Here is a 72,089-nt window from a genome sequence, read left to right on the forward strand (position 1 = left end):
CTTAGGGTTAATGGTTCAACCCCTCTAGCCACTTCTTAGGAGGGAGATGCAGCTGTCCATAACGACTTACAATCTCAGAAACCCTAAGGATTAGTACTAACTAACTCATCATATACAGTGTAGTTATGTGTTGATGGTCACAGAAACAAACCTCTACAGGCACTTACAAACCCCCTGAAGAGCATCCTCTTTGAATCCTCCCCAATCTAGCTGTCATGACATGAACCAGCACATTTTTTCCCACAGAAACTTTCACAGGGTAGTTTGCTACTGAGCTAGTGTCTAACAAACAAATAAACAAACAGCATACATGCTTTAAAATCTTCATCTTGTACTCCAGTTCACCTCACTGTCTAAATTTCCTCTGCACGGACCTCCTTCAAGTCACTTGAAATTGTCATGCCCTCATCTTCCCTCATCATTGAACATTTGTAAATGTTAGTACCTCAGCCTAAGACATTCTTTCTATCCATCTTTATTCAGTTTATTCTTTGTATATTCAATCCACTCTCTGCTTGACCAGGTAAAATAGTCTTAACTTTGCACCTGGTCCATCTCAATTTTTCCATATTTTTAGCAGATTGACCAAATATGCTTTTCGCATTTGAAATCTAACTTTTGTGTCATTGAAGTCACTGATTATCTTCACCTAAATAGTCAACTCCAGGGACTATAGTTCTGGAAGGCATTACAGAAGGAAGTTAATACATACTTATTAAAAAATGATTTAATGATTGACTGAAAGGTCCTTGAACTTGTCCAAGTCTTTCCCTATCTCTCTGTAAGTGAGCGGGGCTGGGAGGACCAGGGAAAGGCTGTGACCCAGGAATCAGGATGTGCATAGAGCCTGCTTCACTCCAGCTGTGCACCTGAACACCGAAGGTGTGTGCTGTTCATGATTGGCTTCACACTTGGTGGCATGTGGGAACCAGATGATAGAAGAGATACAGAGCTGGGGAGATGAATCCTAGCGGATTGTGATGGATCAATTCCACAGCAAAGCACAAAAGCATTATCCTTCACTGCAGCCCTTTTGAAAATAAGTGCTTTATTTTAAGAAGGAAATTTATCCTTAGTGGTTGTAGGTGTTGAGTGGCTGTTTCCACTAGTTTTAGGGCCCCTTTGAAGATGTTGAAGGACCAGAAACAATTTGCATATCAGTTAAAGGGAGGAAATGCTGAGCTCTGCTGCACTTCCGCTACCGAAGTGTAACGTGGGAAACCAGAGGCCTTTCAGAAAGACCAAGTGATGGGCTCCAGTTTGCTTTGCAAGTAAATGGGAGAGCGAGAGCCAAGGCCTGGTGTCTCTCTCACCCGGAGCTCTTCCTTCCCTGCCACGACTGCATTGCTCTCAACACATGGGGGTATTCGTTACCCGAAGGAAGCGGGACTGGGATATGGACTGTGTGCCATTTGAAGCCTGGCTATTTTTAAAGGTGGACATGGCCCACACTGTCTGCCTGGCAGGAAGATCACTTATGCTCTGTTGGAGGCACTATGGATGTACTTTTTTGCCTGTCAAAGGAGGAGATTCTTTAACAAGGTGCAAAGGATGAAACTGGACCAGAAAATGAGACCAAGACTCCTTCCCCTTCCATTTGATACAGCACAAGCCCTTTCTCAAGAAGCTCATGGATCTAACAACAATAATATGGTTATTTCTGGGAGACACTATGTATTCATGTGATCTAATTTCAAGCTAGGAAGAAAGAACTGACAAACTACCTTTGAAAAACCAGCCAGTGAACAACCCAAGCAATCTGATGCCCAAGGACCCAAGAGCATTTTGTTCCTTTATAAATGGAGCAACCCTAAGATAGTGTAAAAGTTAGCCCAAGTAAAGCCGTTTTGTATTAAGCAATCATTCTGCACCAGTCCTAAAGTGCAACCACAGGCCTTATAGCATTCTCAAAACAAAACTAAACTAAAAACCAAATAGCCCCTTGTTCTTAGAACCCGCAAAAGACTATCTTGTACCAGGAAATTGTGCAACTGCAAAGTCTGCTTCTGTACCAGCTTGCTCAGCTGCGCTGCTTAACTGCAGGATCTGCTTCTGTACCAGCTTGCTTGCTCAAATGCACAGCTCAACGGCTTGATGAAACCATATAAAAGCCAAAGTCTGTAAGCAGGGGGACCAGCCAGCCAAGCTTGCTTTTCTTTTCAGGCTGCTGGTCCCTGCGCAGATTCTTCTTTTTTGCTAATAAACTCTTAATTCTTCTAATCTCACGTCTCAGTTGTTCTTGTTGGGCTCATGTACAACAATGGGACCGACTGGACAACAGTTAATAGTATTCATTTTAAGCAACTAACCTGGTAGGGAAGAGCCCGGGTGGTGTAGTGGTTAAGCCCTGGGCTGCAATCCTCAAAGTTATCAGTTCAAAAATACTAGTCTTCCTGCAGGGTTTTTCTACTCTTGCAAAGAGTTATGGTCTCACAAACTCACAAGGGCAATTCTACTTTGTCCTATAGGGTCACTCTAAGTCTGCACCAACTTGCTGGCAGTCAGTTTGGTTTGAGAACCTGGAGGTATAGTAGGTTGCATGTTAGACTGCTAACCTCAGGGTTGAAAATTCAAAGCTGCCCTATGGGAGAAAGATGAGGCTTTCTAACCCCTTAAAGAACAACAGTCTCAGAAACCCACAGGCCCTTTTCTATAATATCCTATAGGCTGTCATGAGTCAGAATCAACTCAATGGCAGTTAGAACCTGGTAACATGGAACCTGGTAATTGTTTAAATACTGGGTTCTAACTACAAGGTCAATGGTTCAAACCCACCAACTGCTCCTTAAGAGAAAAATGAGGCTATCTCTTCCCATAAAGATTTACAATCTCAGAAGTCCTCCAGGGCGGTTCTACTTTGCACTTTACTGTAGTAACTATAGGATCACCTTGAGTCAGAATAAACTTGATGTTAGTGGGTTGGTTTTTCAACATAGTGTCAGATTCCTGGAAGACCATCTCTTTTCTTAAAGATTTTCTGAAGTCTCCCTAAACACTCTTCTATGTGGATTGGGCTTCAGTAGTAGTATTTGTGTAATTCTAAAGTAGCATCAGAAAGGCTACATGATTCTTTTTTTTCTAAAGTGCAGGAAACCTATGACCCTTTTTATGATACCCCCTTTGCATGGGCTTTGGGTGATGTCGATGATTAAACCCAACCAAACGCACTGTTGTTGAGGTGGTGCTGACTCAGGGACCCTCGCGGGCAAGGCAGAACTCTCCCCGAGTTTCCAAGACAGAAACTGGTTACAGGGGTAGAATGCACCATCCTTCTCCCATGTAGATCATCGGGGGATAGTAATCTGGGGAATTCTGAAAACAGTAAAGTAGAACTCATTAATTAATTCAGTTCAGTACTTCCTGATTTCTATATTGCCTCATGGATTAAAGTTTTATTCCTTTGTTTTTGTTTGCTTATTTCAAGGTCGAGAGTTGTATATTTTTCAGAATTGGAATCTCTTCATTGACTATTTTGCTGTAAATTGCTATAATTCCTGCCATAATATTGTGGCTTTTAGTAACTTAGAAGTCTCTTTGCATGTATATTTAAATATCTTGTTAGAATAGGTATTTAAAGCATACATTGGATTATAAATATTAGCTTCTGTTTGGAATTTAAGCGTGCCTTTTTCTCCAAGAATGAATTTATTTCACATATATTCCTGTGCATTGTTAAACATTATTTACTCTACCTTTTCCAATGTAAAGTGAAAATACATCACTACAATAAGAAAATTGAGAAGCAAAGTTGAAACTACTTTTGAAAACATATTTTAAATATTCCGTTCTTTTGATTAGTAACCAGCCTTAGTACTAGAAAAACTTCAAAGTGTTCTCTAAACATTGAATTTTCATCAGTGATGCTGCGAGCCTTCATTCTCCTCTTTCATGCTTCCCACGCAATAACTTCAAGAGGATAAAAAGGAACATTGGTAATCTCTCAAAGCAACCTTATGCTCCGGCCAGTAATCCTACACTTAGCTATCATTTATTCACACTAGTAATTGCCTCATTAAATTGTGTTTTAATAAATACCACAATTAACATTTTGTTACCCGAAAAACCCAAATATTCAAACCATTCAGAAATGAAGTGCAGAGCCCAAGGGATTTCTAGGAGAAAATGAGAGAGAATTAGATTGTGTCAAATGTAGATAACTTCAAAGGGAAAGAGATCATTTAAACTTGCTTCTTACTTACTGAAATATTCTGTGCATATTTTATTGTTTTGTGGTATTGCTTGTTATAATCCAGCCAGTGAATGTTCAAAGAACATAAAATCCTACAAATACATAAATAAATGGTTACTATGAGTACATTTACAAAAAGGCAACAATTAAGATCAAAAGTCTCAACATGTAAGCATTGATTAGGTAAAGCAATTCTATTTCCCAGTGGTGTTCCCATAATGCTTGGCAGTGGGAGAAAAAATTGGAAGGTTTTACATTTCATGGCAGCTGCATGTTTTATTTTTCAGAGGTCAAATAATTTATAAACCTTATTTAAATTACTATAGTAGCACCAGTTAATCTTCTGGATGATCATGACTTTACAGAATTGGACAGTGGAACATTCTGGGGTCATTCAGGGAGTTTGAATATCCCCCAGAGGTGCTACTATTGTTTATATCACCCAGTGTGGTAACTTATATTGTCACCACCAATCCCCTATGGATTTCCTCCTGTACCAGACCATAGTTACTCAAACCAAAGTCATCACCATTGAGACAATTCTGACTCATCCCAACCCTAGAGGACAGATTAGGCCTGTCCCTGTGCGTTTCTGAAACTGTAAATCTTATCAGGATTAGAAAACTTCATCTTTCTTGTGCAGAGTGACTAGTGATTTTGAACCACTGATCTTGAAGTTAGCAAGCAGTCCGACATGTAATCCACTCTAGCACCAGGGCTCATGTCCAGACCATACATACTCCTTTTATTCCACAGCAGATACATTAATATACACAGACATAGACATTAGACATAAGATCGGAGTTCTAAAACCCCAAAGAACAACAAAAGAAGGGAGGAAGAGCCCGATTTCACTCTAAACATTCTATGAGTTTTCGTGAATGTAGTGAATATGAAAGGGAGATTCCCTAGGACAGGAGAGGGTCACGTGATTAGCACAGACCTCCTGTGATGTTGTTCTTCAACATCATCAATCTCCATACCAAACACAAAGGCACTGTCTTCAATGAAACTGTGCATTGAAAAAGAAGGACAAGGACATCGCACCCACGCAATAATGGAAATGGGCACAACTTTGTTCACCCATATCGCCTCCTCTCCCGCGGGGAGGCCTCAAAACTGGGCTTTCACATTCTGGATAGCCCACGGCCCATTGGGAAGTACCGAGTCCCTAGTGCACTGCACCCAGGATGAATAATGGGATGTTTATGTTGAGATGCTACGTGTCGGTGGAGAAAGTAAACCTCGATCTGCACTGAAGTTGAAAGGGAAATGCCAGCTTGGCTTTTAAGGAAACAAGAAGTAATGGGACACGAATCCTGGAGAAAGAGGGAGTTTGAGGAACAGTGTAGCGGAACTATTGGAAGGAAACCTCCAGATCTTCTTCCAGGAAATTGCAGCCACAAAACCCTATGAAGAAGTCCCACGGCCAACACATGAGCTGGCGACTTGAGTCAGAACTGACTGGATGGAAATAGGTTTGGCTTTTTCCCCTCTTAGTCTTTCTTTCTCCTGAGTCAGGCTGCCTAGCAGAAATGCCTATGTTGCGATTGCTGGTGAATACTGGTCCCAGACTAGACTTCTCTGCATAAAACTTACCCTTTGAAGTCAAAAGCTGCAAAAGACAATTGGCTCTCCACTTGTGTTCTCCAGCACCAGACTTACCAAGAGGAAACAGGCACCAATCATTGTGGCTTTAACCGTGACGTCTAGATCTGCAGGCACGTGAATTCCAAAGTTGTCAGCGTTTGTAAAGACATTATTTACAAACCCCGACCAGTACTTGGAAATCTTCCCAATCGTGAGTTTTTCGTTGATAGTCTTTACCTTTGAAGAGAACATAAAAGATATGGGGATGAAAGTAAGAGATAAAGGGCTGATTTTACATTTCTTAGAATGTTCACTTCATGAGAAAAATGAATTATTTTATTGTCTCCAAATGAACATTTGATATTACTCATTTATGTAAGAATATCTTTGTAGATTTAACTTCCAGCCTACTTTCCTGTAATTTTGTTTTTCGAACACTTTTGTAACCTGTCTTAATTCTGTTTTCTTAATATATTTTTTGTAAGCAGTTAGTATAATAGCAATGCGTATTTAAGACCAGGTCACCACCAGATGGCAGTAGGGTACATGGTCTGATGCTAACGTGACACTCCAAAGTTTCACTTTCTGTATGGTGATGACTAAGATTGAAAACAGAGAAGGGTACTTAGCGTTTCTGTGTACCATGAATACCAAAACATGATGCCTAAATTCTCCTCCGTCCTAAGGAATGGGTGCAGTTAGGACAGTCTACTTCGCAAAATATGCTTGGTGTTCTGTGTGAGCAGTGTAGGCTGGAGCCCAACACCCGGACGGACGGACTGGCCTGAGTTAGGTGTACCTGAATGACAAGTGAAGGTGAACTTTAGACGAAGACCGTCTCCTCTGCCTAAAATGAATGCTTAGGCAATGCTGTTAAAATAAATCCGTGCAGCAACACATTGAATTTGCTACTACCTGTTGTCTTTAACATTCAGATTAGAATTCTATGTAAGATAGTTTTATGAGTGAAGTTAGCCAGTCTTATGAATATAGCTTTTAAATAAGTGCTGTTTAAATCACTGAGAAATTGTTGTGAGTAAGGAAAAAATAGTTGTGCTTGTAAAACACATGAAACACACTGAACAAACTTCAGGAAAGTTGTATTTGCCAGACATGATTATGTTCAATTACTAGCCCTGCTTTTTAGTACTTAGGGCTTGTCAGTAAGGGCAGTACATTTTTGTCACCTGTTTTTGTCTCCTGGTAGTCCTTTGAGTTAGTCTTTGGAATTATGAATTCTTTAGGACGGGTGTATATACTATGGGCTTATTCTATTATTTCACAGGTTTATTATTTTCTAAATTTATTCCAGGTAAATTTCACAAGGAACCCTGGTGGTGCAGTGGCTAAGCACTTGACTATGAGCTAAAGGATTGGCGGTTTGATCCCACCAGCCTCTTTGCAGGACAAAGATGTGGCATCTGCTTCCATTCAGGCTACAGCTTTCAACACTTTCTTTATTGAAGCCTTTGACACCTTATGAGGCTGCTCTACTCTGTTTTATTGGGCTGACAAGAAACAGAATCTACTTTAGGGAAACAAGAATATTTCATGCTTTGAACATTTAAGGATATTATTACGTTGCAAACCATTATGATTAATGTGAAAAGATCCTTCACTTTGCCCATCATACCTCAAAGTCCACATCTCCAAAACAGCCACATGTTGCACAAGGACCAACAATTTTCAAAATATCTTCTTTGTTTGCATTTTGGATCGTGAATTTAGGCAAAAAGGGGTCCCACTTCTGTGCAACATAACCAACGATCGTACCAGGAGGAGCTTCAATTTCTAGCTGTAAGAAGAGATCCTGAAATCAGTTATTTTAAGCTTGTAATATCCTATTTTCACTCTAATGTCAGCTTATCTATAAATGTACTCTTATGAAATTGTTTTTGTGTTTGGCACATCATTCTAATCATCTCCTGTGAAAACAAAGACTTGCTTTTGCTATTGTTTCTTTTCTTCATTTATTACATTACAGAAATTGTATACATATATGTTTGGCTCTTGTTAAGTCCATGTTTTCATGCTATTTAAAAACAGGTTCATATTTTTTGTTTTAACCCCACCTTCACACACACACACTCCAAAGTGCACATGCACCCAGACTGTCTTCTAATACTTTTTCTTTTTCTCTCTCTGGTGTCATTTCCCCCAAGCACCACAGTTGGTCAAGCACCAGGAGTACAATCACAGGAATCACCACACCTCACACCTTCCACTCTCTGCCTATTGACACCGCAACCAAGCACCTGGTAGGTCTCATTTACCAACTGCAGAGTGTTTGAGTTTTCTTCCTCTTCAGGTTGTCACCTTGAAATTTTAACTCAAAGCAAGGAGCTCTGAAAGAGGGATAGTTATGAAGCACCAATTTGATAGCTGATTCACTTCTTCCAAAGTATTTACATTTCCATATTTTTGTGCCATTTTTAATGTATTTGGTGTGATTTTGGCCAAACCAAAATGACACTGGAGATGTCATGATATAATTGTGAAAGAACAGAGCCTGAAACCATCAGCAAATACCATTTTTCTTGAACATAAATGGCACACAGACTTCCTCAGGTGGCCTGCACAGGAATAGCATCAACTACATCAGTTGAAAGAGGTGATAGAGAAACTCGATATCAGTCAGAACAGGGGCAAGAGCCAGCTGCAGAACAATCCACGTATGGAAGCATAACTGGAAGCTGAAGAAAATTAAATTAAATCTAGAAGAGCCAAAATACAACGTTGAATATATAATCCCACTGGGATTTAGAGACCATCGAAGAACAGATTTGAACACGAATGACCAAAGACTAGACTGGTTGTGAGGTTACATCAAGGTTATCCTATGTAGAGAAAGCAAAATGACATTAAAAATACAGGAAGGAAAGCACAGAGTAAAATGGATGTCAGAAGAGATTCCAGGCTTGATCTTGGCAACACAGCAGTTAAAGTAGGTGAAAAGCCCAACCAGGCTCAGTGCCGTTGAGACAGTTCTGACCGACGGCAACCCCGGGGCACCGAGCAGGAAAGATCCTTTGGGTTTCCAAGCCTGCAACGCATGACAGGCATAGAAAGTTTAACCGGTCTCCCTCAGAGAGGCTGTGGGTGGAGGCACCACTACTGAACCTGGGATCCTCAACGTGAATAAAAGAAATGATATAAAAGATCTGAAAGAAAGATTTCAAGGGCAGCTTCAGAAATTTAGAGTAAGAACATGCTCAGCATTTCTCAGGCTGAACGAAATGAGGAAAAATATCAAGCCTCAAGTTGACATATTGAAAGATTCAATTGCCTTGCATCCAAAAATGGATCATCAATAAGGAACACCAAAAAAGAGTGGATACATTTGAATTGTGCCATTGGGAAGAATGTTGAGTGCACTAGAATGAGTAAGTCTGTCTTGGAAGAAATCCAGGCCGAGTGCTCCCTGGGCGCCAGAGGAGACTTTGCCTCACAGACTTTGGGTGTGGTTTCAGGAGAGAGCAGCGCCTGCAGAAGAACATCATTCTTTGTGAAGTAGATGGCAGTCAGGAAAACAAGGAAGACCTTTGTAGAGATGAATTGACAGTGGCTGCAAAATGGGCTCAAACATAACAATACTTGTGAGACTGTGCAGGCCCAGGCAGTGTTTGGGTCTGTTGTAATAGGGATGCTATCTGTCAGTATGGATTAGACAAAAATCTAGTAACTGCAAATTCCAGACTCACTACAATTCGGTTGATTCTAATTCATAGCAAGCCAATAGGATAGAGTAGAATTTCTCCTTAGGAGTTCTGAAGCTCTAAATCTTCACAGAAACAGAACAATGAAGGCTGAACAGGCAAGAGGAAAGTAGAAGGAAATGGGGAAAAGAACTAGGAGGCAAAGGACATTGACAGAGGTCTAAATACAGACATGCACATATGTAAATATATATACAATGAGAGGAGAATAGAGTTATGGACCATATTCCAAATTCTGACCGTTAGCAGATTTTTGCAACTGTTTCTTCTTACCTTTCATCTAACCCATAGGCCAGTGAAGATCCTTAGGGATCGACTCCTACAGGCTTTACTGCCGTCACTTCACCGTGGTGGACTCCACTCTGCGAATGCACTCCTCCTCAGTCACATTTTGAGTGCCCTTAGATGCACGCGGCCCATCCTCTGACACAATCTCTGACAGTGTTTTGCTTCCATTCATTGGGCCTTCAGTATCTGATGGTGTTTGGAGCCTGTGCATGAGGTTTCCAGCAGCTACTTCCTCTGAAGTGGGCAGCCAATTCCTTCTTTGTTGTCTGTGTTCTTAGTCTGGAAGCTATGCTGACACCTGTTCACTATCTGTGACCCTGCTGGCATTTGACACATCAGTGACGTAAGCTCCAGCAGCACACAAGCTATCATGGTATGCCAGGCTGACAGACAAGTCGTGGAGAAGTGAGACTATAGAACTGGAACTGGGCATTATGCTAGAGAGAAAAGCTTGTAGGGTGGGTTGTGGGACTCTCCAACCCAAATTTCATTAAGGGAACAGCCTAAGAACTCCTCTGCCTCTTTCCGGACTGACAAGGGCAGTGTTGTAGTTCGATGTCATTGAGTCCGTTTTGCTTTAATGGATCCTTTTCACAATAAAACGAAACACTCTCAGCTGCTGCACTATCCTCACAATGCTTCTTATGCCTAAGCTCACTGTTGCAGCCAGCGTTCCAACCATGTCAACCCCGAGGGTCTCCTCCTCTGTCCCTGCCCCTCTGCTTCACCAAGCACTTCACTGTCACTACCCCTCTACTTCACCAAGCACTTCACTGTCCCTGCCCCTCTACTTCACCAAGCACTTCACTGTCACTACCCCTCTACTTCACCAAGCACTTCACTGTCCCTGCCCCTCTGCTTCACCAAGCACTTCACTGTCCCTGCCCCTCTGCTTCACCAAGCACTTCACTGTCACTACCCCTCTACTTCACCAAGCACTTCACTGTCCCTGCCCCTCTACTTCACCAAGCACTTCACTGTCACTACCCCTCTACTTCACCAAGCACTTCACTGTCACTACCCCTCTACTTCACCAAGCACTTCACTGTCACTACCCCTCTACTTCACCCCTCTACCTACCCCAGCACTGGTCTCTGCAGAAAACATGTCCAAGGTACATCAGGCAAAGTCTTGACATCCTTGCCCTTAAGGAACACTCTGGCCATACTTCTTCCAAGACAGATTTGTTGGTCTCTTTGGCTTTCAGTGGTACTTTCAATACCCTGCCAGCGCCACAATTCAAAGGCATCCATTCTTCTTAGGTCTACCTTATTCAGTGCCCCACTTTCACATGCATACAGGCCATCGTAAATACCATGGTTTGGGTCAGGCACACCTTAGTGCTCAACGTTGCTTCTTTGCTTTGCCAGACTCTAAAATGGTCTTGCGAAGCAGATAACAACAAACTCTGGATAACCTTGAGAAGAATGGGCGTCCCAAAACACTGCACTGTGCGCACGCCCAACCTGAACGTGGATCAAGAGGTAGTTGTGTGAATAGTACAAGAGAAGACTGCATGGTTTAAAATGAGGAGAAATGTGTGTGAAGGTTGTATTCTCTCCCTGCACTTACTCAAACTGTATGAATCACAAAACATCAAACAGCTGGATCAGGTGAAGAAGCATGAGACATCAGGATTTAATCAGGATGCATCAGGAGCAGTAGTAATCCACTTTCTAATTCACTCTTCCTGAGGGCAAGTCCAGTGAATGGTCACACTTTATTGGAGGCTGACTCTTTGTGTAGTCGTTTGGGACTTCCACTGTAGACGGTTGTTGTTAGGTGCCATGAGCTGGCTCGGACTCGTAGCCCTCTCCTGGACAGCATAAGGAAATACTGTGTGGTCCGGTGCCACCCTCACAATTGTTCCTAGAATTGAACCCATTGTTGCAGCAACTACGTCCATTCAATTCCCCGAGTGCCCTCCTCTTTTTCACTGCACCTTTTCAAAACGTGACGTCCTTCTGAAAACTCTGGATCCCTGCTGGTGCAATGGTTACCAGTCACCCTGTGGCTCTGAGAAAAAAGACAGCCTTCCCCCCTCCCACCCCCCGGAAGAGTTACTTTCTTAGACCCTCATAGGGGCAGCTCTACCCTGCCCTGAAGGATCACTATGAGTTAGTGTAGACTTGATAATAGCAAGCATTTTTGTTTGTTTGTTTACCAAGCATGCTGCCCTTCTCCAGAGACTATAAATCTAGTGCCTTCCATAAACATAATACACAGCATTTAAGCTCTAATACAGATGATCTTTGAACACTAAGGCGTACTTTATCCACACTGCAGTATTTTCAATTGCCTCGCGCGCATGCAAAAGCTTGAGGTGTGACTGCAGAAGAATGGATGCATTTGAATTACGGTGATGGCAAAGAACATCGAACACACCCTATTCTATCACCGCAGCAACCATCTGTGCTGGAGGAAGCACAGCCAAAATACTACTTAGAATTGAGACTGGTGGTATTGGTCTCCTGCACTTGGGGCCTATTCATAGTTAATTGAGAAGGTCTTCCTGTTTAAAAAAGTAGAGTGGAAGAGAAAGGAGGCAGACTCTCAAAAAGATAGATGGACACAGCAGCTCTAACAATGGAACCCAGGTTAGGAAAGACTCTGGTGATGATTTAGGATCGGGCACATGGGGCCTCATAGAACCAAATATTCATATTTTAAATTAATTAATTTAATATATATTTTCTTATTTATCATTTTATGGGGGCTCTTACAGCTCTTATCACAATCCATATATGCATAGATTGTGTCAAGCACATTTGTACATTTCTTCTCATCAGCATTTTCAAAAAATTTTCTTTCTACTTGAGCCCTTGGTATCAGCTCATTTTCCCCACTCTTCCTCCCTCATGAACCCTTGATAATTTATAAATTATTATTATTTTTCATGTCTTATACTCACCACCATTTCCCTTTACCCACTTTTCTCTTGTCTGTCCCCTGGTAGTGGGTGATATATAGATCATTGTGATCGGTTCCCCTCCTTTCCCCCCCATCTTTCCCTTACCCTCCTGGTATTGTTACTCTCATTATTGGTCTTGAGGGGTTCATTTGTCCTGAATTCCCTGTGTTGCTGTGAGCTCTTATCTGTACATGCTCTGGTCTAACTGGATTTGTAAGGTAGAATTGGGGTCATAATAGTGGAGGAAAGAAGCATTAAAGAACTAGAGGAAAGTTGTAGGTATCATCAGTGCTGTACTATACCCTGACTGGCTCATCTCTTCCTTGTGACCTTTCTGTAAGGGCATGTCCAATTGTCTACAGATGGACTTTGGGTATCTGCTCTCCCCCTCATTCACATTGTTATGATTTTTGTTCTGGGTCTTTGATTTCTGACACTTGATCCCATTGACCCTTGATGATTCACACAGGCTTTGTTGCTTCTCAGCTAGATGGCCGCTTGTTTGTCTTCATGCCTTTAAGAGCCCAGATGATACACCTTGTAATAGCCGGGCACCATCAGCTTTCTTCACCACATTTGCTTATGCACCCATTTTATCTTCAGCAATTGTGTCAGGAAGGTGAGCATCACAGAATGCCAGGTTATTAGAAGAAAGTGTTCTTGCACTGAGGGAGTACTTGAGGAGAGGCCCAATGTCTGCCTGCTACCTTAATACTTAACATATAAACATATGTATATAGATCTATTTCCCTATTGTTATATATAACTATATTTCTATATGTATATGCCTGTATTTAGACCTCTATCAATGTCCTTTGCCTCCTAGTTCTTTCCTCCATTTCCTTTTACTTTCCTCTTGCCTGTTCAGCCTTCATTTGGGTTTCACTAATTCCTCTCGGTTACATTGCCCTTGATCAAGCCCCACCAGGCATCCTACACCCTCCTTGCCATGGATTTTAGATCACTTATTTCCCTGTCCCTGGATTTGTTGACATGCCCTTTTCTTTCCCCCAACTGCCCCTCTGCCATGTTCCCCGAGAAATGTTGGTCCTATTGTTTTCTCCTCCAGATTGTTTATCCCACCTATCTTATCTAGATAGACATGCAGAGACAACAATTAGCACAAAACAAGACAAAGCAAAACAACAAAAGAAAACAAACAAAAAAAACCCCTAAGACTACAACAACAAAAAAAAGACAGGAAAAGAAAGCCAATAAATACTTTCAGGTCTGTTTGTTGACCTTTAGGAGTGTTTTCCAGTCAAGTCTGATGGGGTGCCATGCCCTACCCCCAAAGTCTATTTTTGGTATTCCCTGAGGACTTCATTGCTTTGTTCTCCTTGCTGCTCTGTTGCATGCCCTTAGTGTTTCACCTCAGTGTGATGGGGTCAGATAGGCCATGATTCCTGCACTGTGTCTCCAGTGTTGGCTCCCGTAGCACTATGGGTCAGTGAGGGATGTTATGTATTGTGGTGCTGGTCCTGTGGTCCTCTCTGTTCATTGGCTGCTCTGAGCAGGAATATCATCCTTGGGGCTTGGTCAAATATTCATGTTAAAGACATCTCTAACCCAAACTCAATAGTTGCTTTTTTTTTTTCAACCCAAAGCTACTAATCCCTTTCTTTACATTTGAAGCTTAGTAGATTTGAATTCCAAAATGAATGGTTGGGTGAAAGGGCAGAGGCCATCTTGTAAATCAGTATCCATTGATTTCTATAAAATGGGGAGAGAATATTTAATCACTCAATTTTGATAAGCTTATATGTAAAATAAGCTAATAGTGATCTTCTATACTTGTCCCTCCTCTTCTCTTTACAAACCTCATTGCACATATATTCTTGTTATTTTTCTAAAATAAAAATTTTCTCTATATGCATATGAAATAATTGTATAAATTTCATTTAAATATATTTTAGCACATTTTCCATTATTAAACTAACTATCCCATCTTGAGTCTTACCAAATTTTCAATAACTGCCAGTATGGGAGTGAAACTCCTTGGATTCTATGTATGAGAACCTTAGTCATCTTTTCCATTATGAAAAATCAGGTGATTGCCGACAGACAGGTAAGGAATTTGCTTCACTCTATATTGTTAGAAAATTCTCCACCACCCATATCCATATTCATTTCCAGAGTAAGTTTATGTGGATCCTTTATGGAGAACTTGTCAAGTAAACTGCTGTGGTAATAATCACTTTTAGTGGATTTAGTACCAGACCGACCCACGGAATTGAGGATTAATGATGTCCCAAATGTCCAACTGTTCCGTGGCACTAGTTCCGTTTTTACCCCCTCCTCCCTTGAGTGTATTCCCTTATGTTATCAGGTTCTGGGAATCACTGCAACGACCCACAGAAACTCAGAAAACATGAGAATTGTCTCATGTGGTGGTGGGTGTGATTCACCCCAAACTCAGAAGGTTGGGCAGAGGTGAGCCAAATGTAGGGTGCAGAGCCAGAAGCTACCCATGTCCAAAAAAATCACCACAGGCTCTCTTACTTCCACCAAGCCTCAGTCAATTAACAGAGGTCTGACTTTCCAGGTGAGGTGATGAATGTTTGGAATTGTATGGGGGTGTGGCGGGGGTGCATATATCCAAGGGAAACAAAGCGTGTGGCCTGCTTCATGCCTAGCTCTCCAGTGGAGTCTTCAAGATGTCATCAAGGAAACAAAGAGCATGGGTCAATTCACAGTCTCTATTAAGGTCAGGCCTTATTCATATCCTATTCTTGTTTGGTAGTAGAAAAGGCTATCCAAAATGGGACAATAGCCACAGGTGTATAATGTCCAGAATTATAATATATCACATAAGGAATTATGGCTAGAAAGTCCATATTAATTAACTATAACTCAACTGCATCATGCCAATGAACGTTATAATTGCAGATCCATTATATAATAAGTATTTATTGTTTTTTAAGATAAAAGAAATGAATTAATCCTTTGAAAACAATAAGATTAATGATCCTGCATTGTCATTAATGATTATAATTAATATGTAAATGGTGTGCTAAAATAATAACACTAAACTAATCAAACAGTGTAGAATAGTGTTTTATCCCTTAGTGTTTCCTGAATTCAGTTACAGTTAGAGAAGATAAAGACTTGCTCAATTGTAGAGCTCAAAGACATTACAATTACATGCCTAGTATAGAGATCCAGGAAGATGTGTCTCAGTTAGGTGATGCATGAGCTGTCTTCACCAATAAACATCACGGAAGCCACCAGAATCTGTGTCTAGGAAGGCAAAAATTTTAGTGAATCACCAGCTCCGTAAGCTGCTCCAGTCTGTAATGAGTGACATGCTGATTCAAACAAGTGAGAGGTTAATTATTCCACAGCTCCAAACGAATGCCATTTAAAGAAATAATTGTTAATCTTTCATTGTGGGAAAGAAGAGAAAACCACCAGTGCCAGCGACTCACCTCCTGTAGGTAGCAAGGGCACCAGCAGCTGTTACACCTCAAGGGCCTGTTTACTGTAATCACTTCTTGCCCGGAGTTGTCTGTGATCCTCAGGGTGCAAGACCGCAGAGTGGAACAAAAGGTGCGATTGAAACAGATGCTTTCCTCCACCGCAAAGTAGATTCTTTGTCCCAAGCTATTTTTAATCTCATATTTATTGGAAGTCTCAGTGCCAAGTATCACTAATGAAGCAAGATTTTTTTTTGTTAAATGTTGCTATTACTTTATATGAAAACTTTCAAATGAATAAATGAATAATAAGAGAAAACAAGCAGAGTGACTAATTGAATATCAAATCAAGTATATGGCATCTGATTCACATAAATCTAATATCTTGCTCTAAATTTTGAGAACTTGGTCATGAAAATCAAAGTGAATTCTGAGAACATACGAAGGCAACTCATTTATGGCTTTTGCTTCCAGATGTATAAGTTACTTGGAATCACGCAGCACTGCTTTCCTATTAAAGAGCCAATGCTGTAAGGAAGTAGCTCTTACTGAGATGATAATTCCTCATTGTTGAAAAAGTTATGGGGACAATTTATAATGATAGTAATGATTTTCTCTACAGTCTCTATCTGGTAATATATCTATAGCTGCATGATATTCTGCTGTTTATTCTCATTTTGACATATTTTAGGAGTGAAACAGAGTATTAAGAACAGAAAAAACTCAAGTCGACAAATTACCAACATCCATGTAAATTTGTTTATTGTTACACAATTTGCTTATTTGGTGACTCGCTGATGAAAGATACAACTAGAAATCCATTCAGATGGATTCTTGATATGTACTTTCAATCTGTATTTCCACTTCTGAAATCCTTAAGAAAATTTAGATTATTAATATCCATGGGATAATCTGATAAAATACTTTCTTTTTCTAAGATTAAAAATGTTTTTGAATATTGATGTTAATGTCATGAAATATTTGAAGAGTTTTGTTTTTGGATTTATCTACATTAGTAATTTACTTTCAAGTGTAGTTTAAAAGTAGACCTACTACTCTTTTTTATTTAATTTTATTCCACATATTTCACTTAATTCTCTATAAAATATTTAGATTTAAATAACTTTCTTGAAACCAAAATATTTTCAATTATTTAGTAAGCGCAGAATATACTTACTTCCAAGAAGCTCCACCTGCTGGTGTAGAATGATCAGGTCTAACTGTTGAAGAGTGACACGAAGGAGACAAAGTATTACATCCAAACACTGAAACATGGGGAAATAGTGCTATTCAGCTTTTTAACATACTGCTTAAATTTAGGTGATTTTCACTTCTCTATCAGGAGAATGGTTGAAAATAGCTAACATTTTAGAATGCAGAAGAAAGCATTTAATAAGGTGCTCTTTATTAGAGGAAATTCTTCCGAGAACGTGGAAAATTCCAAGACAGAATTTCCATGAATAAGAAACAGAACTATGGTTAATTTTGAAGTTTCTGAACTAATAGAAAATAAAAGTAGCTTACCAGGAAAAAAATACTTTCAGAAGATTTTTAAACAATGGCTAAACATTAATGCTTATGATGCTTGAAATTTTTTATTTTAGTTTTTAAGGAGATGGAGCAACCCAAGAATGACTTGAATGGGGTGACTTTCAGAACTTGACCAACTACATTCCTTTTTGGCCAGTGGCATAGGCTATGCCCTCTAGTGGATCTTGAATCCTGAACTGTGCAGATAGACTAACTTGACTGACTGACTGGACAGAGAGACAGATCCACTGGCTGTGAGAGAGGCAGAGAAACAGAGAGGCAGAGCATTAGAACAAGGAAATGGATCATGCAGTTGCAGAGGATGCCAGGTTTATGGGTCATAGGTCAGAAGATTAGCAGCTCAGATGACTGGCTCAGAGGCTATTAAATCTGAAGAACTAGTGGTCAAATCATGATGAATCAGATGCAGACTTCAGATCAAGGAAGTGAGCTTTGTCAGGACATCTGATTTTTAATGGGTGCAGGGCACACCCCTGAGGGAATTTCTTTTACCACTGAAGGAATGGGTGATCATATCAAATCAGATCGTGGGAAATGCTTGCATCATTCCAGAATGGCTACACCACATCATTACATACCTGAAAAACCACATCACGATACTACTGAGAGTCATGGACCAGTCATGTCTGTAAAGCATGCACTCTCTTAGTAAAGACACACTAAGTAAAGCCACACTGGTGTCCAACATGCATAACAAACTAATGCAAGAAGTCAATGCACTGGCCTCAGATATGTGCTTGCATCGATACACACAAACATAATAAGACTAGAAAGAAATAGTCATATCAATTGGTCATGCCTCTGTCACTGGTGACATGCTTATAACTGGTCTTTAGAACCAATGTCTTCCACTATTCTCTTTACCAATTCTGAACACACCCTCCAACATATCCCTGCTGGGTTTCCTAACTCATTTTAATGGCCACGCAGAACTCAAAGACCATACTCATAAGTATGGGATTGATTTAAGGAAGTTAACAGGTTACAATTCAGGATCAGAAATTCTCAGGATACAGTTCTTTCCAGTCAGGAGAGCCTCTTTTCAGTCATACCCAGAGCCACACCTCTCTCTGGTCCTCAGCCTCTCAGCCACACTGTTCCTTGTCCTCCCCTCTCCGTGGGCAACGCTACAAAGCTCCCTTACCTCGATAATAAATGCCAAGGGCACCTCACTCTACTGTTAGCCCCAGCATAAAGGTGCTCAGTATTATATCTCTGGATCAGCAAGTTATCTCTGAGGAGTAAGTGCCTGGTCACCCTGTTCTGCCAATGGCTCTCTTATTTGAAGTTTTATTTTCTCTACGGACCAGGACGGCTGCCACTCTGTCTCACGCTCTAGCTTTAAGTTCTGCTGCAGCTACGTCTCTGTCACTGCTCTGCTGCTCCTCTGGTATCATAGCTCCTTTTCCTGGATTGATGGGGTGCCCTGTTTAGGGATCTCAGGGTCCAAAGGAGGTACTCCACTCCTGGCTCTTCTTTCTTAATAAAGTGACAGGGTTCATTTTAAACCCAGTTGGATGGAGAAATGGACCAGTCCCCTTGTTAGAGTTCCACGCACACACTCTGCACGATCCGACTCAGTTGTCTGGGGGATTTACAAAGATAATGACTAAAAGAGTCATATCAAATAAATCATCGCATGGAAACACGACAGGACAAAGGGACATCCTAAAGAATCCCCTAGATTTTAGACATATTCTTTTGTATAGCCCTTCCCTACTGCAGGGTGAGGCAACAAAATATTTGTGAGTGAATCACTGCAGGTGGTAGTGAGGAGGCCGTGAATTAGCAGCCTGCTATCTGACTTGCTGATCTTCCATCTCCACCTCCTGATTCCTGAAACCTTGAATCTGGCTATAGGAGAAAAGGTAAACCATGCTGGACTCTGGTTTATAATATATACAATTTCTAGAGCACATTGTCTCAACCCTTCAAAGTGTTACTACCTACTTAACACCGTCCTTCCCTCCTTAGAAGGCCATTCAATTATTCGATCCAGCCAGCTGCTTCAGCATCATGGGGAACACAGTCAGAGCAGTGACTTCCATGAGCACAGAGTCATTGCAATATCTCATTTGTTAGGAAGCGAGTCTTTTGAGCAGATACAACTCTGTAGGAAATAGCATGGAGGGGAAGAATATATTCCGTGAGTCCTGGGCTGACAGATTTGGCTGAGCCTCTGTATGTGTGGAAGGCAAATTCTTATCCCAAGTATCTATCCCAGTACAGATGAAACACTGCCCTTTCAGCAATGGAAGCTGTCCAGTGTAATCAACCTGTGAGCAGGCCACTGGTCACCTTGAACCGTGAGTCCATCGTGGGAATTCATGGTTGGTCTCTGCAGCAAGCACACTGGACATTTATCCATTGGCCTGGTCAGTCGAAGCCCATGTGCTGAGCACATGCAGGGCTTCCATCCCTGTCACCATGCCCCTTTTGCTCATGGACCCATCGGCCAATAACAAAGTGGCTGGGGAATGAGGAGAATAACTGTGTTCGGTGTGTGCCGTCCTACCCAATTGATTGTGAAAATCTTCCTCTGCCAAGGCCGCCCTTTGGTAAGCATCCTTATGAGACACAAATATGTCACTTCTTTGACTCATTCAGAGAAGTGTACTCAAATATCTCTTCTTCACATGTCCTTGTCACCAGTTTTCCTTCCAAGTCCCTGATCACCTAGCCAGTCTACCAGCTACAGCGTATGCATCAATGTATAGCCACACTTCCGACTGTTTATCCTTGTAACTGAAGTGAACAACAGGTATACTGTGCAAAGTTCTGCCCGTTGGGAAGACTTCCTTTTACCAGTTCTTCAGGGAGGTCACAGGAAGGGGCTACAGTGCTCCTGCTGTCCACTTTCAAATCATGCCCTTTGACAGCTGTTCTCCTCCCAAGGGTTACAGCCTTGGGATCCCTAAAAGAAGTTTTACACTGTCCTCTATAGAGTTATTATGAGTTAGAATTAACTCAATGGCAGTTTGTTTTTGGTGACACAGTGGTTAGTGCATGTGACTGCAAATGGAAAGATCAAAGGTTCAAATCACTCAGCTGCTTTTGGGGAGAAAGATATGACAGTGTGTTTCTACAAAGATTTACAACCTTAAAAGTCTTTTCAGGGAATTTGTACTCTGCCCTATGGGTTGAGATCAACTCATAAAAAGTGGGACAGGGAGTACATGTTTATCTTACTAATAAGGCTAGATCCATGGGCACTTCCTCCTTCTGAGTTCCAATCAGCATCTTATCATTGATGGAGTGGACAATAGTAAATTGTACAAGGTCAATCAAGGTCCCTGCAGACTAGACCATAGCATAGGGCTGGGGAGTGGATAAGCCTCTCAGTGGAAGTGTAGTGCTGACCTGCACACTGATGCCAACTGACTCTGGTGATCCTTGGAAACTGAAATTGAGACAAAAAGCATTGGCCAGATCATTAACTCTGTAACAGGTACAAAGTGATGTATTAAATTGCTGAAGCAATGAGCTACATCCAGAACAGCAACTGGGACTGGAGTTACCTCATGGTTAAATTTAAGATACCCAGTCATTCTCAAAGTATCTACCATCTATACAAATATGCATATTTTCACAGATCAAAAGACTGATTGACTGGGGATCTGTGGGATCCTTAAACTCTTGATGATGACACGAATATTTGCAATCACCTCAAGTTTGCAATGTTGCTTTTGGTTTATGCTTTTCCTAGGTAGAAACAGTTGTAATTATTTCCACTTGGATTTTCATGCCACAATTGCCCTTACTCCACTGATCAGATATTTAAAGTGGTGATTATTCATTTGTTGAGGCTATTTATTCCAATTATGCATTCTGAAACTGGGAAAATCACTACAGGAAGGGGTTAGGAATTCAGTGAACCCATTGTGAGTTGAATCTGAGCTAAGACTCCATTAATAATCTGATCTCCATATCCTCCCGCACTTGGGGGCTACAATGATGGATGCTTTGGGCCTCTTAGAGTTAGTGCCAATTCAGAGCCAGTATTCAATAATCCATGGGAAACACTGGTTATTTTGATCAATGACCTCTTTGTGGAAGAGGTTAACAGTGTACACATTTGGTAGTGTAGGAGGAGCCTTCCTTCGTGGGTTCTGGCACCCCCTTCATGCACTGGCTCGTGGGTCTGTAAACTACCTCAAGTCTTGCAATTGATTGAAGGGCCATGATTCTGTATTCTGGAAATTCAAGTTAGACTGTCATTCACTTCATGTTGAATTCTTCTGCTTATATCGATCAAGTAAAATATTTAGTAGGTTTTCTGTCTATTTCACTCCTAGGGACATGCTGCCTAAGTAGCCAATGCGGTAGAGTCATAAAAATCAGACCATTCTAATTACATCTCTGGCTTTGCTGTCCATTACGATAACAACACTCAACGTCTTCGTTAATGAAGAGCTGACACTGGCCCATCCCAGGTCCAGTGCGTCCCATTGTAGTTAGGTGGCTTAATTTACTCAGGGCAGTCCCCTCTGCCAAATGTGACTTACATAAACGAGCAGGCACGGCAATCAGCACGGAAGCTGCGGTTCCCTTCACAGATTTCTCCTCACCATCGTGTCCTCGGGGTGTTTCATGGGTAGGCCGTGTGTCCAACCCGATGAATTTATTCCTACATGCCAGCTTCCAGAGGCTTTGGATAGCTTGTACGTATGCCCGGGTGAGTGTGCTACTTCACAGTGAAACACCACAAAATCAATGCTTCACTGAACTAACCAGATAAACAACTAGACCTTTTAACTGAAACACTGAACACTCTGCTGAGTGGGCCCATATCAAGAAAGTCAAACGGATCCAGCTTTATGTTCCTTGTACCATTATCTCACAATGTCAGCAGCCATTTCCACAGATAGTCTTCAGATTGGACAAACTAAGCAGTTCTTTTAGAGTGTAGCATTCCTCTTCTTAGGCCACTCCTTTTTGGAGTTCACTGGGACTTTTGTCTAGTCACCAGCCCAGAAGCAAAAATGGATGGTAGAGGTGGGTTCAGGAACATTCAGCAATGTCTTCTATCTACTTCAGGGTCTAGGACCTCAACTTGGATTTCCTTACCCTAATTGCCCTTATTCCACTCATGAGGGGTTTACTGTGGTGGTTATGTCAGTTGCTGAGTATATCTCTTCCAATTATGCATCCTGGAACTGGGGAACAGGAAGGGTTCAGGAAAATGTAAAACAAAACAATTTACTACTATTGAGTTGATTCTAACTTAGCAACCCCATAGAACCAAGTAGAACTTTGAACAAAAGCGACTGCAAATCGTTACCAGAGAAGAGAGGCTCATCTTTCTCCCGCAGAGCAGTCGGGAGGTGCAAGCTGTGGACCCTAGCGTTAGCAGCCCAGTGCATTCCCAGCAGCCCCCCGGGCTCCTCCCCAGGCAAGGTCCTAGGTGCCATGTCGGACAGAGCTTCCAGAGAGTGACTTCTTTAGACAGGAGGGACTGTGCTATTGGCAGGAGCGATTCAATGGAATTCGCAGCCCGGACATCCTTATCTTCTGGATTTTCTACCCAGATGTCCCTCCTCCGAAGTTTCAGGAGCTAATTTCTGCAACATCAGACACTATTTGAGGTTAGCAATTCAGTTGGCCTTGAAACTTAACAAGTGTTAGAAAATGATTCTGGACGTGATTTTCTGCAATACCAGTCCTGCTACTACAAAAATGAAAACTTTCAGGCCCAGTCACTGGAGCTGTGAGTCTGAGACCCTGAGCTCATTTCTTTCTTTCGCCCTTTCATCCAGTCATTCGGAAGAACCAACCAGCTTAATTATACTTCTCATGGTGACAAAATTGTAGAAAAGTATCCATTATTTAATCATTTTGAGCCCTGTTTCTTCCAAATATACTTATTAGGGGTGATATTTGTTGATTGCTTTTGCTACCTCATTATCTGGATTAGGAACGCCCTCTTTACTATTCCAGGCAGTTAGTTACCTCTCCTTTAGGACTAGCCAAATTTGAGGTCCGCTGTAGAAAACTCAGCCTCACAATTGTTGTCTCTCTAGAACTATTCTTGTTATCAAATGTCTTACAAGCGTCCTTTAGAGAAGAACAACCAGTGACGCCTCTCTGTGGCTGCTAGACTGACTTTCAGGGACTCTGTGTACAAGAGAGTGCTGCACGGCCACTCCTGAGCTGCTGCACAATCTTCCCTGTGGAGGAGGCCATTCTGGAGCCCATTGAGCCAGCCCATCTCCTTGAGGTCTCCCTGCTTTGCACGACATTTTACAGAGCTTAATGTCTGTCTCCAGAGGCTGCTTCCTCCTGATGTCCAAAGTACCTAACACAAACTCATACCTTATTTTAAGGAGGGTTCTGCCTGTATTTCATCCAAGACCAATTTGTCTGTCTGGGGTGCTGTGACATACTAGATGCTCGTCGCTACGAGCAGACTTCCACGCCACTGCTGCTAATTGGGTCGCCCTCATCCCCAGCTTTCCATGCCTATGAAGCGACCCAAGATGGGGCTTGGCTGAAGCACCTGTCTTCAGAGTGACATTTTTGCTTTTATCAACTTAAGAAACCTTTTCACCATATTTGACCATATGCTGTCTTCCAACATGGTTGATTAGTGACCAGGTTTTTGGGGGATGGTGACAATGAGTCTTCTTTTGATGTGTCTTACAGAATTCATTAATTTGTCCATTGAAATAGAATTTTTCAGTATTACAATTTGAGGATGTGTGTGTGTAGCCTTGGTTGTGCTGTGGGTTAGGTGTTGGATATTGAATAAGGAAGACTGGAAAAGAATAGGTGCATTCAAATTAGGTTGTCGGTGAAGAATATTGAAAGTACCATGGGCTGCCAGAAGAGCAAATGGCATACATCTGTCTTATAAAAGGCGCAGCCAGAATGCTACGTAGAAGGGAAGATGGAGAGCCCTCGCATACGTGGGGCATGTTATCAGCAGAGGCCAGTCCCTGGAAAAGGACAGCAGGCTTCATCAAGAAGAAGGGCGTGGTGAAAGAGGATGACTACCGAGGAGATGGATGGACACAGTGGCTGCAACAATGGACTTCGACAGAACAATTGTGAGAATGCCAGGGGACCAGAAGGATTTCCACAGGGTTCTGTTGGAAATAGGGGTGCTGTGAGTCAGCATCAGCTTGACAGCAATGAGCAACAATACGCATGGGCGTGCACACACACACACACACACACACACACATCTATTGGATATAGGCCACACCTCTGTGGAAACTTTCCTAACAATTGTTTGGCTGATTAGATCAGATCATATCCGGGGATGATTATAACATAATATAAATACCAAATTACATCATGACATAAGCAAACAAATCACTGAGAAACACGGCCCAGCCAAGTTTACACGACACTTTAGCCATTACTGTCATGGGACAATTCATTCCTCTTAGTGATGGAATGCCTTTCATAAATCTGAACAAGATTATTCCATGCATCTTGTTCTTAGCTACTTTGGGGCTAGAAAAACAGAAAGCTTGCTTATGCCAACAAAATACCAATTGAAGGAGGAAAAGAGTCTTACCACTAAATCCATGACATAATAAATTTTGCTTTAACAATTAGAAATGAAGTAATTTCCAGAGATATATTTTCTGCAGATTTCCCTTACTGCCAATGAGTTAGGATCTACTCAGAGTGACACTTTAGATAGCTGAGACATATGATATTGAAAGTGCACACATAAATGTTGCCTTTTTAAGGGAATAGAAAAAAATATGCTCTTAGAATGATTTTTCCTTTGGGCATATTAAAAATTTCATATTCAGTACTTGAAAATCCACCAGACAAAATCATGAACACTGAATACAGTGCTGATCATTGTATTTTCTAAGACTTCATTTTTCCTGCCTCACCTTAAAATTTTCTGTATGTTATTATATTCGCACATCAATCACCAGCCCCATTGGTACCTGTTAAAATAAGACAGTTAAAACTAATATTTAGTGTTGCTCAATGGATTCACAAATTTGAAGCTACATGATTCCTCTGAGATGGCATAACTAATATAATTTCATCTATTTCAATCTCATATTGGTAAAAATGTGAATATTTCCTAAAGATTAGGAATTATTTAAATGTTCATACATTTCTCCCTAATTTTTCCTCCAAATGAGTTTATGATCTAAGATATTGCAAAATGTATTCTGACAATATAGCAAAACCCCTAATTTTTAATATAAATTAGTACAAGTCTTTTTTTCTTAAAAGCCTTTTTACCTTTACTGGTAAAATAGTACCAGTTCTATTTTCATGAGGGAAACAGGGGTTTGTGGTAAAAGAATGAGTGAGCCTTATAAAGGATATAGGTGAGTATTTAGCAATGGATCTAAGTAGGAAGATGAGGAAGAACTACTGGTTCATGGTTAAGGTTTGAATTTATATGTTGGGCTGAGAACGACAAGGTCAGCACTTCAAACCCACCAGTAGCTCCTCAGGAGAATGCTGAGGCTATCTGCTCCCATAAAGATTTAAAATCTCAGAAACCAAAGAAGCAGTTTCACTCTGTCCTACAGGCTTCCTATGAGTAGGAGTTGACTTAATGACAGTGAGCTGGGTGTTGACTTAGTCTTACCCATAGGTGTCTTATAGCGTCGCTATGAGTCAGAATTGACAGATGGCAGTGCCTTTGAATTTTTTGATAGGTAAACAACTTATAAAAATTATTAGCAACTAATACTGAGGGGTAAATGTTGATGTTGCCTATTATGAGTATGTCTATACCGTATGAAAAGAGAATCTGTAATTTTTTATTCTTAGATTTAATTTACTAAAGCAAAAATAAAACTAGAAGAGAGTAGTGGTTGCATTACATACATGGGTCAAGGACTAGTGGCAGATATCATATACACCACAGGCAGCACATTCTCCTCCGCATTTCATGCTTTATTGTTGCGTTCCACTGGCCCCATACATTTTACTGTCTTATTATTGGGGTGGGAGGATTTCTGGGGAGTTTCAAATTGTTGTGAAACAAGATTCTATCAGTCAATGAGTGGAATTGATTTTTAGAAAGAATGTATAATTTTCCTATGTTTTTCTCTTTTTTTATTTAAGAGGATTTATGTATATGTTTTTCCATTAATTACTTGAAGAATGTTTTTTTCAAATATTCATAACTTAGTTATGGTGGCTTTTATATAAATGTTAACACATAAAATTTCATTTTATATTGTGTCACTTACAGAGTTGCAGAATATAATTTTTTAAATGGCCATTAGTTCTGCTACATATACTCTTGAAAGCAAATAAAATAAGTGTTCTCTTGTGAAAAATAAGAAAATTTTCTTTGAAAAATATTTGCCCATTGGTAGTATAGTTTCATTTTCTGAAAAAGATTCCCAGAGGTACATTTTTGGAGTCATACTGCACATTACAACTGAAGCCAGTGGGCTCCTATCTGTATTTATTCAATGTAAAAGGAAAAGCAAAAGTATCCCTGTCAAGCATCTGGCTCCGGGTGCGCCATCATTCATGGGTGGAAGAAGACTATGTGATGACCATATGTGATCATCAACCTCAGCCCTCTGGCACTGGAATATCACTTTTATACTTGGCAGAAGCTTGTCTGACAACATTCCCAAACAGCTTGCAGCAGTTAATCAACTCTCGTCAGCAATTGCAGCTGATCCTTTCTGCAGATGGAAGATGGTGGGTTCGCTTTCCCAGCTCGTGTACATATTTCCCTGTGCTCGCTGGTCTCTACAGTACATTTGTCTGCCAGTGGGTTTCTGGATAAGGCATCTGCAATCATAAACATTTTCCAAAGAACATATGCTGTATACAGCTTTCACCCTATCAGGCATAGCAGAAATCTCTTGTACCTTAAGGGAATTAACACAGAGATTTGATCTTGATAAAGGAGATAGACTTTGTAGTTTGAAAGGCTGCCAAATAAGCTGAAAATTGCAGCAGATGTGCTGACATCTCAATATTAGTGTGCGTGTATTTTTTAATCTTTGTGAGATGAAATACAAAAGGAACAACCACATGTGTTAGGTGTCCCAGAAATCAGATGGTGACATTTGTTGATGGGTTTGGTATGATGCTTAAAGCATTGTTTACCCACCGATTACTAGAACCGGGACTATAAAATCACCCACCCACTGCCTTTGAGTCAATTTAGTGATGGGCCTACAGGAAAGAGAACGGCCTCACAGGGTTTCCAAGGCTACACACCTTTACGGAAGCAGGCAGCCACTTCTTTCTCACATGCAGTGTCTGGCCAGATCCAACCATCTTCTTTTTGATCAGAAGCTGGGCACTCTAAACACCACATCACCTGCACGCCTATAATGTCTTTGCCAAGTAGCGATACAACCTTTAAAGTAAATTGGTCTATAGCTGCAGAATATCAGAACACAATAGCATGATCTAGAAAAAAATTACTTTCCTTGGATTTTCATCTTCTTTTTAACATCCATCGAGAGACCTTAATATCTCAAGACCTTGTCAAAATCTCTCCTAAGTATCTGGAGCCTTAGTAACATTTTTATCCTCTGTTAACAACAACAAAAGAGCAAAAAAACAAAACAAAAAAAACCCCACCACACCCATGGCTGTCAAGTCCATTCTGACTTAATCCGACCTCTGGGTATCAGAGCAGAACCGCACCCCATTGGCATGCTCGGCTGCATCCTTGCAATTGGGCCTTTATGTGACATTCACACATAGCGATGCTTTCTGCATCATTGTTTTGGTATTGCCTAATCGGTGGCACAGTGTTTGGGGTGCAAGAGTCTGACAGGATTCTATTTTTCTCGTGTGCTTTGACTCAAGCATGTACTCAGTAAACATGCATGAACCAGCTGTGTGACTAGACACAATAGACCATTCCTGGAGGATACATGCACTAACCGCTTGAACACTAACAGGGGAGGGCAAATGTGCTAAACAGCTCAATCAGAAAAATTTAGTCTTGTCCATATGTCAAGTACATAAAGGAAAATAGAGCCAGTAATAAAATACATGTCTTCCTATATAATATAAATAAATAAAATCAATATTTTGTCATTCCAATATACTTCTCATTTCAGTAAACTTCTGGTTGAAAACTTTAAGAACCAAGAAAACTCAAAGCACCTGGCTTAAGTATTCCAGTCCAGGAGGGAGATTGACTGTTGATGGCAGACTGCCTGGCAGAGGGATATCGGGTTGCCACAGTTCATTCCTTGGAATGATAGATGAGGCACGAAGGCTTTGATCAGTACGTGGAGCTCCAGGAAGGAAACCAGGTGAGTCTCTGCTTTTATTGTTCTGGATATCTACAAAAGAATGAAAATCTTATTTCATATTTAGTTTTTCTGCTATTGTGTGTTGTTGAGCGAATTCTAACTCATAGGAACTCTGTTAAGACAGAATAGAACTGTTCCATAGGATTTCCTAGACTTGAAGTAATTGCTTGTGGCAGTTACATAATCTGTCAACCTGTGAAGAGGTGGAGCCTAGCTTATTAATCAGGTCGCAGCTTGATGACCTCATTTGGAGACATGATGGAAATAAATAGCTCACTGGAGGCCAGATACTCTCAGGCTCTCTGCTTTGTCTTCCTGATGACAGGAAGATACATGGAGCTATGCTAGAGCCCTAGAGCTGGAGGAGCCACGTGGAGACCCCCTGCCAGTGGCTTCCACCACCACTGATTCCACAAAACTTTCCACCCACTGACCTGTGATCTTCCTGCATTCAATGCCATTGCCTGTGTTGTGTGTGTGTCTGAAAAAGAATTTATAGATTGGTATTGGACATATAGGCTAATATCAGATTTATGAATTTGATCTGGACCGGGCTGGGATGTTTTCTCAAAATACAATTGCTCTCCATTAAAATGGGGGGGAGAGGAGGAAAGGGAAAAAAAAGAGAGATGTATGACAGGGGAATAGGGCACTGACCCACCCAAGGCGTGGTATTTTTGGTGTCTCCACAGGGAAAGAAGGAGCAGAATTAAATCCAGTGTTCCGGGATGTGAATGCAGCCAGCCGACATGGAGAGGGGAGCCAGTGGAGGCACCTGAGGGTTCGGCCCCCATACCACCTACGTGGACAACTGCCCTTCACCCCAGAGGAAGCCTCAGCTTGGGGAGAGGGACATGTCTGATCAGAGCACATGGGAGCAAATGAACGGGGAGGAAGAGAGAAGGGAGCACGTCCTGGCCATCAGACCTGGAGGACCATATCCCCGCTCTGAACAGCCAATGCACAGAGTGGACCATATGGCTGATCCCACTATGAGACATGATGTCCCTCGCTGGCCCATGTCCCTTCGGGGGACAACACTGGGGACTCAGTGTCGGGATTGGCCCTGTCTGACCCCAAGACACTGATGCAAAACACTAAAGGCATGTGGCAGAGCAATGGAGGAAGCAGAGCAGGGAGCTCCGCAGGGAGCTCCCCAGGGAGTGCAAAGGACAGACTCGGGAACCAGAGCGTGGCACCTCATCGGACTTGACTGGAGGACACGCCTAGAAGTCAAAAATCAGACCTTGATCTATTTACAGGTGTTTCTTTATTTTTAAAATGTTTTCTTTTTCTTTTTAAAAAATTAATTTATTCTTTTACAGGTCATTGGTTTTCTTTTTTGTTGTCATCGTTGTGTTCTCTTTTGTTGCTACGCCTTGTTTTTTGGGAGTGCATATTATTATATCTGCAGATCTATCTAGATAAGATAGGCTGGATGAACAGTCTGCAGGAGAAAACAATGGGACCGATGGTTCCAGGGCGACATGGGCAATGGGGGTAAGGAGGTGGTGTTGACCAAACCAGGGCCAAGGGAGCAACAAGTGATCCAAAATTAGTGGCAAGGAGGGTGTGAGAAGCCTGGCAAGGGCAATGCAACCGAGAGAAATTACTGAAACCCAAATGAAGGCTGAGCATGATAGTGGGACAAGAGGACAGTAAAAGGAAATAGAAGAAAGAACTAGGAGACAAAGGGTATTTATAGAGGTCTAAATACAGGCATGTGCATATGTAAATATATTTATATAGGGTGGTGGGGAAATAGATCTAAGTGCATATATTTATAGGTTTAGTATTAAGGCAGCAGTTGGACATTGGACCTCCACTCAAGTACGTACTCAATGCAAGAACACTTTGTTCTATTAAATTGGCATTCCATGATGCATACCCCCCCCCCCGACACAATTGCTGAAGACAAATGTGTGCATAAGCAAATGTGGTGAAAAAAGCTGATGGTACCCAGCTATCAAAAGATATAGTATCTGGGGTCTTAAAGGCTTGCAGGTAAACAAGCAGTCAACTAGCTCAGAAGCATCAAAGTCCATATGGAAGAAGCACATCAGCCTGTGTGACAACGAGATGTAGAATGGACTAGGTATCAGACATCAAAGAACAAAAAATCATATTCCCAATATGATCACTGAAGACAAATGTGTGCATAAGCAAATGTGGTAAAGCATCTGAGGTCTAAAAGTCTTGAAGATAAAACCGTGGCCATTTAGCTGAGCAGCAACAAATCCCACATGGAAGAAGCACACCAGACTGTGCGATCACGTGGTGTCGAAGGGATCAGGTATCAAGTATTAAAGAACAAAGAGTCATATCATTGTAAATGAGGGTGAGTGCAGAGTGGAGACACAAAACTCATCTGTTGGCAACTGGACACCACCTTACGAAGGGTTATGCGAAGGAGATGAGCCAGTGAGGGTGAAAGGTAGCAACGATGAAACACACAACTTTCCTCTACTTCTTAAATGATTCTTCCCCACACTATCATGATCCCAATTCTACCTTACAAATCTGGCTAGACCAGACGATGTACATTGGTACAGATAGGAACTGGAAACACAGGGAATCCAGGACAGACAACCCCTTCAGGACCAGTGGTGAGAGTGGCAATACCTGAAGGCTGGAGGGAAGGTGGTGTAGAAAGGGGAAACCAATTACAAGGATCTACATATAACCTCCCTGGGGGATGGACAACAGAAAAGTGCATGAAGGGAGACATTGGACAGTGTAAGATATGAAAAAATAATAGTAATTTATAAATTATCAAGGTTCATGAGGGAAGGGGCTGTGAGGAGGGAGGGAAAAATGAGGAGCTGATATTAAGGGCTCAAGTAGAAAGCAAATGTTTTGAGAATGATTATGGCAATAAATGTACAAATGTGCTTGACCCAATGGATATATGTATGGATTGTGATAAGAATTGTATGAGCCCCCAATAAAATGATTTTATAAATACAATTGCTCTTTTATATAAATTCTTTCTTATACACATATGAATGTCTATGACTTTGTTTCTCTAGTCAACGCTGACTACACATGACTGATGAAGATCAAATTCCACAACTCCTTCAGTATGACTTAGACCTTAACTAAAAGAAAAACAAAAGTTGCCACACAACTGGACCAATAAACAAAATCATAATAAATAAATAGATAAAAGTTTGAAGTTATCAAGAATTTCATTTTACATTGTATCATCACCAATACCCGTGGAGGCAGCAGTCAAAAAATGATTGGATAAATTTGCTGCAAATGGTCTCTAAAGTGTTAAAAGGTCAAGGTGTCACTGTGAAGGCTAACATGCATACAGTATCAGTCCTGGTATTTTAATCAGTTCTGATGCATGGGAATGCTGGGAAATGAACTGAAATGCCTAGAAATGTATGGATGCCTTTGAATTACGACATACGATGGACTAACGAAAACGGATCACATCTGTCTTGGAAGAAGAGTAGCCCGACTGCTCCTCAGGACATGAAAGCTTGGGAGGTAGGGCAAGGGAGGAGGTGTCGCCTAACACAGGGACAAGGAAACAGCGAGTGCTTCAAAACCAGAGCGGGGAGGGGAGGGGAGGACTGGTAGGGAGTGCGAAGGGCAAGGTAACTGAGAGCAATTACTGAAACCAGAATGAAGGCTGAACATGATAGTGGGATGGGAGGAAAGCGAAAGGAAATAGAGGAAAGGAGTAGGAGGCAAAGTGCACACAGAGAAGCCTAAATACAGACACGTACATATGTAAATATGTTTATGATTATGGGGGCAATAGACCTATGTGCAAATATTTATAGGTTCAGTAGTAGGGTAGCAGATGGACATTGGACCTCCTCACGCATACTCCCCCAATACAATAGCACCTCCCCCTGCTAAACGGTCATTGCATGATACCCACCTTCCCGACATGATCACTGAAGACAGACATGTGCATAAGCAACCATGGTGAAGAAAGCTGATGGTGTCCCGCTATCAAAAAGATATAGCGTCTGGGGCCTTAAAGGCTTGAAGGCAAACAAGTGGCCATCTAGCTCAGAAGCAACAAAGCCCACAGAGAAGACGCACACGGCTTAAGCGAATACAAGGTGTTGAATGGACCATGTAGCAAACACCAAGGAACAAAAACAATCATTGTGTGATCATCTTCCTCATATAATCGCCGAAGACGAAAGTGTGCATAAGCAAGTATGGTGAAGAAGGCTGATGGTGCCCGGCTACTGAGAGATATAGCGTCTGGGGACTTAAAGGCTTGAAAGCAAACAAGCGGCCATCTAGCCCAGAAGCAACAAAGCCCACACGGAAGCAGCACACCAACATAGGTGATCGTGAAGGGCAGAGGAGACCAGGTTTCAAACAACAAAGGTGGGGTGGTGGTGAGAATCACATCACCGTGAATGAGGGGGAGTGCGTGTTGGAGACCCAATGCCCATCTGTAGACAGCTGGACATCCCTTCCAGAGGGTTAGTGGGGAGGAGATGAGTCACTCAGGGTTCAGTGTAGCAACAATGAAACTCAAAACCTTCTTCTAGTTCCTGAACGCTTCCTCCACTCCCAATTGTCACGAACCCAATTCTACCTTGCGGACCTGGTTAGACCAGAGGATGTACAGCAGTGCAGTAGGGATCTGGAGACACAGGGAATCTAGGACGGACGAACCCCTCAACACCCATGGTAGGAGTGGCGACACCAGGATGGAAGGGGGTGTAGAAAGAGAGAACTGATCTTGGAGATCTATGTGTAACCTCCTCTCTGGGAGATGGCCAATGGGGAGGAGGGTGAGGGGAGACGCTGGGCAGTATAAGATAAGATGTAATAATTATTTATAAACTATCAAGGGACCAGGGGGAAGGGGGGAGTGGGGAGGGAGGGGAGGGGAAAAAAGGGAAACTGAGCTGATTCCAGGAACCCGAGTGGAAGTTGAATTATGAGAATGACGAGTGCAACGAATGTATAAGGGTGCTTTGCTCAATTGATGTATGTACGGATTGTGATAAGAGTTGTATGAGCCCCAATAAAAAGATTTAATAATTGAAAAAAAAAGAAATGAGGAGGGTGAGACGTTGTCTCTTTTTTGGGCATGTTATCTGATGGAAGCCGTCCCAGGAGAAGGGCGTTATGCTTAGTAAAGTACAGAATGTGTAAAAGAGGCAAAGATAATCAAGGAAATGGATTGGTAGTGTGGCTATGACAATGGGCGTAACCACAGCAACAACGATGAGGCTGGTGTAGGACTAGACAGTATTTAATTCTATTGTTCATTAAATTGGTCATTATGATTCAAAACCAATTTGATGGCACCTAACAGCATAGCAACAACTATCTCTATGACAGCGGATCACCACCTCTCTCTCTCTCTCTCTCTCTCTCTCTCTCTCTCTCTCTCTCTCTCTCTCTCTCTCTCTCTCTCTCAATGGCTGGAGGATTGGAATGGCTAGACATTTGGTTAGAAGCTAAGGGCTTGTCATTAGCTATAGGGCTATCCATTTTGACTTTCTTACAAGTAATACATGTTATTTCCTATTGAGAGGGCAGATTATCCTCTGCTACCTCTCACCCTTTGTTTCATCTATTTCCCCTCACCACCATTTGACCAGGAAGCCGGATCAAAAAGAACATGGAAGCCTGCTGATAGTAGTTGCGAGAAAAGCTGAAAGAATTTCACTAAAATAAATGACTTCTGAAAATTTTTTGTTTTGTTCTTGGTAATAAAAATATCTGTTTAAGGAAATGAAGAATTTTAAACCACAAAGGGAATATGAAAAGGAGCTGGATATGATATACTCATGAAAATATCTCCTCAGATTTAAAAAATCATAATTATGTTCTCTAAGGTATGTTTTCTTCTCTACAGGTGCCTCAAAATTTCTGGAAATATTTCAGCATGTCATCCATCATGTGGGTATGATTAGGTTTTATTCAGTGCTTTTTGCATTTTGGCTTGCAACAGAAATATCCTGCAGAACTTGTTGAAGCATGATGCCGGCCTTCACTCCAGGAGAAGCAATCCTGGCTGCACAATATGGAAGTACTTGGCCGTTAACTGAACGGCAGTTCAAAACCACCGAGCAGCCCCATGGGATAAAGACCTGGAAAGGCTGCTGCATTTCTTCAGTGGGCACTTTAAGAATCAACAGTTTAATTCTACACTCCATCAGAATACTGGCAACTCAACTGTGAGCCAAGCCCACTGCCGTCAAGTCAATAGTGACACCGCACACTGACTCTAGGGCACAGGGTACAACTGCTCCTGGGAATTTCCGAATCTGTAACTCTTGCCTCTCACAGATCAATGTATAACCACTACACTGCCAGGCTCCTGCGAGAGCTGCTTACGGACAGTATAATATCTCATTTCGTTCTGATTTCTCAACAACAGGAGTTTCTTTATAACTCCCCAGATGTCCCTTTGCTGAGTAAGCACTAGGCTCCTACCCGCTAGGTCGGTGCTTCAAACCTACCAGGCAGTCCTCAGGAGAAGAATGAGGCTGTCGGCTCCGGTCAAGATTTAGGAAGCCTCGGAGCTTCTATAAAGGGTCGCTGTGAGTCGGAATCAACTCACTGGCAGTAAGGCGTGGGGAGGGGAGGGGGACGGATTTTAAAAAATCATTTTATTAGGGGCTCATACAACTCTTACCACAATCCATACATACATCAATGTGTAAAGCACATTTGTACATTCATTGTCCTCATCATTCTCAAAACATATGCTCTCTACCCGGGCTCCTGGCATCAGCTCCTCATTCCCCCCCCCCCCCGCCCACTCCCCGCTCCCTCATGAAACCTTGATAATTTACAAATTATTATTTTGTCATATCTTGCACTGTCCAATGTTTCCCTTCATGCACTTTTCTGTTGTCCCTCCCCCAGGGAGGAGGTTATATGTAGATCCTTGTAATCAGTTCCCCCTTTCCAACCCACCCTCCCTCCACCCTTCCAGTATTGCTACTCACACCACTGGTCCTGAAGGGATCATCCACCGTGGATTCCCCTGCTTCCAGTTCCTATCTGTACCAGTGTACATCCTCTGGTCTAGCCAGATTCATAAGGTAGAATTGGGATCATGATAGTGGGGATGAGGGAGTCGGGGTAGGAAGCATTTAGGAACTAGAGGAAAGTTGTATGTCTCATCATAGCTACATTGCACCCTGACTGGCTTGTCTCCTCCCTGAGACCCTTCTGTAAGGGGATGTCCAGTGGCCTACAAATGTGCTTTGGATCTCCACTCCGCACTTGCCCCCTCATTCACAATGATATGTTTTTTTGTTCTGATGATGCCTGATACCTGATCCCTTTTGACACCACGTGATCACACAGGCTGGTGTGCTTCCTCCAGGTGGGCTTTGTTGCTTCTGAGCTAGAAGACCGCTTGTTTGCCTTCAAGTCTTTAAGACCCCAGATGTTTTATCTTTTGATAACCGGACACCATCAGCTTTCTTTGCCACATTTGCTTATGCATGCATTTGTCTTCAGTGATCCTATCTGGGAGGTGAGCACACACTGATATGATTTTTTGTTCTTTGATACCTGATAGCTGATGGGGGTGGTTACAGGCATTCAAAGAATAACGTTTTGGAATTGAGATCACCTGATGTTACAAATGATTGTCTTGTCAAGGTTGTGATTCAAACGCAAGTTGAAATAGGAAGGAAAAAAAGAACACCGACTCACCCAAGAACGTGAAGTGCTGTCTTTTTGGGGTGCCCCAGAGTTTCAGCTCACAGCAACCCCAAGTGACAGAGTAGAACTACGCCCATGGGATGTTTTCGGCCTTCTCTAGAGGAGTTATTGACCGAGTTTGGACTGCCCATTTTTTAATTAGCAGCAAGCACTTATATAAAATGCCATTGAGAAATAATTGCTACGCAATTTATTTATTTATGTAACCCTAAGTCTATAGGAATATGTGAGGTGGATCGCTAAGCTTGCATTATCCTGTGACATTAAGCATTTGGACATGCCTTCGAGCTGAAAACAGACCTTGAACTATTTTCAGGTTTTTCTTTTTTTGTCATTGTTTTTTTTGCTGTTGTTATCTAGCTAAGATAGGTGGGATAAACAATATGGAGGAGCAAACAATGGACCAATGGTTCAGGAGGGATATGGGAGAGGGGGAGATGGGGGAAAGGGAGTGGTGGTTAAAAAACCCAGGGACAAGGGAACAACAAGTGATCAAAAATCATTGGCAAGCAGGGTGTAGAAGGCTTGGTTGGGCTTGATCAAGGGCAATGTAACTGAGAGGAATTACTGAAACCCAAATGAAGGTTGAACATGATAGTGGGACAAGAGGAAAGTAAAAGGAAATAGAGGAAAGAATTAGGAGGTAAAGGGCATTTATAGAGGTCTAAATACAGGCATAAGCATATATATTTATATATGATGATGGGGAAGTAGATCTATGTACATGTATTTATAGTTTTAGTATTAAGGTAGTAGATGGACATTGGGCCTCTACTCAAGTACTCCCTCAATGCAAGAACACTTTGTTCTATTAAACTGGCATTCCAAGGTGCTCACCTTGCCGACACAATCACTGAAGACAAATGGGTGCATAAGCAAATGTGGTGAATCAAGCTGATGGTGCCTGGCTATCAAAAGATATCGTGTCTGGGGTCTTAAAGACTTGAAGATAAACCAGCACCCATCTAGCTGAGAAGCAACAAAGCCCACATGGAAGACTCACACCAGCCTGTGTGATCACAAGGTGTCGATGGGATCAGGTATCAAAGATCAAGAACAAAAAATCATATCATTGTGAATGAAGGGGAGTTGGGAGTGCAAGTGGAGACCCCAAACCCATCTGTAGGCAACTGGACATTTCCTTGCAGAAGGGTCTTGGTAGGGAGACAAAATAGTCAGAGTGTAGTGTAGCAATGATGAAACATACAACTTTCCTCTAGCTCTTTAATGCTTCCTACTCTCCACCACCTATTATCATGACCCCAATTCTACCTTACACATCCGGCTAGACCAGAGCATGTACATGGGTACAGATAAGAGCTGGAAACACAGGGAATCCAGGACCGATAAACCCCTCAGGACCAATATTGAGAGTAGCAATACCAGGAGGGTCAGAGGAAGGTGGGAAGAAAAAGGGGAAACTGATCACAATGATCTACCTATAACCCCTTCCCAGGGGGGATGGACAACAGAAAAGTGGGTGAAGGGAAACATTGGTCAATGTAAGACATGAAAAGATAATAATAATTTTAAAATAATCAAGGGTTCATGAGGGAGAGGTTCGGGGGTAAGGGAAAAATGAGAAGCTGATACCAAGGGCTCAGGTAGCAAGAAAATGTTTTGAAAATGATGATGGCAACAAATGTACAAATGTGCTTGGCACAATGGATGGATGCATGGCTTGTGATGAGTTGTACGAGCCCCCAACAAAATAATTTTAAAAATGAAAAGAGAAATATTGTAGGTAAATTATGGTAACCTGAGTTGCTATCTCAAGCAAGATCTCTAGATTGAAGGGAAATTTCATGTTTTGCCCCTACCATTTCAATGTTTTTTTTTGTCTAATAGATGTTCTATCCCCTTATATGTTAAATATTTGAAGGAGGTTTCAAAACGAGTATTACTTTTCTCCTGATGTTTTGTCTTTGGGTATAGTCTTGAATCCAGGTCCTTTTCATTACTGAACGTGACTATAATTTCTGTAGATTAATGATATTTTCATCATAATATTGCTTTCTAGTCACTAGTTTCTTCAAAGATTCAGACCACCACACAGAGAAGGAACTTCTTTGAATTTCTGCCCGGCTTTGAATTTCTATCTACTCTTTTAAAAATGTATAACTAGCTTATAAATATTTTACATAGTCTGAAACTCTTTACCTCACAAGCTACAGTTGCTGCTGTAACTCTCCTTTTACGAAGTGGTAAAGTATTTTGGAATAAATGTTAGTGAGAGTCTTAGTGAAAGGGGAAAATACTGGTCAAGATTATTTTTATCTTCCAATATTAAAAAATCTCAAATATATTAAAATTCATGATTTTGCTCTTTCAAGTTTATATTTTCAAAATTGCTTCAGTTTTTTCCCCAATGGTACTCAGTACTCACTCTCTATTAAATGTTGATGAATATTAAAAGATTACTTTGTTTATTTCAAATGCGGATTTTATCAATAAGCATAAAGATTTATATAAATGGATAAAAATTTTAACTTAGCATATTATAAATTGGCTGGCATTCATCTTCTTGGTTAACGTGTCTTTACCAATAACACCACCAGTAAAGACTTATTGTAAAACTTTACTTCATAGCTCAGAGTTTAATACTTTGTTCCTTAAAAATAATGTACTCATATTATAATTCCTTCTTTATTCAAATTCCCCCCCCAAAATATTGGTGAGATCATAACACTACCTTTAAAAAACTCTATCCCTTAACTTTTGGGGACTCCTTTGACGTAAGACCACTCTAATCTTTCTATCATTTAAAATGTTTGAGGGAAAACTTTCTAACTTCCCTCAAAAGTTTTCAATTAATCTACTTATTTAAGAGAGATTTTTCCTTTTGATTTTAAGATTGAATTTACTATCAAAGGAATTTTAAAAGCTTTTGATTCATAACTCAGAAATATCACTACTAGTCTAACAAATTAATTAGGATGTAACCATATATAACACAGGTTAAATTATTTATATAAATGGTCATGCAGCATAGTTTACACAACTAATGGGAAATGAAAAACCAATGGACTAACATAATTTCACACTTTCTGGCTTACATGTGAAAATGTTCTTCAAGCTCCTTTAAATTAAAACCATCAACCAATCCTTGCTTTTCACTCACTATGGCTATTTTAATTTTGATCTGCAATTTTTTAACTAATTTATTTGCTTATATCCACAAACTCTAAAGATGGTTTACATGTTACCCTTTCCATTTTATCAGGTACAGTTTCTTCCTTTCTTTTTCTCATGCATCACATTCTTTAAAGCTAAATTTTTTTTTAGTTCAGTTCCCCAAAGTGAAAATAAGGCTGTTTAAAGCATGAATCAATTTATCTAATTGTAATACTTCTAATAAAATATATTATTTAAGTCATAATCTAAGGAAAATTTTACTAGTTGTCTTTATTTACCTTTCGAGGCCATGAAGATGCCTGAGTCCCTTCTTCAAAGGCAGCCAGGTTAAAAGAAATGCTTTTCTTGGAGCAACAAGGAGAAGAACAGATGAAAGAACTTCAGAAGGTGCCTGTCTCCCCCGTGTCAGCTTACAAACAACAGAGGAAAAGAATGCCTTGCTCGGCTCTGGAATGGAGTCTTTTACCATTTGGGACACCAGGGGGAGGTGAAGCAATCACAACAGGTAAACACTTCTTTGAAACCAGCATATATAACCTGGTGATGGGGAAAACAATTAAAAATAATAAAAACCAGGCTGCAACACAACACACACACACACACACACACACACTACTCATTTTTAAGTTTTTGAGTTTTTACAAAACAATATGACTTCAGAAATATTCTATGTATTTAATTTCGACATGCACCACTCGCTGTCAGTTTGTCATACTGTGGTGGCTTGGGAGTCGCTGTGATGCTGGAAGCGATGCAGTGAACAGACCATGAAGAAGGGATAGGCTGTCCATGTCCGAGGAACTGGGCCCTAAAAGCCCTACACATGCATCCAAACATTGTCAGTTACTGTAAACCTAATGACTAGAATCAGAATATTGTCAGAGATAGCACCAGAAGATGAGCCCCTCAGGTCCGAATGCACTCAAACTGTGGCTGAGGGAGAGCTGCCTTACGAAGAAGAGTTGACAGTGATGTGGATGGCAAAAAGCCGGTGGGAGAAGAGCCTTCAGGATCTGCATTTGCCGATGGGGCAACTGCAGACCAGACCAGCAGTTGCTCAGATATAAGTTCACTTTGAAGTTGAAGGAAGTAAAAACAAATCTGCAAGAACTTGAGTCTACTTTGAGCCGCTCCAGCTGAATTTCAATAACATCTAAAGAGCAGATTTGAGACATTGAACACTAATCATAGAAGACTGATGAGCTGTGGGATGACATTAAGAATATCATACAAAAGAAAGCCAATGGCCCTAAAGAAGACAGGAAAGAAAAGATCAAAGTGGATGTAAGAGAGACTTAATTGTAGAACAGCAAGACAAATAGAAGAAATGATGAAAAGAGTTAAACAGAAAATTTCAAAGGGGAGCTTGAGAAGGCAAAGTGAATATTATCATGAAACTTGCAAAGACCTACAGTTAGAAAACAAAAAAGAAAGAACATGGCCAGTATATCTTAAACTGAAAGAATGCAAGAAAAAAATTCAATCCTCAGTTGCCATATTGAAAGATTCTATTAACAAAATATTGAATGATACAGGAAGTATCAAAGTAAGATGGAAGGAGTACATAGTCACTGCAACAAAAAGAACTAGTTGACATTCAAACATTTCAAGAGAGGCCACATGAGCAAGAACCAATGGCGTTGAAGGAAGAAAACCCAAGCTGCATTTAAAGCATTAGCCAACAACAAGTCTCCAGGAATTGATGGAACACTAATTGAAATGTTTCAACACTGAAGAACCTCTTGTTTATGCCAAGAAATTGGGAAGAGAGTTAATTGGGCAACCAACTGGAAGAGATCCATATATGTAACTATTCCAAAGAAAGGTGACGCCACAGAATGTCCCAATTATAGAGCAATAACATTGGTATCACATGCAACTAAAATTTTGCTGAAGATCATCTAACAGTGGTTGTATCAGTACCTTGACAAGGAACTTCCAGTAGTTCAGGCTGGATTCCGAAGGGGACATGGGACAAGGGCTGTCATTGCTGACACCATATGAATCTGGGCCGAAAGCAGGGAATACCAGAAAGTAATATACTTGTGTTTTATTAACTGTGTAAAATCAATTGACTGTGTGGATCATAACAAACTATGGATATCCTTGAGAAGAGTGGAAATTCCAGAACACTACATTGTGCTCATGAGGACCCTGGACATGGGTCAAGAGGCATACAGAACTAGGAAACAGTGCAGTTTAAAATTAGGTAAGGGGTGATTTAGTATGTATCTTCTCACCATACTTGTTCAATTCGCATGTTGAACAAATCATTAGAGAAGCTGGATTATATGAGGGGAAAAAAAAGGCTTCAGGATTGAAGGAAGGTTTACTAACAACCTGTGATATGCAGATGACAACCTTGCTTGTTGAAAGTTAAGAGGATTTGAAGCACTTGATAATGAAGATTCAGAATTGTAGCCTTCAGTATGGATTACAACTCAATTCACAGAAAACCAAAATCCTCACAACTGGACCAAAAGGGAACACCATAATAAACAAAGAAAAGGTAGAAGTTGTCAGAGATTTTGTCTTACATGCATCTGCCATCACTGTTCCTGGAAACAGCAGTCAAGAAATCAAGGGACAGCTTGCATTGGGAAAATCTGCCGCACAAGCCATCTTTAAAGTATTGGAAAGTGAGGATATTACTTTGAGAGATAAGGTGTAACTGAATCAAGCCAGGGGATTTTCAATCATCTCATATGCATGTGAAAGTTGGATATTGACTAAAGAAGACCAAAGAAGAATCCATGCATTTGAACAATAGTGTTGGTGAAGTTCAAAGTACTATTGGCTGCCAAAAGAACAAACAGTTATTTATGTCTGGGAAGGAGACATGTTTCTCAGAAGTAAGAATGTGGGACTTTGTTGCATGAACTTGGACAGGTTATCATAAGAGACCAGTTCCCAGAGAAAGAATCATGCTTGGTGCCGTGGATGGCAGCAAACAGGAGAAAGGCCCTCAACAGGCTGGCTTCAGAACAATGGTGGCATTGAGGGGCTCAGACGTACGCATACTTGTGAAGATAGTGGAGGCCTTGGCAGGGCAGACGTTTCCCAAGGAGTTGGAACCAAGGCGGTGACACTGCACAACAGTTTCTGCATATCTCCGACGTCTGGCCTTGTGACGAACCCACTTATTAAGTGAAAACTTTTTGGCAGTTCTAGAATACAGCCCTTACATTAAAACAATAATAATAAAATAAGATATTTGACCATCAGTATTCTTCATATTTGACCCAGAGTATTTCTCTCAGTATTTTCCCACAATCCCCAAAGTAAACGAACAAAGAAACAAAAACCGGATGTCTTCTCTACTCTTTATATTCATTTAAAAAAATTTATGGGGGCGGGGGCTCATACAAATCTTATCACAACCAATCCATCCATCCATCCATTGTGTCAAGCACGTTGGTGTATTTGTTGTTATTCTCAAAACATTTTCTTTCTACTTGATCCCGTCTTATCAGTTCTTCATTGGTATATATTCAGAAGCAGAACTGCTATTTTATGGGGTATGGAGATATTTGTTGTTACTAGATACTACTCATTGATCTTCATTGCATTTGTTACCAGTTTGTATTCTCAAGAGTCGTGGGTGAGAGTTCTGATTCCCACAGATCTTTTCCAGCACTTGTGGAGCAATGGTGAACTAACTAGGGTATTCCCAATTGTTTGTTTATGAGGAAGCAGCATCCAGAGGTCTTAATTAGATTATAATCAGTCATGTGAACACCTTGGTATATGTCTCTGATTTCATCTCATCTTAAGAACCTGTATCATGATAGAATAATTCACAGCAAATTTTATGAATGACTTCTTAAGAAGTTAACTGCCGAGGGTGGAGGCCAACATGACCTAAGCTACTCTTGAGCGATAAAATAGCTCTTTCCCTCCTGGAGACCCAAGGTATGATCTGCTAAGGTATAAATCCACTTTTAGCAATTATACAGCACCTAAGGTACAATTTATGTGCATAAAACTACCCTCAAATTATTTGTTTATTATTGAAGAAGACAGGATATACATTTACAAAATAAAATAAATATAAGGGAAATATGACCATCATTGTTTTTTCTGAGCCATTTATAGTTACCCTATAAAATATGAAAAATGTAATCCTCAAATGAACTAGGGTGTTTCTTTAGTGAAACTCAACTGTTTAAAGAACTGGGATATTTCTTTCTAGATGCGTGCAACTTTTATTTCTCTTTCCGGCCTTCCACATTTTGCAAGCTTGCCATCAAGTTACATTTCTTTAATATGTTATTCAAACCTGCTTTTCTGGATAGTGTTTCACTCATTCACTAACTTATTCAGTTAGGATGTACCATGGTTTTATTATGGACCTTGATTAGATATAATAAGATGATCTCCACTCTGGGGAAGTAATACGTACTTTAGTGGAATATCAAAATATCAATTCCCTCCCCCCCCCCACAAAATTGTGAGTCAGTTACTACTGCCTGAAAATAAAATGGTTTAATCTGTCTATTCCCTGCAGAGCAAGCCTCATTGGAATCGGCAAGGCGTCATAAGAAGGAGACAGTATTTGTCTCACAGTACATGTTCAGTTTTCCCAGCCTCAGCGACCTTAAAACAGAAAAATGATCACTGTTAAGCTTTTTTTTCTTCTTCAGTAAAGACAAGATCACCGACTGGATCCCACCTCTGGCTTCCAACAAAAGACAAATTTCTTACCCCCTCTTTTTGCTGTTTGATGATATATTGACCCAAAGCACTAGAGAAACGGCAAGTAATCCTGGATGCAGTGCAGCGCATACACGATGTTCAGGAAAATCTCTTTTGGGAACAGATGTCAGTAGAGGGTAAGTATTTGTACAAACTGCCCTCTAGGAAGAGTGCTGTGCCCAGGGCACATGACGCCCCAAGACAACGCATCACAGGACCACGGCAGAGGTTTGGCTGTGTAGAGAAATTTTTTATTCTCATTTTCTGTCTTATACATTTTCTTATAGTAAATTTAAGTTGAATAAAGTTTTTTGAAGTCATCTATCTTTATAGAGTCTTAATCCTCTGATACCTGATTTGGTATGTATAATATTGATAATCTTATTTTGCTTTAAAGAGCCCAAAAGGAGAGGATATAGGAGAGTACAGCTGATGTAAACATTTCAGGATATGTTGTAAGAGGCAAAAATTACAATGAGAAAACTGTATTCTATGGGCACATTAATAACTATTCACTTGGATGTCCTTCATGCTGAGTGTTTATGGGTGTTTCTGGGGTGGGAGAGAGAGTGCGAGATTGATTGGAGTTATCAAGCGCATTGTGTGCGAGCAATAAAAAGACGCTAAAAATCTTCCGAGACCCCATGCCCTTCACCAAGAACGGCTTTACCGCTTTGAAATCTCTTTATTTCCACTATTTATTCAAAATATATCTACCTTGCGCATCGACTTGGGTGCTTTCCTCAGGGCGGCCCGCTGGCGCTCCCACAGCTCCCACAGTGGCCTGCGTCTTCAGCCCCTGCACAGCTGCAGCAGCAGCCTGGCGGCGCCCTGCATGCCGCCGGCTTCTTGAAAGCAGCCACAGCGCCCCAGCCAGGTAGCTGCAGGTCAAGGCCAGAGAGAGCTAAACCCATTGTTTCCACAGCACCTTCTCTTCCCATTGCTGGCAATGAAAGTGAGTTCTCCGGAGCCCGAGTTCCCCCAGAGAAAAATTCTTAAGAAACTGAGATAAGCATGAGAATAACTATACATTAAATCTATAGGTGAATCACATAAGCGTTCATTTATATTTAGCAGCGCATGTCCAGTGTTTATTTCTGATGCCATTTATAAACTAGATCCAGTCTTCTGCATTGGAAAGCCTATTTTTCTTCTCATTCGCTGCCCACTAGTGGATTCCAACTCACGGCCGTCCTAAAGGACAGAGTAGAAGTAACTCCCCTGTGGGTTTCTGAGGATGTGAATCTTCAAGGGGCAGAAAGTTCCATCTTTCTCCAGGGGAGCAGCTGGTTTGAACCATTGACCTGGTGGCTACCAGCTCACTGCATAACCCACCAGAGAGCCCAGGCTTTGCTCCAAAGACAAACCCACTGCTACGGTGTCAATTTCTACTCCTAGTGGCCCTATAGGAAAAGGGTTCCCTAGCCTTTAAATCGTTCAGAAGAGCAGAGCGGAAGAGAGAGCTGCAGTGAGGCAAAGCGTCCACTACACCATCAGGGCGCCGTTGCTTAGTGGGGTAAAGTACTGAAATGTACTTTATGCAGTATGGCTTCTTTGTAAGCAAAGGTCACGTGTAGAGGGAATAGGAGGGGCGTTAGTTTTCATTTCTGAATTGATTGTTGTTGCCTAATGAAGAGAAGCTGCGAGTGTAGACCCTAATCCGTGGTGGGCCGTCTTTAAATGCTCGCTGGAAAAACCATTAAATAATTTCTTCTTATCTGGGCCTTCTTGCCTTATTTTGCCTTCGAGAAAACATGTGGTCAATCAGAAACGGATAGAACATTATTATTTTGCTCTTGATTTAAGACATACGTAATAATGACTTGAATCAAAGGCACACATGTGTAGTTGTAGTTGCGGCATGGCTGCCGGGTCAATAGACGCACTTAATCAATGGCGTGCTGGGGGTGCAGGCCTTTTGAATGCTGGCAGTTACAGGTCACCCAGAGGCATCTTGGAAGTGAAGCTATGTAATAAACGGCAGTGGAAGGTGGACATATGTGACCTCCTCTGGCTTCCCTAGGGCCACGAGGCAGGGGGCAGACATGCCTCCATACGCTGTGCTTCTACATCTGTTCTGACGCTGGCCGCTCCTCCCATGCATCTCTGCTATAGATGTTGGGTTCCATTTGACAATGCATTGCAGTGGCCAGTCAGAACTCCTGGACACTACCCTTGGTTATGGGGCTTTATTAGGGAAGTCTAGAGGCTACCACAAGCCATAAGGATCCAACCATTGGTCTCCTCAGCCAGCAGCCTATCCTCAGTCTCTCAGCCATGTGGTAGCCATGTCTCTCTGCAGCACTCTGTCTCATAGCCACCACCTTTTGCCTCCATCAGATAGGAAGTGAACTCTCTGTTGCTCTGTCTCACAGTTCATAGTGGCTGCGCAGCTGAGGAGACGGTATCCCTCATCTCAACACACCTCCTCTGAGTCTCTGCCACAGTCTCGAGCACACCAGGTCTCAGTCTCTGCCACTTCAGACAGAACTTAGACTTGCTCTTCCACAATGCTCCTGGGATTTCTCTGCTGCTGCTCCTTCAAAGATGGCTCATCCTGATAGCCAGGTCGGTGGTGATGGAAACAAGCCACCCCCCTCTCTGAGTGTTACACACACCCTGTTTGCAGGTTGTTGTTATTTGTCATTGGGTTGCTTCTGTCTCAGAGTGATTCGATGTACAACTGAGCAAAACACTTCCCGGGCTTGCACCAAGCTCACAGTGTTGCTATGTTCGAGCGCTGCAGCCACTGTGCCAATTGTCTTGTCTAGGGCCTTCCTCTTTTTTGTTACCTCTGTCCCTTAACAAGCATGTCCTTCTCTGGATAACATGGCCAAAGTACTTTTGAAAATTAAGTAAGTCATAGATCACAATGGATTATTGTTCGATATGCTAGAAAATGATCCCCCTTCTTTGGAAGGCGCTGAGAAAACACAGAAGTCTCAACAATTGACTTGTGCATACCAAGCTGGCACATTCTGTTCTTTTGCTCATGAGGTCTCCATGAGTCAGGCTGTCCCAATGGCAACAACAATATTGATTACATGTGACTTCCTAGATGTCTAGCTCACGACTTTGGGTAGTCAAGTGATACAATCCTCACTGCACCAAAGTCTCCAAGTTCATTACACTCTTGCTCCTCTTCACCTCCTTGATGTCCTCATTCTTCTGCTGTCTACTGTACGTTCCATGAAGCAGCACTATACTTACACTTTTCTCTAATAGTATCTCCTGTTTCATGATATTTACTTTGCTTAATAAAAATTCTTACTAATTCCATTATTTTTCCTTACTCAAAGTCTGTACTTGAATCAAAACATGGACAAAGCATAGAAAGCAATACTTAATATCAATATTTCAAAACTCAAGTGGGACCTTGGTGGCACCAAACAACCACTTTTAATTATGGTCTATGGGAGAATTTATCTCTGTGTGCTTGCTGGAGAGATCAGTTGGGTATAATGTTTCCATATTAGATGCATAACTTTCCCTTATGTCATTTTAAACTCTGTTCCCATTATTTTTTTACTATTTATATGCATGCTTCATGTGGGTGATATTAAACTTTTTAAAACACTGGTCCTTATCAATTTGCCAGCTGTAGATATTTTATAGACGTGAGATCATACAATATCTGTCTCTTTGTGACTTATTGCACTCAGTGTAATGTTGACGAGATTCATCTATGTTGTAGCATGTATCAAACTACATTTTCTGTAGCATATAGTATTTTGACCTATTGATTCTGTTATTCCTTTAAGACAAAATTTTCTTAGTTCTATTTCCATTAGTTTTGTTCAGATATATGTGTTATGCAAGAATTCCCTGTTATCACCTGCACTTTTCCTAATGGCTAGTCATTTTGTCTTAATACTTTGCTTTCATTTTATTATCGCAAGACTCTCCACATTATTTGCTCACTTGTCTACTGGCATGTCACACTCTACCGATTTGCCCTATCCTCTCTATTCATTTCTTAGTGCTGCCGTGCTGTTTCTGTCCATTCAGTTGGTTTTCTTCCATTTCCATGTCCCCTTTTCCTTTCATCTTTCTAAATTAGGATTAATAATTTGTATTTATATTTAACTTGTTTTTTGGAATGAAACTAAGAATTTTTTCTTTGCTAGCTCATTTGTTTTTCTAGAAGTGATATTTAAAACTTCACTACTGTATATCATCATTTAGTCTTACCTTTCCCTCGGTCAACTGCTTTTGCCCTTCCTTGCTTTTGTCTTTTTCTCTTCCTTCCTACCAATAGCACTTCCAATTGTATTTTTAAATTGTTTATCTATTAGTCAAGGAACCTTGATGACACAATGGGTTACCTATTGGATTGCTAACTTCTAAGTCAGCAGTTCCAACCCACCAGTAGCTCCAGTCAGGGGGAAGATGAGACCTTCTGCTCACATAGAATTTGCAGCCTCCGAAGCAGAAAGGGGCAGGAGTCCCCTGTCCTATAGAGCAGCTCTCCTTCAGAATTGTCTCCTTGGATGTGTGTATGTATCAACCATCTCTGTAAAGGGGTGTAGTCTGTCACTATAGGGCTGGCGATTTCTCCTTAATGCTGTTTCCAGCCTGACTTAAACTTCACAGACTTAAAATGTAGAGTCTTGTTGTTTCACAATCATTTAGCTGGTGTGTCCAAGACAGTATAACTGAGTCTCTGATATCTTGCTTACAGGATTTGGTGTCTGTAGTCCCTTTTCCCTTCTGTGAAATATCTTGTATTAGATCTCATTCTCCTAAGTTGGTTGTATATTCTGCTCTCCTCTGTGACAGATCTTCTTGTACCCAAATTAAAGTAAGAGCCTAGAGTCTTTGTTTCTGCCTTGGTTGGCCTCCAGAGTCCTTCCTTGCATTCTCTAGCAGTCGCTCTCATTCTTAAAGCACTGGAATGGAGTCCAAGGTGGAGACTTGCTTTGAATATGACGTTTATAGAACAATTTGTGGGCTACTGTGGGAGCTGGGGCTCATGCACTTGGGTATTGCACCGTGAAGCAGAGTAAGAGATGGGCAATCTGGGCGCCCACAGCTATGGCCCTTCATGTACATGTTTCCTACTGGCTTCCTTCTCCTCAGATAATTCACCCCTAATCCTTTGTCTTCGGTTACTTTGTCTTCCAGTTGGAGTTTATTAACTCTCCTTTTAAACTTTGTACTGAGGAAATCTGACATGAAGAGTCTACTCTTCAGGGACATTTTATTTCCCTCTTCTGCCTGCAGAGACGCTAGGAAGAAGCTAAGAAGTTAAATCATTGTCCAAATATTTTCTAGCTTGTCAGCCTTCTTCAAGTTTCCTTTCTTTTCTTTTTCCACATTGGGAGGAATTATTTTAAAGTGATGGGGTGTTAGATATAGGAGGAGATCTTTAAACTTATATGCTACAGTGTTTCTGAAGCAGGTTGTAAGTTTATGCAGATTCTGTGTTATTGTTGCTCACCAATGAGGTCCTGATGGTTACTTTCTCTTTTTTTTAAGCCTGATGGTTACTTTTTGAGAAAAATTGCAAATAATGATATGCCCAAGCACATGTAAGTATCTGTAGAGAAATCTAGCTGCACACTCTGTGTTCCTTCATTCTCATCTCACTACGCTTTTTCATATATGCCACACTCTCTCGTTTACCAAGAGAGCAAAAGCATATGATGACACAGAACCTTTTCTTTTCTGTCTTTATTTTTATTCTTTTGGCTTGACAATAACTTAAGTCAACTAATAAATATTTGAGCTAATTTAAAAAAATCATTTTATTGGGGGCTTGTACAGCTATCCAATCCAACCATCTATCCATTGTGTCAAGCACTTGAGCCCTCCCTCATGAACACTTGATAATTTATAATTTTTTTCATGTCTGACATTGACTGATGACTCCTTTCACCCACTTTTCTGTTGTCCATCCCTATGGGAGGGGGTTATATGTTGATCATTGTAATCAGTTTCTCCTTTCTCCTCCCACTTTCCCCTTACCCTCCTGGTATCACAACTCTCATTATTGGTCCTGCAGGGTTTATCTGTCCTGAATTCCCTGTGTTTCCAGCTCTTATCTGTACCCCTGTACATGCTTTGGTCTAGCCGGATTTGTAAGGTAGAGTTGGAGTCATGATAACGGGCATGGAAGGCGGGAGGGGGAAAAAGCCTTAAAGAACTACAGGAGAGTTGTATGTTTTATCAGTGCTATATTGCACCCTGACTGGCATTTGAGGGACTTTTTAAAAGAACTTTATAGACAATTGAATGCACTGTACCCAGTTAATCAGGATTTGGTTTGCAGGTACATATTGTTATAAATTGAGATATTCTTCTTCTTTTAATGAAAGAGCGCCAGGGGTTTCAGGAAACTTCAAAGGTATATTCAACCATCAGTGTGAAATTATTGCACTTAGTGTCTTGTTCTTCATGAGGAAAATCTTTCCTTTAAAATCTCCTGTCACTTTCCAAATCAGCATGTTTGAGATTCTCCCAATCACAGAAAAGTGTGGTTCCTTGAGTCTCTCAGCCGCTCTCTTTGTAACTATGGAAACCAAAGCCAACTGTTAGCAATGACACTTTTCTCAAGCTGCGTGTCATTCTCATTATCGATTTTTCCTAGAATGCGTACATTTATCAGACATTTAATATAAATAATAGGGCCTTTCTATATAATTTATTGATTTGTACATGATTATTTGCAGCTATCCCCATTTTCAGTTATCAGTGTGTTATCGTTTGAGATGGAGAAGTTAGTCCAATTTTGTGGCATACTTTTGAGCAGTAAGCAGTAGACTGCGTGCATGAGAAGGCCATTAATCTGACCTGGAGGCTGGGAACACGTACCTCCCCCCACCCCCAAACCCACTGCTGTCGAGTGTCATTGGAGAGGGAGAGGCCGTGCAGAGAGTTTCTAAGGCTGTCTCTCATTAAGGGTGCAGATGGCCTCATCTTTCTCTAGCAGACTTGAACCCAACCTTGAAGTTAGCTGACCCAAAGTTAGCTGACCACCAGAGTAGCCTAAGTTTACTTGTCATTTTTGTTATGGTTCATATAGATACAACAGCTTGGTTCTTAACTATTGCATACCATGAACTATAAATATTATTATTGGCAGCACATGGAAAATAAAGAACAGAAGGAATGTTATAGAAACCTTGAAAACATAAAAGAAAGCAATTCATATATTTATGTATATTAAAGTGATGAGAAAAACATAATTGAAGAGCTCATATAATATAATTCAGTCTATAGTTTTTTGTTAAAATTGGTAAATCATGAATCTGAGGTATAAATATAATTGTGGAATAATCTTTTGAATATGACCAAATTGTGTAATATTTTTATATTTGAATATTTTTAGAATCTTTTGATATATAGACAAGGGGGTGCTTTGTAGTGCATTGTTTAAAAAGAGTAGAAGTTGGAAATGAGACTGCATCTAAACTTTTGTGAGGCTTGACATTTATGTTTTAAGCACTAAGCACTTTAAATAGGTTTCAAATCAAGGATTTTGTTCCCTTGAGATTTATAGGTTATGTTTTTTTAACAGTGCAAAGGAAAGCCAAAGGATTATTATTTCTTTTATATTGGAGATGAATGTAAGCTGACTTTATAGGAAGGTCCTATTCTACATAAATATTCTTCATCTTCACAGAGTGTCACATCATTTCCATTTTCCTGTTAGAAATAATATGACTTGGGCTTCCGCAGTGGGGCTAAGGTTCTGAATTTGGAGTTGAACATCTGGAGGGACTCACAAGAAATATAGATCTGTGTGCGCAGGGGAAGCCCCACCCCAGCAATAAAGATACTGGTAGGAAATAGAATAATTTCACCCAAAATAGAGTAATTTCAGGAGTATTTCTTAAGGAAGGGTTATTTATAAATGATTTATAAATGTGTGGATGAGGTTACCCAGGGTGAATATATCTCAGCCCACTGCTCAGCGACAAAGGGACAAAGCTATAACTGGACCTACAACTGGACTTCTCAAGAGAGACTTACATGGGGTTGGCTGCCATAGGAGACAGGGAAACCACTACTCAGATTTCTCTCGCCCTCTTCTTCATATCAACAGGAAGCCAGGGGGCATGGGAGCATTTTTTTAAATCATTTTATTAGGGGCTCATACAACTCTTATCACAATCCATACATACATCAATTGTGTGAAGCACATCTGTACATTCATTGCCCTCATCATTCTCAAAACATTTGCTCTCCACTTAAGCCCCTGGCTCGGGTTCTTATTTTTCCCCCTCCCTCTTCCCTCCTCCTCCCCCTCCCCCCTCCCTCATGAGCCCTTGATAATTTATAAATTATTATTTTGTCATATCTTGCCCTGTCCAATGTCTCCCTTTTCTGTAGTCCATCCCCCAGGGAGGAGGTCACATGTAGATCCTTGCAATCGGTTCCCTCTTTCCAACCCACCCTCCCTCCACCCTCCCAATATCGCCACTCAACATCACTGGTCCTGAAGCGATCATCCACCCTGGATTCCCTGTGTTTCTGGTTCCTATCTGTACCAGTGTCCGTCCTCTGGTCTGTTTTGCAGAACAAAGAAGGGTGAGTCCTGCAGATTAGGGTAGGGGTAGGCAGAAGGGAACAGGGCCAGCTCTGCCATGGAATCACCACCTCAGTGACTGCTACTCAAGATCCACAGCTACATTTGTTAAAGCTAAGATGATTTTTCAAACTGCTGTAATAAATGTGCAAACCTCTGATGTTTGTGGGGTCACTGAGTAACACACACAGTCGATGGGTAGCTGTAAATCAGAGCATATGGAAGCTATTGTTCACCAAGAAGCATCTCGGATCAAAGGCCTGACAAGCTACTTCTGAGAACATCAACCACCGAGACCCCTCTGAAGCACAGGTCAACACGGACTCCTCTGGGCGCCAGGAGGTGGCTCAGTGGAAACCAGGCTTTGGTTCTATTCTGTCTAGAATGTGACACTTTTAGACGTGACAGTCCTGTGCACTACGCAACATGAAAGCTGTAGGTAGCAGGCTTATGCTGTTGTTAGGTGTCGTTGCGTCTGTTCAGATGGACAGTGACCCTGTCTGTGTACAACAGTGAGAAACACTGCCAGGACCTGGGCCAACCTCCCACCTGTTCCTGTGCCCCAGCCCATTGTTGTAGCCACTGTGCCAGTCCATCTCCTGGAAGGCCTTCCTGCCTCTTTTTTGTCTGACCACAGACCCTGGACACCCTGCCTCCGTCCAATCCTAGCTTCCTGTTTTTGCTTTTGATTGGCATGTAAATCGCATCGCATATGACTCGATCACATCAAGAAGAGTTGTGCAATCATCAACACACTCCATTTCAGAACTTTTCCTTCACTTTTATGCTCCCTGTTACTAACGCCCCAGTCCTTCCCCAGCTCCCTCTGCCAAAGCCACAAGAAACCGTTCGTCCAGTTACTGTTTCCATAGATTTATCAATTCTGGATTTCACATACAGAAAAAAAAGCATTAAAAAAAACCCCAATAACTACCAAGAAAACAAAGTACAACCGATACAAACCTCAATAGAAAGAAAGCAGAAAATATTAAAAATCAGAACAAACTTCAATGGATCGTAAAGAACATGAGATGATAGAGTGCTCCATTTCAACCTAACTAGCCAACAATCCACTTCTCAGTGCTTTCTGCGTGATAGCAAGACAGTTCATAGCCATGTTCCATTTCAGAGAGATTCACCAGGGGTTTAAGTCACGTGTGCTTGACCTTCACTTTAAGAAAAAAAAACAAAACCAAAAAAAGGAAACAGCTTTAAGATTGGTCAAAAGGGAGATCAAATGAGTAGATATCCTCCCTTCCCTCTCCACTCCTCTCCTCTCCTTCCTCTCCTCCCCTCCCCTGTCCTTTCTCTTTTTCTATTCTCAATGACAGTGTGTGGTTTTTCCTTCATTTTAGAACATTTATTTATCACTTTATTAGGGGCTCATAAGACTCTTATCACAGTCTATACATACATAGATTGTGTAAAGCACATTTGTATATTCATTGCCCTCATCATTCTCAAAACATTTGCTCTCCACTTAAGCCCCTGGCATCAGCTCCTCATTTTTTCCCCCTCACTCCCTACTCCCCACTCCCTCATGAACTCTTGATAATTTATAAATTATTATTTTGTCATATCTTACACTGTCCGATATCTCCCTTCCCTTCACCCACTCTTCTGCTGTCTGTACACCAGGGAGGAGGTCACATGTAGATCCCTGTAATTGATTCCCCCTTTCCAACCCACCCGCCCTTCACCCTCCCAGTATCACCACTCATACCACTGCTCCTGAAGGGATCATCTGTCCTGAATTCCCTGTGTTTCCAGTTCCTATCTGTACCAGTGTAGTTCCTCTGGTCTAGCCATATTTGTAAGGTAGCATTGGGATCATGATAGTGGGGGCGGGGAGGGGGAAGGAAGCATTTAGGAACTAGAGGAAAGTTGTACTTTTCATCATTGCTACATCGCACCCTGACTGGCTTGTCTCCTCCCTGAGACCCTTCTATAAGGGGATGTCCAGTGGCCTACAAATGGGCTTTGGGTCTCCACTCCCCACTCCCCCTTCATTCACTATGATATGATTTTTTGTTCAGATGATGCCTGATACCTGATCCCTTTGACACCTCATGATCTCACAGGCTGGTGTGCTTCTTCCATGTGAGCTTTGTTGCTTCTGAGCTAGATGGCCGCTTGTTTACTTTGAAGCTTTTGAGACCCCAGACACTATATCTTTTGATATCCGGGCACCATTGGTGTTCTTCGCCACATTTGCTTATGCATCCACTTGTCTTCAGCAATTGTATGATGGAGGTGAGCACACAATGATGTGAGTTTTTGTTCTTTGATGCCTGACAACTGATCCCTTCATCACCTCGTGAACACACATACTGGTGTGTTTCTTCCATGTGGGCTTTGTTGCTTCTGAGCTAGATGGTCGCTTGTTTACCTTCAAGCCTTTAAAACCCCAGATGCTATATCTTTTGACAGCCGGGCACCATCAGCTTTCTTTACCACATTTGCTTATTCACCGCTTTGTCTTCAGCTGTTGTGTCCAGAAGGTGAGCATCATAGAATACCAATTTAATAGAAGAAAGTATTCTTGCATTGAGAGAGTCTTCTTGAGTGGAGTCCCAATGTCCTTCTGCTACCTTAATACTAAACCTATAAATATATGCACATAGATCTATTTCCCCATCCTCTTATATAAATATATTTGCATATATACATGCCTTTATTTAGGCCTTTATAAATACCCTTTGCCTCCTACTCTTTCCTATATTTCCTTTGGTCCCACTATCATGCTCAGTCTTCATTTGATTTCCAGTAATTCCTCTTGGTTACATTACCCTTGATAATGCTCTATGAGGCCCCCCCAACCCACCTCACCACCGATTTGGATCCCTTGTTGTTCCCTTGTCCCTGAGTTGTTAACACTGCTCCCTTTCCCCCCACCTCCCCCTCTCCTCTGTCACCCCGGAACTGTCGGTCCTGTTGTTTTCTCCTCCCGATTGTTCATCCAGCCTATCTTATTTAGACAGACCTGCGGAGATAATAACATGCACAAAAACAAGACAGAGCAAAACCAAGCAACGATATACAACAAAACAACAACAACAAACCAATGACAAAACAACAACAACAAAATAAAACACCACAAGAAAGAAAAGCTTGTCGTTAGCTCAAGGACTGTTTGTTGGCCTTTAGGAGTGTTTTCCAGTCCAGTCTGTTGCAGTCATGCCATGGCCCCAAAGTCCACCTTCACCATTCCCCGAGGACCTCACTGCTCCATTCTCTTGCTGTTCTGTTGCACCTCCTTAGTGTTTTGCCTCGTTGTGGAGGGATCCGATCAGGTGCAATTCCCACACTGTGTCTCCATTGTTGTCCCCTGTAGGGCTATGGGTCAGTGAGGGACATCATGTGTCATAGTGGGGAGAGCCATGTGGTCCTCTCTGTGGACTGGCTGCTCTAATTGGGAACATTGTCCTCAAGGCCGGGTGGGCCAGGGTGTGCTCCACTCTCTCCCCCTCCCCCTTCATCTGCTCCCGTGTGCTCTGATCAAATACATTCCTCTCCCCAAGCTGCAGATTCAGTGCCATCCTTTGAAATAAATTCTTCTGGGGGGAGGGCCAGGTGTCCATGTAGTAGTTGGGATTGGGAACGGACCCCCAGACCTCTCCACTGGCTCCCTACTCCATGCCGGCACGTTACATTCACATCTTGGAGCACTGGGTTGAAGTCTGGTCCCTCTTTTTCTGTGGAGATATAAACAATACCCTCCCCTTGGGTGGGTTAGTGCCCTGTGCACCCACTACCCATTTATTTTTTTATTATTATTATGTTTTCATTTCCCCACCTCCTTTTTAGTTGGCTACCATATCCCTGTATTTGGTCTAGTCCCTGCCATACTACCTGGTCCTCACCCCAGGAATGTTTGTATACAGTAGCTTTTTCCATATGCCTTTTGCATTTTTTTTAATAAAGCTTACCTCAGCGGACTCATGTTGTACTGTCCTTTTGTGCTTGATTTACTTCGCTTAGCATGCTTTCCTCCAGTTTTTCCCATGCAGCGATGTGCTTCATACATTCATCACTGCTTTATAGAATGCGTAGTACTCCATTGTATGTATATACCACAGTTTTTTAATCCACTCGTCAGTTGATGGAAATTTGGGTTGACAGTGTGTGTTTTATTGAGGGCCCAGGGCCATCGGGCTCAGGAGAATCCCACCAGCAGAAGGTAGAACCCCACCAGCAGAACCCCACCAGCATCGGGCTCAGGAGAACCCCAGCCAGCAGAGAGGGGCCCATATTTAACCTCCTTCTTGGGATGCAGGCTGTTGGTGTGTCCTCACTTACTGCGGCAATACCTGCGTGGCGGTGGAGGCCAGCACTGCATTGGCGACAGACCATATTGTCACAGTTTGACTTCTGGGCTAGTGGGCCCAGGGACGACTCCATGATGCCCCCGAGCAGACGCAGCGCCAGGTGCGGGGTGGACCCTCTGGATGGGGTAGTCAGAGTGCAGCCGTCCTCTCGCTTGTTTGCTAGCAAAAGTCAGACGCTGCTGGTGCAGGGGGATGCACTCTTTGACTTGGATTCTAGCTTGCACATTCTGGATGGTGTCCCCGGGTTCAACCGCGAGGGGGGTGGTCTTGCCCGCCGCCAGGGTCTTCACAAAGATCTGCAAGTCTGCACTGACTGCTCAGTCTGCCTTACTGAAGACAAATTGGGCAGTGGAACTGGAAACTGCCTGACCTTTTGCTTTCTGCAGGAGTAGTGTTCTGAATGTCTTCCTGTAGCTCATCAGGTCTCCTGTCATTCCTCCGGGGTCAATACGTGGAACACTGTTCTTAGACTGCACTCAGAATTCATGTGGGGTAGGCTTAAGCTTGTATTTTGGCTCTGTGGTCTGCTTTTAATCTTCTTCAGCTTTAACCTGAACTTACATAATGGCAATTGGTGGTCTGTTCCACAGCAAGTCCCTGGCCTGGTTTCGGGGGCCGACACAGAGCACTTCCATCAGCTCTTCCCACAGACGTAGTAACTTTGATTTCTGTAGATCCAGTCAGCAGAAGTCCACATGTAAACTCATCATTTGTGTCGTTAAACAAGGTATTTGTATGAACAAGTCTTTGGTTTTGAAAAATTCCATCATGTGATATTCAGCTTTGTTTCTATCACCGAGTCCATATTTTTTCAACTACTGACTTTCCTCTTTGATTCCAACTCTTGCATTCCAATAACCAATAATTATTGATGCATCTTGATTACATTTTTGGTTAATTTCATACTGATGATGTTGGTAGAATTCTTCAGTTTCTTTGTCACTAGTTTTTATGGTTGGTGCATAAATTTGAATAATACTTATGTTGATTTGATTTACTTGAAGGGGGATATATCTAATCCTATTACAGACAACATTGTACTTTGTGATTGATTTTGAAATGTCCCTTTTGACAATGAATGGAGAGCCTTTCCTCTTGATTGTGTCATCTAATTCCAAATTGATACTACGAGTCCATTTCTACTCACCTAGGATACTAGGATGTCAATTTCCACATGTTCCATTTCATTTTTGACAACTTCCAATTTTCTAAGATTTGCACTTCACAGATTCCAAGTTCTGATCTTTAGCAGATCTTTGCATATATTTCTCTTACTTTGAGTCATGCCTCATCAGCAAATAAAGATCCCAATGGCTCCATTCAAGTCTTTGTAGTTGACTCCACTCTGAGAAAACAGCTCTTCTTCAGTTGCATTTTGAGTGCCTTCTGACCAGAGAGGCCCACCCTCCAGTATTATTTCACATGATGTGCTGCCTTCGTTAGGCCTTCATCTCTGACAATGTTTGGGAGCTAGGTATAAGGGTTTCAGCTGCTACTTACTCCAGAGTGGGCAGTTGATCTCTTCTTTATAGTCTCTTCTAAGTCTGAGAGTTCCACTGTGTAACAGTTGGCTTCAGTAAAGCCGTTTTGTATTAAGCAATCATTCTGCACCAGTCCTAAAGTGCAACCACAGGCCTTATAGCAGTCTCAAAAAAAAAAAACCACCCCAAAAACCAAAACACCACCAAAAACCAAACAGCCCCTTGTTCTTAGAACCAGCAAAAGACTATCCTGTACCAGAAAATTGTGCAACTGAAAAGTCTACTTCTGTACCAGCTTGCTTAGCTGCGCTGCTTAACTGCTAGATCTGCTTCTGTACCAGCTTGCTCAGCTGCGCTGCTTAACTGCTAGATCTGCTTCTGTACCGGCTTGCTCAGCTGCCCAGCTCAATGGTTTGATGAAACCATATAAAAGCCAAAGTCTGTAAGCAGGGTACCAGCTAGCCAAGCTCTCTCTTCCTTTCAGGCTGCTGGTCCCTGCGCAGGTTCTTCTTTTTTGTTACAAAACTCTTTTAATTCTTCCAATCTCACGTCTCAGTTGTTCTTGTTCAGCTCATTTACCACAACTGAAATGTGTTCATTCTGAGTCATCCTTGAAATACCAGCGACATAGCTTCCTGTATCACAGTAACACACATGCCACCACTGTTACAGAAACCGACAGACAAGTGGTGGTGGTGCAGTCTAATAGCTGAGCAAAAAGTCAGAATGAGGAAGTTGACCTGAGTCCATATACAGTATCCTTTACTTATAATGTCACACTAATTAGTAGAATGGAGAATCTATGGATTTAAATGTCATGACATAAATGAGGACATTGATAGAATTCATAACCTATATGTGGATCTCATAAAGAAGCTGTAGTTAGTGAAATTCCACAATTGGGTAATCCCTTTGAATTCCATTTTCTATAGCTCTTGTTTAGAACACATGTAGTCAACCCTTGTTAAAAAATACTAAATATTCTTATAGGAATAGTTACAGGAATAATTACTTCAAATTTTAAAAGACTTGGAATATCATTATATTTTTGTTCATTTGAGGAAAAGTGCTTGAAGGGGGAAAAAGGAGGGCAAAAAAATTAAGTGTACTTAGTATATTTTGAGAGGAGAATATATAAATGAGGGTGCTGCACAAAAGTTTTTTCTCTTTAAATATATACAGTTTATTTTGTCAATTAATTACACCTCAACAAAACCATTTATAAAACAAAACAAAATTAAGGAATTAAATAATGGAACTCTTCCAAGAAATTTTGGAGAAAAAAAAGATGTAATCTTCACAATAAACTGTTCAGACCAATAATTTTATTTCTTGTTCACAGATGCTGTTTAATTTTCTATGAAATTTCATGATAATGCTGTGTTTGGATTGCTATTCAAACTGAACCAGGGTGAGTGACTGAGGTAGCGATTTGGACAGGACATACACATAGTCCATGATGACCCGTAGACTGCATTTCCAGAACCCTTGTTACTGCTGGTGGAAGCCCCCCATCTTGGGAAGTTGCTGAGGATTTTGTGTGAGGGAACTCTTAAAAACTGGAGCGGTGTGCTGGAGGAAAAGAACTACCAAGGTCGGCCCTGCTGGCTAGTGATGCTTCTTCCTTTTAGGAATGTCTAAATCAAGTTCTCATGAGATACCTTTGTTGTTAAGGTCCAACCCAGAGCGAGCCTATGCACAACCTAAAGAAACCCCCTACCTGGCCTTTAATGCAAAGTGGGGAACATTGTCAGATACTGAGCTGCCCTATGTCTTCCCAAAGTAAATCTTTCTCTCGGTAAGACATGAACTTGAATTCTGGTACCATATGGGAGGTAATTATGGTCATAAGACAGCAATGCAAGAAAATAAGGACTCCGGTAATGAATGTAGAATTGTGTCTTGAGAAATCTTTGGGTTCCCGGGAGAGACCTTTGAGGCTTCTCAGCGAGTGAAGACCCGAGGACCATAGTGTGACTCAGGAGATACGACTCCCCCTTTCAAACGTTCCAACAAAATATTTCATTCCATGTACTCTAATGTTTTTTTTATTAAAAATAATCCTAATAAATTGTTTTTTAAAAAAAGAATGATGGAATACATGTACAAATATATCGGATATGATTGATGCATGGATTGTAACAAGAGTTGTAAGAGCCCCCCAATAAAATGATCTTAAAAAGAAAAAAAAAACAATCTTCTCAGAAAGTCTAAAAAATCCCTGATCGGTTTCTTTGTATTAAAATTACCTTTGCAATATTATTGACATAAAGCTTTAAAAATGATATAATGCTCATATACTAAGTAGAAATAAAGCTTTAATCAGGTTGCTATATAGTGAAAAACCATTGTTACCTATTTTGCTCTGTAAACAAAGGTTCATTGACTGAGTTAAAGCTAGACAATTCATTAAACAAACATGTGATCAGATACAGGCAGCTCTTTCAGAAAAATGAGACACAGTCAAAAAAGACTTTCTAGGACGTAGATTATTTTTAATGTTCTCTCTTAACTCTATTAATTGGACTCTCTTTATTTGCTCCCTACAGTTTTAAGAAAATGGTTTTGATAATTTTGTTGAATAAACAAATAACCCTAACATATCATTATGAACGAGACACTTTTGCCTTCATTGAATCTAGACGGTCTCTGTAATTTTGCCCAGGCAGGTGTAGGTGCAAACTCTGTTTATCCAGTTACATAGAAAGCCTTAAATGACCCTATCACCAAGACAGCTTGATGCAAGAGTCAGAGAATAATCATTCATAACAGTTTTTGCCTTTTATTTATTATTGATATGGGATTACTAAAGTTACAGACTGTGGGAAATACCACCAAAGCCCTTAGTGTGTTAGACTGCAGCAACGAAAACAATCCCAATAGTCTATTTTAAAGTCAACAAAAATCTGAAGTTTGAAAGTTTAAAAAAGTTCTTGTTTCTAGCCCCAAAGAAAGAAACACTAGTTTTAATCTAATTCATCTTTGTTCTGATTTATAATTGAATATGTAAGTGTAAAGGGAACACACAGATTAAAAATTATTTAACACAATTATTTAACTTAGGTAGAAGAACAAGGTGGAACTGTGGCAAGGAAGAATTGTCAATGCTGGGTAGATTTTGGTTGCCTATATGTGTAGAAAAGAAATGCAAGTAAGGGCCATATAAATTGTGATCCCCTATCATATATATATATGTATATATATATATAATAAAATTTTTATTGAGGGCTCGTACAGCTCTTATCACAATCCATACATACGTCCACTGTCTCAAGCACATGTGTGCATATGTTGCCATTATTGTTTTCAAAGCATTTGCTTTCTACTTGAGCCCTTGGTATCAGCTCTTCATTTCCCCCATGCCCCTCCCTCCCTCCCACCCTCCCTCATGAACCCTTGATAATTTAAAAATTATTTTTTTTCATGTCTTTCACTGTCTGATGTCTCCCCCCACCCCCTTGACTGGTGTCCATCACCCTAAGAGGGGGTTATAGGTAGGTCATTGTGATCAGTTCACCCTTTCCCTCCCCCACTGTCCCCTTCCCCTCCTAGTATGGCCACTCTCAATATTGGTCCTGAGGGGTTTACCTATACTGTATTCCCTGCATTTCCAGCTCTTATCTGTACCCATGTATATGCTCTGGTCTAGCCAGATTTGTAAGGTAGAATTAGGATCATGATGGGGGGGGGGAGGTTGGGGGAGAGGGGTGGAAGCATTAAAGGACCAGAGGAAAGATGTGTTTCATTGGTGCTACACTGCACCCTGATTGGCCTGTCCACTTCCCACGACCCTTCTTTAATGGGATGTCCAATTACTTACAGATTGGCTTTGGGTCTCCATTCTGCACTGTCATCCTCATTCACATTATGACTTTTTGCTCTGGGTCTTTGATGCCTGATACCTGTTCACATTGACACCTCATGATCACACGGGCTGGTGTGCTTCTTCTATGTGGGCTTTGTTGTTTCTCAGCTAGATGGCCACTTGTTTATCTTCAAGCCTTTAAGACCCCAGATGCTATATCTTTTGATAGCTGGGCACCATCAGCTTTCTTCACCACATTTGCTTATGCACCCGCTTTGTTTTCAGCGATTGTGTCGGGAAGGTGAACATCTCAGAGTGCTGGATTATTAGAACAAAGTGTTCTTCTGTTGAGGGAGTACTTGAGTGGAGGCTCAATGTCCATCTGCTTCCTGAATATTAAACCTATAAATATATGTACATAGATCTATTTCCCCATTGAACATATATTTACATATGTACATGTCTGTATGTAGAGCTCTATAAATGCCCTTTGCCTCCTAGTTCTTTCCTCTAGTTCCTTTTACTTTCCTTTTGTCCCACTATCATATTCAGCCTTCATTTGGGTTTCAGGAATTCCTCTTGGTTACATTGCCATTGATCAAGCCCTGTCAGACCTCCTACACCATCCTTACCATTGATTTTCAGTCACTTGTCATTCCCTTGTCCCTGGGTTTGTTAACACCCCTTCCTATCCCCCACCACCCCCTCTCCCATGTCCCCACAGAACTGTAGTCCTGTTGTTCCCTCTTCCGGCTGGTTTGTCCCATCTATCCCCTCCAGATAGACACGCAGCAACACCAATATGCAAAAACACAAGACCAAGCACAACAACGTAACAATAGAAAATAAAAACACAACAATGAAAAAGCAGTAGGAAATAAACTGAGCACAACAATGCAACAAAAAGGCAGTGACCAAAAAAAGCCTATAAATAGTTCAAGGTCTATTTGTTGTCTTTTAGGAGTGTTTTCCAGTCGAGTCTGATGGGGTGCCAAGCCCTGGCCTCACAGTCTATTTTTGGTGTTCCCTGGGGACTTCATTGCTCTGCTCCCCTTACTGCTCTGTTGCACAGCTCCAGTGTCTAGCCTCAATTTGGTGGGCTCAGGGCAGGCACAATTCCTGCTGGGTCTCCAGTTTTGTCCCCTCTGGTGCTATATGTCAGTGAGGGATGTGGGGTCTCATGGTGGGGCTGGTCCTATGGTCCTCTCTGTGCATTGGCTGCTCTGCGTAGAAATCTTGTCCTCAGCACTTGGTGGGCCAGGATGTGCTTCACTCTATCCTCTCCGCTCATTTGCTCCCGTGTGCTCTGATCAGATACATCCCTCTCCTTGAGCTGCAGATTCAGTGCTGTCCTCTGAAATGAATTCTTCTTGGGGGTGAGGTGGGGGCTGTCCACTTTGTTGGTAATTCCCCCATCGTATTTTATCTTTATTATAATCTGAACAAAGCCTGGAAAGTGTTGTGTTGCCTTTCCACCTTCCTCTTTGGAAAGCTAATTACAGTAGCAAATACAGTGATTGATCACAGAGCGGCAAGGGGCCCTCCGGGTTTATGTTATACTTCATCTCCTCACCCTCAGGCACATTTTCCAAGTAATTTGGGCGGGTAACCTTAGAGAAAGGTGATTCCACAGCCATTTCCAGTGATTCTTTGTAATCTTTCATAGACATACCCTAGCTAGCAGGAAGGTCTCAAATTTGTACAAATATTTTGTGCAATAATTTAAATGTCACCTAAAGAATATATGAAGCAATATTTCTCATTTGTTTTTACCTCAGTTGAACTTCTAGACCACTGGATCCTCTTTTTAGAATAGACGCTTCCCAAAAGACATGCCAATATTTCCCATCTCAATTTTTTTCCCACTGGCTACTCATAATTCTTTATTTATTAGACAAGTGCATGAACACAAACATACATCCAGCTCTAGACTAAAATGGATTCTCAGCTTCAAGTGGAATGAACCTTCTATGGGTCAGTCAGAGGAGCCCTGATGGTCCTGTGGGGAACATTGGATTGCTAAGCTAGGTGGGGGGCCACTCTATGGGATAAAGAAGCTGCTATCTTACCCTGTAAATATTTACAGTCTTAGAAAACTGATTTAGGATTGAGTATGAGTCAGAAGCAAGCTGATGGCAACAATGTGGTTTGGTACATATCAGTCATTGTTCTGGTCACAGCAGTTAGAATTGAATTAAATACTCATACGGAATTTTGGTTCAGAGACTCTTAATCTTTTATTATGTCTACCTCTTATTATCCATGTCATCTTGACCTTTCCCATTGTGGCTTTTCAAAATGCAGAGCTGCATGTAGGTCTCTCACACATGGTGTTCAAAGAACAAAGAACAAGATTTTGTTTCTAACTAACTCAATGTATTCTGCCCATATATTCTGTGGGTAGAACATTGAATGATGCCAAACACATCAAAAGCAGATAGAAGGCATTCAGAGGCACTATATTAGAAAGAACTAGTTGACATGCAAACATTTCAAGAGCTACCACATGATCAAAAGCCAGTGGTAGTATGGGAAGAAGGCCAAGCTGCAGTGCAGACATTAATGAAAAACAAAGATCCATGAATTGATGGAATACCATTTAAAATGTTTCAACATGCCCATGAAGTTCTGGAAGCACACACTAGTCTATGCCAAGAAATTTGGAAGCCAGCTACTAGGCCAACTGACTGGGAAGAGATCCATATTTATACCTATTCCCAAGGCAAGTGACCTCACAGAATACCAAAATTATTGATCAATATCAATAATATCAAATACAAGTAAAATGCTTCAGTAGCTCATTCAGCAACAGTTGCAGCAGTACGTTGATAGGGAGCTGCCAGAGGTTCAGGTCCGATCCAGAAGAAGATGTTTGTGGGATTATAAAGAGACTTTCCCCCAGCATTGTCCCCCACCCCCCCAAAGATATGCCAAACATTAGAGGCTCTTTGCCAGCACATGGTGGGAGGTCAGATGCTTAGAGACATCCTCCCTGATGGCAGTCAGTTGCCAGGCCAGACTACTGTTTGGTCCCACCACAAGAAGGGCCCACTCCCTGCTCTTAAGGACAATGGGCTACTTCTCACTGAAGGCTTGTGGCCATCAGTCTGGTCCCTGTAGGTGAGGTTTACACACTACTGATAATGGTTTCCATGGTGAGCCTGTGAACAGGTCAAACCTGCTCAGTGACATCCAAAGTTAGGCTGCCATCCTGAATCTAGGATCCACCCTTCTTTTCACATGTGTGCTCAATTCTAACTCCTTCCTATTGTGTGTATATCCCTAGATTGTCCTCCTCTCATTGCTGTATAACCTATAGTGCAACCCCTTCCTGTGATGTATGTCTTTGCCTGTAATTAGGGGCTTGCATGCACACACACACCCCCACAGAGATATATAAGCCTTGGTTAGCAATAAAGAGCTCTCTCTCTCCTCTTCCTATCATCTTGGCCCCATTCTCACTCCCCTGTTCCCTTTTCCCTTTTCCTCCTTCCCTTCCCCCCTTCTCCTCCCCTCCAATCTTCCATCTCCATGTGGACCACCAAGTGGGGCTGAGGTGAGCATGCTACCATGAAATGTGTCTGACTCCATTATTTCTCTCTCTCTCTTCTATCTCTAATGCTCTCTATGACTTTATTATAAGATACAATTGTGTCTGTGGAACCCGCGATTACTTGTGGGGGCTGGCCTTCCCCGCGCAGATGTAGATATCATTGCTGATGGCAGATGCTCTTGATGCAAAGCAGGGAATACCAGAGAAATGTTTACTTGTGTTCTATTGATTATGCAAAGGCATTCAACTGTGTGGATCCTAACCAACTATGGACAGCCTTGAGAAGAATGGGAATTCCAGAACACTTCCCTGTGTTCATTGGAAACTTGCACATGGAGCAGAAGCAGTTGTGTGAACAAAACAAGGAAATACTGAATGGTTTCAAATCAGGAAAGGTGTGTTTCAGTGCTCGAGCCTATCACTTTACACATTCCATCTGTAGGCTGAGCAAACCATCAGAGCAGCTGGCTTGTGTGAAGAAGCATGTGGCATCAAGATTTGAGGAAGGCGTATTAGCAACCTGTGATAGTGGATGATAGAACCTGGCTTAGTGAGAGTGAGGAGGACGGGGGCACTTGCTGATACAAATCAAAGATTGTAGCCTTCAGGATGGATTACAGCTTAATGTTCAGAAAACAAAAAATATCACAACAGGGCCAATAGATAACATCAGGATAAATGGGGGAAAGATCGAAGTTGTCAAGAATTTCTCTCTTGCTTTTATCCACAGCCACTGCTCACGGAAGCAGCAGCTAAGGATCCAATGACACATTGCATAGGTTTATTTGCTGCACAAGACCTCTTTAGAGGACAGATGAGTAAGGGTGTTACTTTGAGAACGAACGTATGCCTGGCTCCAATGGTGGTCATTTCTGTTGCCACACATGGATGTGAACGTTGGACATTGAATAAAGAATGCTGAATTGTGGGGCTGGTGATGAATATTGCAGGTACCATGGATTGAAAGAGAGCAAACAAATCCATCTGGGAAGAAATGCCTCTATTGAAGTGAGGATGGTGAGATTTTATCTTGTGGACTTTGGACAACTTATCAGGCGAAGGACATGATGCTTGGTAAAGTGGTGGGGCAACAAAAAAGAACAAGACCCTTGATTAAATGACTTGGAACAACGTGGTGGACTTCTCAGCAAGTAAAGCTGAGAGCTTTGGGGCAGGAGGCCTGCTTGTGGAGTGAGGTGAGGCTGAGGGAGTCCGACTTGCTGACCCATGGCGGTGGAGCTGAGCTTCAGGGTGAGACAGACTTACTGATTATTGGATGGACCTTGGAAACATTATGCTGGATGAAGTAAGTCAGTAATAAAAGGAATTGCAGTATGATCCCACTTCTATAAATGATCTAGAACTGGCAGATAGTAAGAGACTCAAAGGGGCCCTGGTGGGGCAGTGGTTGAGGACTTGACCGACAACTGAACAGTCATCCTTTCAATCCCACCAGGTGCTGCCTGAGAGAGAGCTGTAGCTTCCAGAACGGTCACAGCCTGTGAAGTGGTCAGCCCTGTCTAGAGGATTGTTATGAGTTGGAATCAAGCCTCCCGCAATGAATTATAGAGCCCAAAGGTCATTAGTGGTTCCTAGGGCGGGGTGGGGGGAGGGGGCTGGAGTCGGTGTCAGAGAGCTGAGCTTCTATTGAGGAGGATGAAAAATTGTGGAAACTGATAAGGCAGAAAGCTGCAAAACACGATGAAGATCATTCAAGTCACGGAAACACATACATACAAATGCTGAAACGAGGCCTTTAAAAAGCTTGTGGGAAAATATCATTGGATTTTAATTGAATTTCCCCATGAACTTTCTGAAACCCTCTCTCATATCTCACCATAAGATAAAAAGACAGGAATACTTGTTTTCAAGCCTGAACTGTATTTTCATACCGCCTCTCCTAACAGTTCAAGAACTTCAAAGGACCCTTTTCAATGGAAGGGCTCATTTAAAGTACAGGTGAACTTTGGTGAACATATGGGAATATATATGCAAATATATTACAATTGTTAAAGAAATACCCATTTATGAAAGCACCTAGGTATCTTTCTGTAGCAGTATAGCTAAATATCAAAATACTGACAATTTTATTTCACGTTTTATAAAAACCTTATCATATAATTTTTGTATAATGAATAAAAATGAAAACATATTTATTGACAATAGCCTAAGGAGCCCAATGAATATTGATCACAATTCATACATATTTTCACTTGTGTGGGTAAGTGTATTCTGTGAACCTCTAACACCGTATTGGAATATTGATGCTCGTTTTATGGGGCGTGGGGTGGGGGGATGGTAGGGATGTCCTCCCTATCTTTTGTCAGATTCTCAAATGGGTCTGTTTGCTCGCAGATATCAAAACCATAATCACTATATTCTTTGCTCTCTGTTATATTTTAAAACGATTACTTAGAAATAATTATTTCAGAGAAAATGCCAAATGAAAACCATAAACAAAAATGAAACAACAAAGTCCTTTTGTTTCTGAAATTCACACTCCATAGAAATGCAAGTCCCCTTGATGCTGACCTACTAGGGCATTTCTATTTGTATTTGAATAGATTCATTTCCAAATTTGGAGAGAAGCCCAGGTTCCATTACCATGCAGCCCACAACGTGCTAGAGATTGCTAATTAGGGTGCACATTGTGGTAGCATTTCTGGTGACCTGGACATGTGTTCAATAGAAATAGAAATGAGCCCCACAGCTCATTTCGCATAGGCCAGAAAACATCTGCCAGATGGTTATAGCTTTCAGTAACTATTAAACTGGCTCGCATTTGAGCAAATGACTTAGATATATAGTGTTTGAAAGCTTATTCTGAAATTTCTAAGATATCCATGGAGATTAGTCTTAACGAAAAACTACATTAGCCGACCTCGTGCCTTGTGATTAGACCAAAATGGATAATTCTCTCACTTTTGCCAAAGATAAGTTAAAAATGCCTTTTTCTGCTTTCATAGAATGCTGACAAACATCTGGAAGATTTATCGGTACAAAGATACATGTTATGGCATCAAAATTAGTTTAAATTCCCTGCCATATCTCATTTTTTTGCCATATCTCATTTTAATGAACAAATCCATGATCCTATTCTATTAATTAGCATGCCAAAGGAATATATCTGAGATGAACTTAATGCCAACAAAGCATTTGTCTTTGAAAATAATGAAAAATCATTAACAATCTCAATCTAATTTGTTTTATACTTTTAATTAATAACAGCCTTGAAGTTCCATCCAGAGAGTAATATAGCTAATATTCATTATTTTTAATTTAAAGTTTTACAGGAGGAATGTATATATTTTTTAAAGCTTCATGATTTAGTGGCATGATAATTCTAACATCTTATCCATTAAAGACTAACATGAGCACATGGTCATTTAGTGTGGTATAGCATTGTACTTTCGGTTGAACAAACCATGTATTTATCTGACACCCAGCTTTTTTTTCTCCCCCACCCCCCTTGAGGTGCCACAGGGTACCCTGAGAAAGGAAGGCCCCACACACTGCAAACACCTCCTTGCTCTGTCCAAACGTATTTTCCTTCATAGTCATATCTTTTACCCCATATTGCTATTATTGCTATAGCCATATATTTTGAAACATAAGTACAGGTAAAACATTTTGGGTGACAACATAATTAACCTGTTAATAGTGCATCCAATATCAAATTAGGAGTACTATCTACAAGGGACATTGTTGGACAATGTTGACTAGTTTTCAAATTAATTAAGCGACAAAAGGATGGCTGTAGGTCACATCTTACTAGAACAACTGAAACTCCGCATGGGAAATTCCCATTTGAGTCTGTGTTTTGTTGCAAGCATGGTCGTATTTAAATGGGTCATCCAATTGTTTTCTTGTGAAACTTTGGAAAATGGAATATTTGCAGTCAGTATCAATCACGAAAAACAAAGCTAGAAACCATATATATGATTTCTGTTTTCAAGTCTCATACTGATAACCTGGATTAGGGCAAATAAACCTTCTTTTCCCTAAAAGGGTTAAACAGTAAACATGTTAGACTTTGTGAATCAAGAGGCACAATCAAAAGTTTTACAGAAGCAATTATGTTATTGTACATTTGAATTCTGGTGTTGGTGAAGAATATGTCATATAACCACAAACAGAATGACCAGCTCAGTGTAAGAAGAAAAAGATGCAGAATGCCCTTGAGAAGCAAGACGGGGACAATTCAGTCCACTTTCTTGGGACATGTCATCAGAATGCATATTCTGTTTGGTAAAGTGGAGGGTCAGCGCAGGTGAGGGAGGCCTTCCAGTGGATGCACTGATGCATGGGTGAAACAATCACATGCACACGGAGACAGCATGACGGTGACACGCCAGGACTGGGCAAGCCTTTGCTCTCTGCCATAGCAACAGCAGCAATGATGCAACAGAAACCATCCGCTCAAATTTTATTGTTAAAATACTAAAAATAGATTAGGATATTGTTTAGTAACCCACATACACTAGTGAGAATGGATTTCTCTTTTAATTATAATATTTCACTTCACTGGGGCTAAAAGTCAGTGTCTCTTATCACCCAAATCAATGCGTGTTCATCTGTCATGAAAGCTTCTAGCTTTCATCCTTGAACATGTCTTTTCACACAGAGAGGTACTGCCAGTACTGAAAGCAAATCATGAATCTGTGGATTTAATTGAGTAGATTTATCAGTTGGAAGACATATATAGGAAACTTTGCCTTTTAACCTGGTCATTAATAGGAGATTCGGCTCGCCCAGTTGAAAACTAGATAGAATTTCCTTACTTGCCCTGTCCAGTGGATTTTGAAATAGGAAAATTCATTTGCATTTACATCAGGGTTTAAAAAATATTATTGGAACTGGGTCTTGAACTGCAGCAATGTATCTTTTGCAAATTGTGTGGGAATGTGGTCTTGCTGTTTCCAACTATTGATTTCCTAGGAAGTAGACACAGCAGCTTGCCATGACTGTGCATTGAAACAGTGTAATTCTTACCAATATGGCTTTCTTTCTGAATCAGTTTTGCATGTAAATGCACTTTTGCCTTGTAATTTTAGCTTGATTTAATTAAGAAATAGTATCAAGTCTTTGGCCAAAGCTACTTTTCAAAATTATTTCCTTCTCAAGCTGTTGTTTTCGGGGCGGTTCTTCTTGATCATATTTCATAATTGCCCCTAAGCTAAAATAGAAACGAGATCTGCGGCTGCTAAGCCATCTATCAATTCCAAGGTAAGACACATCGGAACAGTCAGCTTCCACTCCACCAAAAAATAAAGCAACTGAGTCCCAGCAGCCCACGAGGACCCCTATGGACACTCTTGGTAGCGGCTGGCTTTATCAAACGCCTCTAATTCTTGTATCTATTATTAAGAAGCGACCGTCATGTTTCAGGTTTGCTAGGAGATGGACACCGAGGTTGCAAACCAGCAGGAACTGTATTGTAGGGAGTATTTGTGGAAGACCGAGGGAGGGGGCTGGAAGGCAGGGGAGGGGCGGCTTTCTGGTTATCACATAGATTTGGTTCCTGTGAAGAACGAGGGAGGAAAGTCGTTTCCTTTCCAGGATTAGCAGATAGCAGAGCGGTGTGGTGGCCACGTCCCCGGGGAATACCTGGTGCCAGGGTCGAAGGAAGGGTTCGCGCAGCGCAGCCAGCGCAGTGTGGGCTCAGCCTGAGTGTGTCTGAGAGCCGGCTGAGCCCGCTGTCTGCAGGAAGGACTCCGAGGGGTTCACTTGCAGGCTCAGCCCGCGCACCCACTCCACCCGGACTTGCTTTTCCACGCCTGCTTCAAAACAAGTGCCCTCTCCGCTTCGGGGAAACTGCAGCCATTTGACCCTGTGGTTGGCTTCAGGTTGCACCTGGGAGCATCTTCTTCCTCCTACACGTCGACCCTTCCCGCTCAGCTCTGCCTTCAGCGGGCAGGCCCAAGTGGCAAAGCCCCACATTCATTCTTGAGCATTATCTTGCTTACTGAACAGCCCGTTCCCAGGCCAGAGCA

The 72,089-nt window shown here is 41.4% G+C and overlaps 1 protein-coding gene and 1 pseudogene across 1 annotated transcript; both read right to left on the reverse strand.

The window, feature by feature from the left end:
- Positions 1-4,242: 4,242 nt before the first annotated feature.
- On the reverse strand, positions 4,243-47,639 carry PLSCR5 (phospholipid scramblase family member 5). Its single transcript, XM_075555848.1, has 8 exons — positions 47,503-47,639; positions 45,117-45,280; positions 28,741-28,922; positions 17,288-17,330; positions 16,123-16,343; positions 7,413-7,574; positions 5,855-6,016; positions 4,243-4,281 (listed from the first exon to the last, which is right to left on the reverse strand). Exons 1-8 carry the CDS (start codon positions 47,637-47,639, stop codon positions 4,243-4,245), a joined length of 1,110 nt encoding a protein of 369 aa, XP_075411963.1.
- Positions 47,640-57,085: 9,446 nt separating this feature from the next.
- LOC142454623 (ubiquitin-ribosomal protein eL40 fusion protein pseudogene) lies at positions 57,086-58,542 on the reverse strand (annotated as a pseudogene).
- Positions 58,543-72,089: the final 13,547 nt, after the last annotated feature.

This window comes from Tenrec ecaudatus, chromosome 8 (assembly GCF_050624435.1).
Source record: "Tenrec ecaudatus isolate mTenEca1 chromosome 8, mTenEca1.hap1, whole genome shotgun sequence".
In the NCBI taxonomy this organism is placed as follows: Eukaryota; Metazoa; Chordata; class Mammalia; order Afrosoricida; family Tenrecidae; genus Tenrec; species Tenrec ecaudatus.

Bases quoted from the DNA above. Each gene is read 5' to 3' on its own strand.
- PLSCR5 (XM_075555848.1), bottom strand. From the start codon at position 47,639: ATGAAACAGGAGATACTATTAGAGAAAAGTGTAAGTATAGTGCTGCTT. The intron at 45,281-47,502 runs GTGAGGATTGTA...CTTGACCTGCAG, and splicing joins AACTTGGAGACTTTGGTGCA to CTACCTGGCTGGGGCGCTGT. The intron at 28,923-45,116 runs GTAGATATATTT...ATTCTTTTGTAG, and splicing joins CACCCAAGTCGATGCGCAAG to ATATCCAGAACAATAAAAGC.